At 38.8% G+C, this 72,089-nt stretch overlaps 2 protein-coding genes and 1 long non-coding RNA gene across 4 annotated transcripts in view; 2 read left to right on the top strand and 1 right to left on the bottom strand.

Moving 5' to 3' along the window:
* The window catches only part of LOC106782302 (uncharacterized), a 6,540-nt gene extending 2,912 nt beyond the window's left edge, over positions 1–3,628 (top strand). The window contains exons 2-3 of the long non-coding RNA XR_001379268.3: positions 816–932; positions 2,199–3,628. This is a non-coding gene — a long non-coding RNA (uncharacterized lncRNA). The remainder of the gene's footprint in view (positions 1–815; positions 933–2,198) is intronic.
* Positions 3,629–31,239: 27,611 nt separating this feature from the next.
* On the top strand, positions 31,240–49,365 carry LOC100060531 (HLA class II histocompatibility antigen, DQ beta 1 chain). Of its 2 annotated transcripts, XM_070245390.1 has the most exons (6): positions 31,246–31,437; positions 32,852–33,121; positions 35,485–35,766; positions 36,283–36,393; positions 36,885–36,970; positions 44,389–49,365. In XM_070245390.1, exons 1-6 carry the CDS (start codon positions 31,329–31,331, stop codon positions 44,446–44,448), a joined length of 918 nt encoding a protein of 305 aa, XP_070101491.1. In that variant the 5' UTR covers positions 31,246–31,328; the 3' UTR covers positions 44,449–49,365. The 2 variants fall into 2 exon arrangements, with proteins under 2 accessions (XP_014589820.2, XP_070101491.1); XM_014734334.3 differs by lacking the exon at positions 36,885–36,970 and having other exon boundaries at positions 31,240–31,437.
* Positions 49,366–52,617: 3,252 nt separating this feature from the next.
* LOC100052249 (MHC class II DQ-alpha) lies at positions 52,618–57,494 on the bottom strand. The gene is given in 5 exon segments (NM_001142814.1): positions 52,618–52,772; positions 53,024–53,305; positions 53,760–53,818; positions 53,821–54,007; positions 57,413–57,494. Coding segments are annotated over 5 exon segments (765 nt in total).
* Between the last annotated feature and the right edge of the window lie 14,595 nt (positions 57,495–72,089).

The following is a 72,089-nucleotide window of genomic DNA, read 5'->3' as shown; positions in this document are numbered from 1 at the left end:
TATACACAAATGATTGAACCTAGACCCTTATCTCACACTTAATAGACATCAGGCAGTATAAGTGCTGAGAACACAGAGATATCCACCCAGACCCTGCCCTTAGGAAGCTGACAGAAAGAGCTTAATCAGTAACAACAATGCAAATTTACTACCATACAAAAATTAACTCAAAGTGGATCAAAACCCTAAACACAACAGTGAAAACTATAAAACTTCAATAAAATGTCATAGGAGAAAATCTAAGTGCCTTCAGATATGGCAAAAATTTCATAACCAACTAACAAAAAGCATAAACTGTAAAATAAAAAGTAAATTACTTGGACTATATCAAAATTAAGTACTTTTGTCTTCCAACCATACTGTTAGAAAAATAAAAAGACAAGCCACAGAGTGAGAAAGATATTTACAAACATCAGACAAATAAATTTTATCTTTAATATATAAAGAATACTTACAATTTATTAATAAGAGGAAAAACAACCCAATTAAAAATGGTCAAAAAATTTGAACAAACACTTCCATCATAGAAGATATACAAATGGCAAATAAATACTTAAAAAGATGCTTAACATCATAAGCCATTATAGAAACACAAATTAAATTCATACTGCAAGGTCATTACATTCTCATTGGAATGACCAAAATTAAAAAGACTGACCATACCAAGTGTTGGCAAGGATGTGAAACAACTAGAATTCTCTTACACTGCCAGCAGGAATATAAAATGATACCCAAATCACTTTGGAAAACAGTTTGGCAACTTTTTAAAAAGGTAAACAAAAAAATACCATATTTTTAAAGTATTTCCTTCCCAGGTATATGCCCAAGAGGAAAGGAAATATGTGTTCATGAAAAGACTGGTACAGAAGGTTCATAGAAGATTTGCTTGTAATAGCCAAAAACTGGAAACAGCCTCAAGTGTCCACCAGTGGGTGAGTAGATAAAGAAATTGTGATGTATTTAAACATACAATGAAATACTACTCAACAATAAAAGAGAAAAAATCATTTATATGTGCATCAATATGGTTGAACCTCAAAATAATTACGCTGAATGAAAAGAAAACAAAAAAAAACTCTTGTATGACCCTCTTTATATAAAATTACAGAAAATACAAACTAATTTTTAAAAAAAATTTAGGAAATACTAACTAACTGACAGGAAGAAGTGTAGTGATTGCTTGGGGATTAGGAGTGGGGGTGGTTTACAAAGGATCATAAAGAAATTTCAGGAATGATGCTATATTCACTGTCTTGATTGTGGTGATGGCCTTGTAGGTGTGTACATATGTTAAAGCTCATGAAATTATACACTTTAAATATGAACAGTTTATTGTATGTCAAATATATATCAATAAAACTGTAAAAAAAAAAAAAACAGAGAAAGTGTGTCTAGAAACCCATCTAGAAACAGGGGATATTGCTCCATTTACTAAAACTTTTTATGGACCTTTATTAAATTTCCTAATTTTTTCATGATTCTACTTATATATTTAAATTCATTTCTTGATATTTTACCTTTTTTCTATTATGAATATAAAATTTTCTGCAAATATGTTTTTCTCATATGCTTTCTTAGTGGTTTAATCTTTCAGAGGCAGGTGATGCTGCCTCCTATCTGTAGAAGAGCTCTTTGTCATCAACAAATATTGTGGCTGCTGAGAGTCTGTGTGTATCAAAGGGGTCAGGAGTGTGGACTAGGACATTCCATTGTATTTCAATGACCCTCTTTCCATTGTTGCCCTGATTATGTTGCTAGAAAATAGCTCTGTTATATTCCCAAACTATATATTTAGAAACTTCTGAAGTATTTGTGTAACAATTGCCTCCACATAGCAAGAAAACATTCTACGATAAAAGGAATAATCAAAGAAAAAATAAAAAGTAAAGTATATTAGAAAGTTAATTATAAAATGAATAGATAAGTGTCGTGACAGAAAAGGTAAGTGTTGTGGTCATTTCTTGCCCATCTATCCTTGCTGATGGTCTTTTAGATTCACATGGTCAACTCTCCAACGTCCAGTGGATTTTGATTGTTGCTTTAAATCTTAGAATATGTGACTCTTTCCATTAACTCTTTTACTACATGACTTCACAGATGTTTGTAATTCCTAGTGACTCTACACATTTCTTGATATGTTTATTTTATGCTGTAATTCCCCGTAATTAAAGCTTTATGCTTCTTGTTGGCTTTTTCAGTGACTTAGTCTACTAGAGACAAGTGATGCTGCCTTACCTCTACTCCTCATTGACTGGAGAGGAAACCAATATATCCTTGAAAACATCTCTGTAAAGTCTCTTTGTTGTCAATGTCTTTATTTGAATCTTAGATTGAGTGTTAGCTTTAAATGTCAGAGTTTGGGGTAAGCGAAGCATCTGTAAGATGCCTCTTTGCACGTGTGTGTATCTTCCAGGGTGTCCTACCCTTGATTCTACAAGATTACCGTAATCTCAAATGGGAGGTGATAGGATCAGTAGGATGAGGGGACAGACATCACTTCAGAACTCCAAGTCACAATCAGGTCATTGGTCCTAAACCAGGGGTGCCCCAGAACAAACAGGTATTGCAAGAAAGAAGTGAACATAAATGTCAGTAGCTTAATATGTTTCCCCAATGGAAAATTCAGAAGATAGGTGGCATGTGAAGGGATAAAATGAACATCAGAGTCAAACGAACATCATTTATAGCCCAGCTGTGTCCCTACTCCTGTCTTTAATCAATGAAAATGAATGATGACTCCAGACCCATTGGTGAGTAGCTGATTCTCATGGCTTCTGGTCAACCAAAAGATCCATGGTATACTAGAAATAGGGCTGGAGGTAGGGGAAATGTGCCCATATGCCTCCCTAGTTGTCTGGGAGCCTATTCATTTTCTAAGGAGTATAAGGGAATGGTTGAACTCTAGTACAAAATGACTGCTGACATTAAGAAACGAAGATTGTTCTGAGTGAGCATGGTCTGAAAACTGAGCCCTTAAGAGACTGAACTCATCCTGAAGAGGGAGCTTCACTGTGAGGGAGATGCTCTGTTACTGACTGAATGTGGAGAGGGCCACATGGCAGGGATCCGAGAGGGGCCTCTAGGAGCTGAGAGTGACTCCTGGCTGACAGCTGGCCTGAAGACAGGACTCAATTCATACAAGGAAATGAATTCGCCTATAGCCAGCAAGCTCGGAAGAGGATCCCAATCCTCAGATGAGAACTGCAAACCCAGCTTGTGACTTCAGTCTTGTGAGACCTTAAGGAGAGAGCCGATATGAGCCCACCTACACTTCTGACATAGAAAATTGAGATAATAAATGGCCTTTAAGTTGCTAAGTTTGTACTAACATGTTATGGCAGTGGTAGAAAACTGGTACAATATCTTTTTCTCACTTAAGTTTTACACTCTACATCTTAAGCATTTTTTTTTACATAACTGGAATGCTTAATAATCAATATACCATTCACATATTAGTTCTTGATTTTTCATATAACTTGTGGCTGTATGTATGATGATTTTTAAATACAAAGTTTTTTTTAATATGGCCTAACAATGTTTTTTCTCTACAGTTTCTTCCTCTGTTTTGTTATTTTAAATCATCCCACCACCTTTTAATGAAATAAATATTCACTTACTTTTTTCTGTATTTTGAGTTTCTTATTTTACATTTGAAATTTTAATCAATCTTAATACCATCCATGTGAGTGTTAATGTATGGGCTCTTTTTGCTTTCCAAGTAATTAACCAATCGATTGACCCAATACCAGTTTTAGTAAGTTTCCTTCATTCCACTAAATAAAAAATTTACTTTTATTATATACTACATTCTTAATTTATCCCACATGAAGGCAGGATAACTTTCTCTGTCCTTGAAAGTACTCCCAGTGTGGCGTTCTTTTAAAGAAGTAAGAGTTAAATTGCTTGCTACATAATTAAAAACAATTTGAACCTTTATTACAGAGTCTTGAGAAATATAAAATTTGGATTATATTTCTAACACCAAGAAAAATGATTTAAAATTCTTCTAAAATATCTTCTTCCCCTAAAAATCTCACACTATAATTCTTTCACTCACCAGTTTCCTCATCACTGTGCTACTTTTCCTTCCCTTTCACCTATAGGTGCCATGATGATCAAGCATACCTCAAAAGACTTGTCTCCTGACCCCTCACATCCCACTGACTTCCAATCCCCACTAGCTACTGCCCTTCACCCCACAAACCAAGACTGACTCCCGAAGAGTGGAGTGGGCCCTGCTGTGTCATGGAGAAGTGAAGAACATAACTTACAACACAAAAGCTTCTTAGAAATGTGTTTCTATCTTCCATCCCAAAATTGTCTCAAAGGGATAGCAGATTCCTAAAAATATAGTAAATAAATTTCTCAATCTCATTAATCTTAACAAAAATTAGGGTCTGTTTCTGTGCAGTCAATTTTACTCCAGAGTTGGGCTTTTTTGTAGCAGTATGAACATGTTTAGCTTCATAATAATTTGTAAACATCTGTTAGAGCAACTCCATTTTTCTTATTAATAATTATTTTTTACATTGATTATTTTTGAAAAAAATAGAAACATTTTATTAATAAAATTATTGTATCAATATTTAAATAAAAGCATCACCAAATCTATGTATTTTGTTAGGGAAATTGACACAAACTGTCCTGTCAAGAACATGATATCTGTCTTTGTTTATTAAACATCTTTCTGTCCTTAGGTAAAGTTTTGTTCTTTTCTGTGGATTGCACACATGGCTGGTAGGGTTTATTGTTTTGACATTTTGTATATTTATTGCTTTTATAACTGAATTGTTTTCTGGAACTGACTTAGTGGCTTAGTCTGCCAGAGACAGGTGATGCTGCCTCACATCTGCTCATTGAGGAGAGAGGAAGGTATTTAATGGTTTAACTTAAACACAACTTCCAGGATCCTTTTTTTGTTTTTAAGCAGAATCCCATATTTGGTCACTCCCTGGTCTAGAGTTAGTCCAGTGGTTACTTCCTTCAGCCAAGGCAACCCTCCCCTCCTCCAAGAGCCAGGCGTGTGATAGAAAACGTCCTCTGTGGTCATGTAGTCATGGCTCCTCTTGTCCTGAGTGTCCGGGCTGCAAGTTTTATGTATTCACTTCCAACTAAGCCTTTCTTCTGAACTTCTTGTAGTCAGTTTTGATTCCCAAAGTATTTTAATCTGATCTACAATATAATAATTTCCCCAAAATGTGAAGAATATAAGTATACAGAATTTTGAAGTCATATCAGTACAAGAGCATAGGACAGAGTATTTAGATTCTAACATAACCTTCAACAAAGTAGTCTTTCTATAAAGTGTTTCACAATAATCAAAATTCATTTGATTAATATAGACATAGGGGCGATATGTCAATGAAAGGCAAGCCCAATATTCTGATTTAGCACATAAGAGGAGGAGAGGCCGGTGAGAAAAGGCCCTACTTGAAGGATAGGGTGAGGGGTGGGCAAGGAGGATTGATATGGTCTGAATTCCAGATGCATATTCTAGCCGCTGATTTGGCATCATCATCAGCTTGAATGTTTTCGCGAGAGCCTGTCTTACATCTCTGGCAATTCTAAAATAGGAAAACAAGGATCATTTTATGTGAGTCCAGGTCCTCAAGAAATCATTAAAATGGTTATATTCTCATTTATTTTTCTCCACACTTTTTTGATTTATTATTTAAATTCAATTTGTTTTGAATATTTAATATATTTTAATGACAAAAAATTCAAAAGGTGCATTACAGTAGAAAGTCTCTCTCTCTCTCAACCCATACTTACAGCTACCATGTGTACCTTTGAAGAAGTAACTACCTTTAGTACTTTTTGGGTATCCATCTGGAAATATTCTATAAATATACAAGCAAAACCCATCTATCTACATCTATCATCTGAATAGCTCTCTCTTATGAACACAAATCACAGTGTGCTATACACTTTGCTTTTTCCTAACTATACATCTTATAAGTTTTCATATCTGAACATAAATATCTGCCTCATTTTGAAAATAGCCACTTAGTAGTCTGATAGTGATGACATTCAGGTCGTTTTCTACCTTTGCTCTTATAAATAATGGTGCAACAAATAACCATATACATATATTACTCTACACATTTTCAAGATATATGAAGGATAAATTGTTAGAGGTGGATTTGTTAGGTCAAAGACTGTCCATTTCTAAATTTGATTGATAGTGCCAAATTTCCCTCCATAAAACTTTTACCAATATACAACTCACCATCAATGTATGAGAGCACATTATGACACTTCTTGAGCTATGCCCGTTTTATAGGTGAAAATGATATATCCCCAAACTTTTTTATTCTTCTTATGTTAATTAGGGTATGCCAAACTGCTGTAATGAATAGACCCAAAAGTATATGACAGCTCGAATTCACTAGAAGCTTAAATCCACTAAGGTAACAACAGGCAAGTGTGGATGATTAATGAGTAACTCTCCTCCAGAAGGTAATTCAGGGATCCTGACTCCCAAACGTTAATATGTTGACTCCCCCCTTTTTTTTCCTGGGAAAATTAAACCACTTCAATACTTCCTCAAAAAGAGAGGTCAAGAAGGGGGCCAATTGTGATCTAGAAGACTAAGGCAAGGAGGTTAGTGAAATTTGTTACAGTGTCCACTGCTCTAGTTAGTTAGCCCTCTGAGTGTAAGTAATATTCATCATGTCTCTCCTTCACAAGTCATTTTTGATTCCCCTCACTCTTTGAATTTAGTCTAGATTGTTTTTATGGTTTGGTTACAGAGACTACTATCCCAGAACCTTCTATGTCTTATTTACCCTTCCTTTGTTGGATTCTGATTGTTTTAGTGTCTACTGACAGCCATTAGCATGCATAAAAGTACTAAAAGACTGTCGAGTAAATTCCATGGGTTCCAAACATATTCTCCCCTGCCCTTATTGTGTATGTGAAACCCTAGTTTCCCATGGTAATTAAGATCAATTCCTGCATTCAGTACATAACTTCCCTTGTTTGCCAGATGCTCTACTGACATTAGATGGCAGTCACAGCTAATTAATTGAAATCTTTCTGTGTCATTTGCAGAAGCAATTCTCTTCCAGTAACCAGAATATCTAAATTGGGAAAGCAAAAGTTTGTAAATACAGTTAGCATAAATTCCACAAGTAGGTTTAATAGTGAGAGGGACCACTCCATTTTGGTTTACATCATTGGTTCAAGGCTTATACCACATCTTAGAGGGCAGTATCCTCTAGCCAACACCATTCAGTCATTCTGTTGGACTGGATACATCTTGGTAATGGGTTCAGATGAGCCTGTTGACACATCTTTCTTATTAAATGGGTTCCGTGGCCTGAGGCAATATTATGCAAGATATTACACCAATGAATATAGCATTCCATGAGTCCTTGGGTGGTGAAGGCTCTAAAGGCACCATGGGCAAAAATGGCAAACCCCATATTCAAAATACATATATTACAATTCCAGGAAGGATAAAGCACTTCCCCTCCAAGGGGAAAGCTTTTGATGTAGTCAGCCTGCTGCCAATTGCCTTGGATGGTGTCCCCAAGGAATGGTACCATTTTAAGAGCTCAGTGTTGTTCTCTACTTTTGGTTTGTTGGGGCTCAGATATTCATTAACTAGACCATTTTTGCTGAGTGCAAGTCCCTGTTGTTGAGCCCATGTATATCTTTCCTCCCTCCTATGATGGGCATGCTGCTCATGGGCTCATTGCACATTCACTGCAGTGGCCAAGGAGAGAAGCAGGAGGATAGCCATAGGATGAGTTGTCCTTGTAACTTTTGAGACCCACCTCTGATGTAGATGCTTTATGGTGAGGATTAAAGTGAAACACAAAGATCTATACACTTTGAATCAATTTCTGGAGGTCCACCTATATACCTCTTTCACATTCCTCCTGTTCCAGCTCTACCGGGTTTGTTCTTTTTAGGAGCTTGATCACTCAGACGAACAATTCACCACTGTCTAAGAGTAAATGTCTACATCTCAGGCTACCTGTTTCTACATTCAAAGGGGATAATTAGATCTTGGAGAGCCATCACCAAGTGAGCCTGTAATATAGCAGCAGTCCACTTCCAAACCATGTCACTATGTAATCCAACACTTTTGGGAACTGAGGTAGAATTCTTTTTTCCCTCATTAGCTAGTTAAACAAAACTCTCACGATGATATAGACATAGGTTTAGGGAAAGGCAATGGTGCAGTAGAAGTAGGTAAGGCATGGGAGTTTAGACTTACTATTAAATTATTTTATAATTTACTAATGTATTTTCAATTTGTTCAAGTCTTGTTCCAAATGTACCACTCTAATGGCACAATGGATTGTGGTTGTGCATGCTCAAACTATGACTCTATGAATCCTATAACATCCAGCAAAAAGTCACATAGTTAGTGTGCTAAGTTCCTGAAAGGAAGAAAACGCACACTTGGTCTTGTCTTTAGAAAACGTAACTTCATGCAAAGTTACTGTTACAGAAGTTTTACTGTGTCATATTTTGGAACATGTGGTGTGCTAGAATTGCTCAAAAGAGTTTAAGCTGTGACTTTCACTTTAGGCCGTGATAGAGTAATTGGTATCAGACATAGCATACTAATGGAAATAACTAGAATAAATAGAAAAAATATATAAGGTGGCTGTTTTCAGACATTGGATGAGAGGCCCTAAAGTACGGTGTCTCTTGAGACAGGGACATAAGCAAGAGGAAACCTATGACTTGCTGAATTTTTGCCTGAAAAACCTCTTCAAAACATGATGGACAGGAGGCTGTCACAAGCAGAACAAGGTGGACTTGCTGAGCTGAAGAGAAAGTGATTTGAGTTTGGGAAGACTGAGGAGGATGGAATCTAAAGGCAGAGTTTCAGAGAAGAAGGAAAGTTGAAGAAAGAGCTCCAGAAATCTGCTTAATGTCCCTTTGAGTCTATTGCTTAATATGAAGCTGAAATGCATAGAGTGAAACTACAACGCCTAGAAAAGAGTGATCCAGTAGCTGGAATCTGACGTGTTCCTAGAAGATATACAGCAGCGGAATTCACATTTTAATCAACCAGAGTGTAAAGACCCTTTGAATATCAGGCATTCAGGGTCCACTAGGAAGATCATGCCTTAATAGTGGAGCAAAAGCAGTCCTAGATTAGTACTACTCTAACCCATAATGAAGCTTAGAAAGAAACCTCAAAAGGATTAAGCTGTTCTGTAAGCAAATTAACTGCTTATCATAATAAATAACAAAATCCGTTAAAGAAGTTCAAACACTTAAGAAAATCAAATCCACAATGTTCAGTATCTGATGAAAATTACCAGATACACCAAGAAAGAGAATAATAATGAACTATAATGAGGAGAGAAAGAAGTCAGTGGGAAAAGAAACAGAAATGAGAAAGAAGATGGAATTAGCAAAGGATGTTAAAAGAACTGTGATAAGTATGCTCAAGGAATTATAGAAAAAAAGCATGATGAGTAGAGAAATGGAAATATAAAAATATTAAAAGACACATCTAGAAATAAAAATACAATATCTGAAATAAAAATTCTCTGGATAGATCCATTTCCCCTATCTCCCCTAAGTAACAAAACTTTAATCTGCAAAGTGAAGGGCATCAAAATCATAGCCTGAGGATACTGATGGAAATGAACTGCATCTGGGGAGTGGAGTGAGGGAAGACGTGCTATCCATAGGGAGAAGCATAAACATTTGTGAAGGCCACCATAAGGAGACCCAAGGCCACAGTGCCTTCCTTAACCTGAAGCATAATCATGACATTAGAGAATGACCCAACTCACATCCCACCACCATACTAACAGCAGGTGAGTAAAAATAATGAATAAAGGTGGGGCATAGCTGGGATAGCTTCAAGCAACAGACCCTCTCTGGGAAGTGGCACAAAGGCAAGACACAAAGCTAGGTGGGGAGACAAACACAAGGTATCACCGAGGAATTTGAGGGGCTGGCTCAGTGGCACAGTGGTTAAGTGTGCACGTTCTGCTTTGGCAGCCCAGGGAACACTGGTTTGGATGTGGGTGTGGACATGATATCGCTTGGCAAACCATGCTGTGGTAGGCGTCCCACGTGTAAAGTAGAGGAAGATGGGCATGGATGTTAGCTCAGGGCCAGTCTTCCTCAGCAAAAAGAGGAGGATTGGCAGCAGATGTTAGCTCAGGGCTAATCTTCCTCAAAAACAAAAAAAAAACAAAAAAAACCAGAGGAATTTGAAGCTACTGATGCAGTGAGGGTAACCATAGTAACAACAAACTTCAAACTCAGTTCAATTAATGGCTAGATTAATGAAAATCCCCACGGTAAAGGCCTGGCACAAGGAAAAGCATGCTCATCTCCAAGCATAAAAAGCTTACCCCGGTACCTTTTGTCTTATACAACATGTCTGGATTTTCAGCAAAAATTATGAGGCATGCCAAAAGTCAAGAAACAAAATACAGTAAGAAGGGACGAAGAAATCATCAGAACTAGACTCAGAAATGATATAAATATTGGAAAAATTTTTTATAATCTTAACTATGAGTAATGTGTTAAAGTTTCCAATGAAAAAGGTAGACCTCTTGAAAATAAGATAGGTAATTTCAGCAGAGAAATGGAAACTGTAAGAAAAAATGAAATGGAAATACTAGAAATAAAAAACACATTAACAAAAGTGAAGAATTCTGGGCCAGCCCTGGTGGCCTAGTGGCTAAGTTCTGTATGCTCCACTTTGGGGGCCCAGGTTTGGTTCCCAGGTGCAGACCTACACCACTTGTCAGTGGCCATGCTGTGGTGGCAGCTCACATAAAAGGAAAACAAGAGGAAGATAGGCAACAGATGTTAGCTCAGGGTGGATCTTTCTCAGCAAAAAACAAAAGAAAGTGAAGAATTCAACGAGGCCATTGGCAAGCTTGACACAGCCAAGGAGAGAATCAATGAATTTGAAATAGTTTAACAGAAATTACCCAGATGAATCACAAAGAGAAAAGGGAGTGAAAAAAAAAACTTTTAAAGTGAAGGCAATATAAGACTTTTTCCGGCAAACATATGTTAATCCATTCAATATGGCACTGCTGCTCCTTGTTACTGTTTTCTGTTTTTTCCCCACTCTTTTGTTTTTCTCTCTTTTTGACTCACTTCAGATAATTTCTAGTAGGTATATAAAGAATTGAATTTTTTTAAGAAATAAACTTATCATTGTGATTGGTTTTAAAAAAAACTTTGTATTTTGAAATGATTATAGATTCACAGGGAGTTGCAAAGGTAGTACAGAGCAGTCTTGTATAGTCTTCACCCAGTTTTCTCCAATTGTATCTTACATAATTATGGTACAATACCAAACCAAGAAATTGACACCGGTACAATGCGTGTGTGTATGTGTCATTTTATCACATGTGTAGATCTGTGTAGCTGCCACTGCAATCAAGATACAGAACTATTCCATCACCACAAAGATCTCCCTCATGCTACTCCTTTATAGACACACCCATCTTTCTCCCAACGTTCCTTACCCCTGGGAACCACTAATTCAAAGGAAATATAAATATATTGAGAGGAAATTAAAGTACACAAGTTTTGTTAGATGTACCTGTATTTCATTTTTTTAATGACTATAAATGATATTGTATTTTTAATTTCAGCTTTCATATCTCTATTGCTCTTAAATAGAAATAAAATAGATTTTAAAGTTGATCTTGTAACCTGCAATCTTGCTAAATTCACTCATTCTCAAGGGCTTTTTTTTAGGATTCCTTGGGAATTTCCTCATAGACAATTATGTCATCTGTAGTGACAGTTTCATTTCTTCCTTTCCGATCTTTATGTCTATTATTTCCTTTTCTTGCCTTATTGAGCTGGCTAGACCTTCCAGTACTATGTTGAGTAGTAGTGGTGAGAGAAGACATCCTTGCTTTGTTCCGTATCTTAGGGAAAGAACATTTACTTTTTCATCGTTTGATATTAGCTATAGATTTTTGTTTTTGATTTTGCAGGGGAAGATTCGCCCTAAGCTAACATCTGTTGCCAATCTTCCTCCTTTTTTCTTCCTCCCCGCCAGCAAAGCTCCAGTACAGTTGTGTATAGTTGCAAGTTCTTCTGGTTCTTCTATGTGAGCCACCACCACAGCATGGCTACCAACAGTTACTGGTGTGGTTCCCAGCACAGGAACCAAATCCAGGCTGCTGAAGCTGAGCGTGCCGAACTTTAAGTGCTAGGCCATCAGGGCTGGCTCTATAGGATTTTTTGTAGATGTTCTTTACCAGGTTAAGGAGTTCCCCGTATTCTTGTTTTCTGAGAGTATTTATTATGAATGTGTGTTTGATTTTGTGAAATGCTTTTTCTGTGTCAACTGATATAATCATTTGAGTTTTTTGTTTTCCAGCCTGTCGTATGGCAGATTACAATTATTGTTAGGTGAATATTGAAACATCCTGGAATAAATCTCACTTAGTCATGGAGTATAATTCTTTTTACTCTATACTGCTAAATTCTATTTACTAATATTTTGTTAAGGATTTTTATGTTTATATTTCCGAGAGATACTGGTCTATAGTTTTCTTTTTTTTGTGCTTTCTTTGTTTGGTTTTGGTAATACAGGCCTCATAACATGAATTAGGAAGTGTTTCTTCCTCTTTTATTTTGTGGAGAGATTATGTAAAATTGGTGTTAATTCTTCTTTAAATGTTGGGTAGAATTCTTTAGTTGAACCATCTGGACGTGGAGATTTCTTCTTAAATTATTATTTTAATTTTGTTAATGATTACAGGATTACTCAAATTATCTATTTTATATTGGGTGAGTTGTGGTGGTTTATACTTTTTGAGGAATTGTTCCATTTTGTCTAAGGTGTCAAATTTATGTTTTGAATTAATCACAGTATTCCCTCATTATCCTTTTGATGTCAACAGGGTCTATAGTGATATAACTTCTTTCATTCCCAATAAATATAATTTCTGTCTTTACTTTTTTTCTTTGCCAGTTTTGTTAAAGGTTTGTCAATCTTATGAATATTTCCAAGGAAGCAGTTTTTGTTTTGTTGATTTTCTTTACTTTTTATTTCCAATTTCATTGATTTCTGCTATTAGCTTTATTATTTCCTTTACTGTGCTTGCTTTGGATTTATTTTGCTCTTTTATCTAGACATGATTGTCTATTTCCTGAGAAAGGCATTTAGATTAAAGATTTGATACTTTTTTTTGGTCTAACAAGTATTTAGTGCTACAGACTTCCCTGCTGTGGCTGCATTCCACAAACTGTGATATATTGTGTTTTCCTTTGCAGTCAGATCAATCTGTTTTTTGATTTCTCTTGAGATTTCCTTTTTGATTCAGGGATTATGTAGAGATGTGTTGTTTAGTTTCTAAGTGTTTAGAGAGTTTCCTGTTATTTTTCTGTTATTGATTTCTGGTTTGATTTCGTTTTGGTCAAAGAACACACTCTGTATGATTTCAATTATCTGAAATGTTTTCAGGTCTGCTTCATAGCCCAGGATGGGGTCTGTCTTGGCTTTGTTCCTTGATTACTTGAAGACTGTGTCTGCTGCTGTTCTTGGGTGGAGTGTTCTGTGTTGATTAGATCCTGTTAGTTGGGGGGTAAAGTTCTTTCATATTTTCTGATTTTCCATCTCATGGTTATATGTCAGCTGTTTAGAGACAGTGTTGAAGTCTCCAGCTAGAGCTGTGGATTTATCCATTTCTCCTGTCACTTCAATCAGTTTTATTTCACATATTTTGCAGCTCTATTGTCTGGGGGATGTGTATGTTTAGATGCGCCATGTCGTCTTGGTGGATTTACCCTTTTATCATTATGAAATATCTATCTCCGTTTTTGGTAATTTTCTTTACTTTGATGTCTAGTTTATATAGCCACTCCTGCTTTCTTTTGATTAAATTTTGCATGGTATATTTTGTTCCATCGTTTTACTTTCAACCTACCTTTATCATTATATTTGAAGTGAGTTTCTTTTAGATATCGTATAAGTGGGTCATCCTTTCGTGATTCTGCTAATTTCTCTGTTTTTTAATTGGTGTATTTAGACCATTTGCAGTTAATGTAATTGTTGATATGTTAGAGCTTATATCTGCAGTTTATATTTTATTTTATATTGTTTCTTTCTCTCTCTCTCTTATTATTTTGGTTCCTCTGTTTTATTTTTCCCAACAGCTTGTGGATTACTTGAACATTTTTTAGAATTCCATTTTGATTCACCTATAGTGTTTTGGCTATATGTCTGTGTATACATTTTTTAAGTGGTTGCTCTAGGCATTGCATTCATGTACTTAACATTGCAATTTACTGATGTCCACATTTTGCTGGTTTGAGTGACATGCAAAACCTTACTTCCCTTTACATCTCTCTACCTTTTCCTATTTACAATAGAATTGTCTTAAATATTTCCTCCACATACACTAAGAACTATATCGGACAGTATTATAGTTTTGCTTGAACTATTAAACATAATTTAGAAAACTCAGGAGGAGAAAGAAAGCTTATTATACTTACCTATTTTTTTTGCATTTTTCTTTCTTCCTTTGAATATCCCATGATTCCTTTTTAATCATGTTATATAGGTTTAGATAACTTCCTTTTGTCATTCTTTGTGTTCAGTCTGGTGGGGACACATTCTCTTCATTTTCCTTCAGCTGAGAATGTCTTGATTTTCTCCTCATTCCTGAAGGATATTTTCACTCAATATATATTTCTGCATTGACAATTCTTTCCTTTAATTACTTGAAAAATGTTGTGCCACTACATTCTGGCTTTGATGGTTTCTAATTAGAAACTGACTGTTGTTTGAATTGTTTTTCCCAGATATGTAAAGTGATTTTTTTGGTCTTGTTGCTTTCAATATGTTTTCTTCATCTTTAGCTTTCAGAACTTTGACTATGATATGACTTGACATGAATTTCTTTGTAGTTAACCTGTTTTGGGTTTGCTCAGCTTAGGGAACCTGTAAGTTTATGTCTTTTGCTAAATTGGGACATTTTCAGTAATCATTTCTTTGCATAGTTTTTAAGCCACATCGTCTTTTTCCTCTCTTTCCAGAACTTCAATGACATGAATATTACATTTTTGTTAAAATCCCACAGGTCCCTGAGATTTATTTAATTTTTTTTCCAGTACTCTTTTTCTCTGCTGTCCAGGTTGGGTATTTTCTACTGTTCTCTTTCTAGTTCATTGATTTTTTATCCAGTCTACTAATAAGCCCATCAAAGGCAATCTTCATTTCTGTTACAATGTTTTTGATCTCTAGTGTTTCTTTTTGGTTATTTATTAGAATTTCCATCTCTCTGGTTACATGGCCCATCTGTTCTTGCATACTGTCTACTTTATCCATTAGATCCTTTAATATCTTAATCATAGTTGTTTTAAATTCCTGGTCTTATAATTCCAACCTCCCTGTCACATTTGAGTCTGGTTGTTATACTTGTTCTGCCTCTTAAAGTTCTGTCTTTTTGCTTTTAGCGTATTATAATTTTTTCTTGGTAGCTGGACATACTGTTCTGGGTAAGAGGAATTGCTGTACATAGATCTTTAGTAATGTGGTGGTAAGGTGTGTGTGTGTGTGTGTGTGTAGGGGGGAAGCATTCTACACTCCTATGGTTAGGTCTTAGTCCTTTAACAACCTTCACATATGGTTCTCTGTTTTTTCCTTCCTTAGTTGGAACAGGACAGCTAGAGTGAGCTGGAGTTGGGTATGTCCTTTCCCCTGTTTAATTAGCTTCTGATAAAACCCCAGAAGATTAGGCTCTAGTTAAATGCCTTCTCCAGTGGGCAGGCCTTGTTAAGAAGAAAAGAATGCTCTTGTGTTTTTCAAAATGGTTCTTTTTCCCCTCCTCGTTTTGGAAGCATGAGGGGATTTTTCTCCATTATCCACTGTGAGAATCAGGTCAGGCTCCTGGAGGTGAAGCTCACAAAAGTATGGGGGCCCAAATGATTGAGTCCCCCTTGAGTTTTAAACTCCCATACTTATCCAGGCGGAGTTGCAGCCATTTGTCAATTATAGTTCAGGTTTCCTTACCTCAGCACTGGCTCCCATGGGGGTTTGTGCTCTGTGCTCATGAGTCTCTGCTCTGGTAAGTTGTAATTCCCTGTATTTGCCTATTGGTCTCTCTTATTTATTTATTTATTTATTTATTTATTTTTGTGTATGTGTGTGTGTGAGGAAGATTGGCCCTGAGCTAACATCTGTGCCAATATTCCTGTATTTTGCATGGGATGCCTGTCACACCATGGCTTGATGAATGGTGTTAGGTCCATGCCTGGGATCCAAACCTGTGAACCCCAGGCTACTGAAGTGGAGTATGAAAACTTAACTGCTATACCACTTGGCTGACCCCTGGTCTCTCCAATTTTGGGGGCTGTGGATTGCCCTGTGACCTCTCTCCTCTTAAGAATCTAGAAGAGTTGTTGATTTTTCAGTTTGTTCAGCTTTTTACCTGTTTTTAGGATGAAGTGGCAACTTACAGCTTCTTTCATGCTGGATTGGAAACCAGAAGTCATTCATTGACTCTTTACTTTGTCTTCTCCATTCTGCTGGTGTATCTATCCACTTTTTGAAAAAATTTTGATTATTTTATTATTGAGTTCTAAAATTTCCATTTGATTCTTTGTAATTTCTATTTCTTAGCTGAAATTTTCTATTTTTTTTTCATTTCAAGGGTGTTTGAAACTGCTTATTGAAGGAATTTTTATGAGGGCTGATTTAAAATCATTTTCAGATAATTCTAACACCTGTGTCAGCTCAGTTAACATCTGTTCATTGTCTTTTTGCATTTAAACTGACATTTTCTGGGTTCTTGGTATGATGAGTTATGTTTTATTGATTATGTTATAAAACTCTGGGTACCATTTAAATCTTCTTTTTTAACAGGCCTCTTCTAACTCCATTCTTGTGGGGGACAGAAGATGTTTTCTCATTACTGCCAGGTGGGGGTGGATGTCTAAGTTTCCCTCTTTTCCCCTGTTAACACACAGTATGTACCAACTCCCTGTCAACTGCTTAATGGGGGTAAGAGTTCAGGCTCCTTACTGGCCCTCCACTGATATCAACCTATCAGGGAGAGGAGGAGGAGTGCATAGTTACCACCAGATGATGATGCAAGTCAAGGCTTTCCACGTGGTCTCCAATGACACTGTGGCTTGAGGGAGTATCTGATCACCAACTGACAGGGATGAAAGTCCTGGCTTCCCACTCAGCCGTCTCTGACACCACTACAGTCAGAGATGGGGTGTTTCATTAAAGCATGGCAAGGGTGGAAATTTATGCTCCCCACTCAGATTTTCCTGGATAAGGTGGATGAGGCCTCAGTATTTTTTCTGTGGCATTGGCTGAAGTAGAACAGCTATTCTCTAGGAGTTTTTTGTTTATCTAGGCTGCCCTTTTTCTGGTTCTTGAGCTAGAGAGATCAGGCCATCCCTAGAACTTTAAAAATCTGATCTCATTGGCATTTCTTGTTTGCCAGACTTTCCTGAACCTAATCTGGGAGATAGAAGGCAAAAATACCTATACTTAAAATATATTATTTGATATATATTAAAAACATTAAATATATATGTATTAAACATATACTAAATATATTGAGATATATATTAAAAACTCTAGAATATATATCCTAGAGTTTTAAATTGTATTTAGTAGGAGAAATATGGAAAAATACATCCACTCCATTTTTTTGGAGTCAGAACTCTCATTACCATCATTTTCAAAAGATATTTTTCCTGAATATAGGATTCTAGGTTGACTAGTTTTTGTATTCAATACATAAAGATATTGCTCCATTGTCTTTTGGCTTGCATAGATTCTGATTTCTTAAGTCATCCTTTGCTTCATTCCTCTGGTAAAATGTGATAGATTTTTTCTTTACTATGGTTGCTTTTAATATTTTCTCTTTATCATTGTTTTTTTCCTCCACCAATTTGCTTATGATGTGCTTTAGTTTTCTATATGTTTCTTATGCTTAAGTTTCATTGGACTTCTTTCTCTCTCCACTGGATTATAAGCTACATGAAGGCAATGACCGAGTATTATCTCAAAAGTATTAATTGAGAAAAGTAAATGAATAAGTCTCAAAATATATACAAACCTGTTCATAAGTAAATAGACACAAATACACCTATGTATCTGGTATTTAGCAACATCCTTCCTATTATCTACCTATAAATCTTATCCAGATATCAGCTGGAGACTCAAACCTCTCAAACTTTAAAAAAAGATTTTTTAAACACCATTGCATCCCCTATGGAATCTCATAATCTTACTCAAGAATATTCTAAAAACTAAGATATTTTTATTTTCATGGCCAAGTTGGGACCAAAATTTTTAATTCTAACAAATTTATATGTGTTCTGTGTCTTGATAATTGTAGGAGGAAATGCTGTAAAATCTCTAATATCCTTTCTGTGTCATATGATTAGTCAAAGTTAATCATGGTGACCTCATCTGTGTCATGGACTGGTTAAGGATTAGACAAGCCTTAAACAATTCTGGCCAACGACATGTGTTGAGAGTTTTGCTCAAGACTTCTTATAAAGTAAAACCAGTCTCTCTCTACACAGTTATACAAATAAGGGAGTATGTTACCACAGAAATTGATGGAAGCCTACTTACACAAATATGGATCATAGTAGGAAACAGATTTTCACTTAGATAATTTAAAATAAAGATACTTTAATTATGGGAGCATTTATAGAAGTATAAACAGCATTAAGGTATGAGCAGATTAAGAGATTTTGAGGTTCCTGGAGACTAGAAACAGTGGGAAGCCTTGAAGAGGCAAAGGGAGCTGGCAGAAGCTATAGTTGTGGTGGGACCAGCCATGGCCAGAACACTTGTACCAAAGCAAGGAGGGAGTGGAGAAGGAACACCATGGCCTTGCTCTTTTTCAGTCTTGCAATATCCTAATGGTATCATTCACTGGCTGAACCCAACTAGAAACCAGCTGGAAAGTCTGACTAAGTCATGCAATCCTTAGCTCAGCCTTTGGAGCACAGAGCATGGCCAATAAGGACGGAGAAGGGACCTGGTCAGGTAAACTAAAAGTAATCAGTACTCTCCTTATGACCACCAGAGGAACCAACTACAGGATGAAGCCAATTCTGTAGACAGAACAGAAAGTTAGGAATAATTGGATCCATGTTGACATGGATAAAGACTAAATCAACTGACCCTGTAGACTGCCTTATTTCTGCACTTTCTATTATGAAATACAACAAATGTCCTTACTGTATGAGCCAGTCTTGATGTTTTTATTACATGAATGCAAAGCATACTATCTAATATTAGAATAATTTACCTATTGCTTTGTGTATGTGATTGCAGAACACATTCCTTTTATTTTGAATTTCTTCCCTCCTCCAACCTGATTAACTAGAAATACAAGTCTGTTGCATGAAGCATCTTTCGCTGAAGTTTTCAGGCTTATATGGAAGGTTCACATGTCACAATGAAATGTAAAAAATAAAAATTGAAGGGGCCAGCCCAGTGGCACAGTGGTTAAGTTCAGTGTGCTCTGTTTCAGCGGCCTAGGATTCACAGGTTCGGATTCCAGCCATGGACCTAGACTACTCATGAAGCCATGCTGTGACAGCATCCCACATACAAAATAGAGGAAGATGGGCACAGATATTATCTCAAGGGCCACTTTTCCTAAAGCAAAAATAGGAAGCTTGGCAACAGGTGTTAGCTCAGGGCCAATCTTCTTTATCAAAAAAAGAAAATTGAAATTTCACATTAGATGTTTTCATCTAAAATAATTTTAGGTCTTTCACTGAATACTCCACTTGTTAGAGTATCTTGCTTTTTTCCAATTCACTGCTTTCTCTATCTCTCCCCTGCTCCCTCCTACTGTCTCCCTTTCACTGTCTGCCCCTTCCATTTCATCTTTCATTACTAGTTTGAAAAACAAGTCCTATACTATTATCCATGGAATGCATATCATGCTCCTGATGGGACATAGATGAACATAGGGGCATTTATGAGCAGCATTCTCTTTTCTTAGAAGGTAATTGTGATAGTAGCTAATATCTTCACTACAACAAATACATATTATATGCAAGATAGTCTTACATAGTGAGAATTATTTGTAAATATTACAATAACTAGGAAAAAAATTTTGTTTTACTGCATTGTAATGAGGAGATTGAAGCTTGAGACGTTTATTTGCCCTAAAATACTAGTTGATGAAGCTTATATTTAACAATCATGTGACACCAAAGATTTTTTTTGTCTACACCATAAAGCACATGTTTTCTTTAAATATTTCCTTTGCTTATTTTCTCTGAACATACCCTAATTCACTGAAAGAATATGCAGTGGACATGGATTGTGTCAGTTTTTTCCAATATTCAATGGTTCAGAGCACCATTCCGGGTTCAATGTAAATGCTGAATATTGGATGAGAAGCGATATCTGAGAGAATCCAGATAAACTTTAGTCAGCTATCTCCAAGCCAGATAATAATGGATGGGGCTTGGTCATATATCCAGGATTATAAAATCTCATCCTGGCTTCATGTCCCTCTTCAAGTAAGATTATCAGAGGAGCTGAGAGTAATGATGGATGTAATACAACACCCAAATCAGTCTCTGGTCCTTCGGAATAGCTTAAGTTTTCCTATTTGAGGATATAGTATTATTCTCCTCAAAATATTATTGCTGATGTTGTTGTTGTGTGTAAACCATGACGTTGGGTATGAGTTTAAGTAGTTTGAAAGATCTTTTATACAGCCATGCATTGCTTAATGATGGGGATGCATTCTGAGAAATGGGTCATTAGGAGATTTCATCATTGTGCAAACATCATAGAGTGTACTTGCCCAAACCTAGATGGTATACCCTAATACAGAACTGGTCTATATGGTACTAAACTTATGGGAGCATGGTGGAATATGCAGTTTGTCATTGACCAAAATGTCGCTATGCAGCTCATGACAATTTGGCTGAATATTAGGGCTCTCTTTACCGGTAAAAACTTACAGAAGAGGGAGATATTATAAAGATCTCATAGAGATACTTAAGGTTTTTCTGTAGATGAAGCAACATGGTGACTACAGATCTAGAAGCTGGGGTAATAGTATCTCTGGAAATATCTCAGTTATCACTAGGAAAACAGAAGCAGAGATGAAAGGAAAACAAAGCCTGAGGTGAGCAGGGAAGAGTGACATGTGTATATGAGCTCTTTGTGGTTAAATCACCAGTGAGTGGTCCCTCTGAGGAGGGGCTTGAATGAGGAGACTGACAGGAATAAGGAATCTGAAGAAATGGATCAGGAGACAAAGCTCAGTGATACAACAAGACCACAGCAGGCAGCCTGGGTTTTAGTCTCATTCTTTTTCTCTTTTCACGGGCCATTTCCCTGAAGCTGGAGGAACCATGAAACTGGTGAGTTCTAGGCCTGTGTGCCAGGATCACCCACTTTCCCCATTTACCTCCAAATTTTCCAAAAATATCTTCTTTAACCTGATTTCCTGCTAAACTTTCTCTCATAATCCTGGTCCTTTCATCCTCCAACATTCCCCAAGTCCTTACCTGACATCTGCTATGGAGTTTACCTCATGACTCCTTGCTTGGAGGAGGAACTGTCTAAGAATAATCCCTGGCTAGTGAGGAAGGAGTCTCCACAGTGCCTATTTCAACCTCTCCACAGACCAGTGTCTCTCTTTTCTGTGAAAATGGCTTGGCCTCAGTGATTCTGGGAAAAGAGACGTTGGGATTAGAAAGGCACAGGGTCCAGTGAGGAATTGCAATAAAGAAAGTATCCATTGATCAGAGGGGTAGGGGTGAGGGTGTGGACAGAGTCGAAACATGCAGCCATGATCTCCAAACTAGTCTTTGAGTGAGCAGGGTTTCTCAGCACTCCAAAGAGGTCGAATTCTACATACCTGTCAATCTCAGGCTGCTCCTTTCTTTTCCAGTAGAACTGCTCATCTGAATCAATATTGTGGGGCAACTGGCAGAAAGAGTGTTCCATAGTGCCTGTGTGGTTAGTTACTGATCAAAGATGGCAGAGCATGGAAAGAGGAGAGGATGGGTAGGAATAAAGGAGAGTGGATCTGACAATGTGCATGCACACTAATCAGAATGGAACTCATGCTTGAAAGAGCCTAAATACAAAATGCCAATTTCGTTTCTCTTTCTCTTAGGTTCCCCAGGTGTCTGGGGTTTTCTTTGGAGGATCTTATATTTGAGAAGTCTGGTCCAGAAACAAGAACTGGAGAAAAACAGCTTGTGGGTGGAGGTTCCTGTTCACTCTCAAGCGTGTGTCTTATGGGTCAGTCAGCTAATTTGGATCAATCAGCAATTCATGAATGAATGGCCGATTCACAGCAACTGGCCCACACATCAATTTGCTGAATGATATAGTGACCAGATTTAGTAAATTTAGTAATTTACCAGAACTTTGATTGAGAAATAGTTTTATTGAATTTATTGATTATGTCAAGTGAACATTACAAAAATGTCAACATTTCAGATAGAAATTTTTCAGTTTATGTTAGGATCAAGTCCTTTTAAAAGTTACATTTTGTTTTATAAATGTTAGCATTTCAAAGGCTCTTTTGCTAATATCTCTGAAGGATCAATTTGTAAAATTTAACAAATTCAACCCAAACATATTTGTTATAATTATTTAAAATGTTTATTCCAATTCATATTAAAAGCATTTTAAACAACTTCTGAAATTGTCTGTGAAGTGTAATTGACCAGTTTTCATTTTGTGTTTGCAAATGCATTTGTTATGAAGCTTCACAGAAACTAGGGGCTGTTTGTTGGCAGAGAGATGGAGTGGACTCTGTACATGGCACATTATATGTGGCAGGGGCTCCAGAGAGCAAGAGAATGGGGGTCTTGGGAGAGTAAGGGGGCCCCAGAAACACAGAGGTCTATGATTCACAGCCCTCTAATACTCTTCCATACCATCAAATATGAATCAAGACAAATTTTTAGAAATAGAAAAGAGAAATGAGTTTGGGGCATATTAATAACTTTGGAAAATTGGTTCCTCTGTAAACTGGTTTTTGGTGGATTAGTTTATCAAATTAATCAAGATTCCTTTGGATCACATAGAGTAATCTACAGACCCTCTGAAAAGTCCCCTCCATTCTCCTTCCAAGGTGGTTTTATGAATGAAAAAGCATGTCATGGCACTCCTCTGCTTGAATACCCTCTATTTTTTCTTGTCACATTGTGAAGAAAACCCAGGCGACTTTAATGATGCTGTCATCAAACCTCACAAAGACTAAGACACCTAAATTCCACTCTAATCACACCAAGCCACACGCTGTGTGTGACCCCTCCCCACCCCAACCCCATTCTTGTTAATCCTCCCTGTCTGCACTCAGGAATCCAGACAGACTTTATTGAACTGTCTCCAAGCCAGATAATATCCTTCTTGTGGGAGGGGCTTGGCCACATATCCGGAATTGTAAAATCTTATCCTGGCTTCATATCCCTCTTCAAGTAAGATACTCAGAGGAGCTAAGAGTAATGGTGGATGTAGTATAACACCCCCCCCCCCCCCCAGTGCCTGGTCCCTCAGAATAGCTTAAGTTTTCCTATTTGAGGATATAAGATCATTCTCCCCAAAATATCATTACAGTTGTTGCTGTTGTGTATAAACCATGACTTTGGGTATGATTTTAAATAGGCTGAAATATCCTTTATATAGCTGAATATCAGGGCCTCTCTTCACTGGTAAGAACTTATAGAAGAAAGAGATATTATAAAGATCCCACAGAGAGATACTTAAGGCTTTTCTGAAGATGAAGCAACATGGTGACCACAGATCTAGATGCTGGGGGAAGAATGGTCTCTGGAAATATCCCAGGAGTCACCAGGGAAACAGAAACAGAAATGAGAGAGGAAAAAAAAAAGCCAGACGTGAGCAGGAAAAAGTGCCATGTATAGATGAGCTCTTAGTGGTTAAATCACCAGTGAGTGGCCCCGCTGAGGGGATTGGATGAGGAGAAGGAGAGGAAGAAGGAAAAAGAAAAAAATGTAATAGGAGACAAAGCTCAATCATATAGCAAGTCCATAGCAGGCAGTCTGGGTTTTTGTCTTATTCCTCTTCTGTTTTTAAGGGCCATTCCCAGCAGCTGGAGGAACCAGAAAACTGGTGAGCTCTGGGCTCCTATTCCGGGATCACATACTCTTCCCATTTACCTCCAAATTTTCCAAATAGCTTGTGTCACCTGATTTTCTATCTTCCTGCCAAAGTTTTCCCTGGTCTGTTATCCTCAAACATCCTCCAAGTACTTACCTGACCTCCACTATAGAGTTTCCCTCATGACCCCTTGCTTGGAGGAGGCACTGTCCACAATGCCCATGTCAACCGCCATAGACCAGTGTCTCTCTTCTCTAAAAATGGGTTGGCAACAGAAGTTATAGGAAAAGAGAGGGTGTTCAGGATTAGAAAAGCACATGATCCTGTGGGGAGTTGCAATGAAGAAAGGGTCCATTGATGGGAGAGGGAGGGATGAAGTGGTGGGCAGAGATGGAACATGTAGTCATCATGTACAAACTGGTCTTTGAGTGAGCAGTGTTCCTCAGCGCTCCAAAGAGGTTGAATTCTTCAAACCTGTAAATCTCAGGTTGCTCCTACCTGGTCTTCTTTTCTAGGTTCCATATAGAACTGCTCATCTGAATCAAAATTGTAAGGAAACTGGCAGAGACAGTGTGTCATACAGCCTATGAGGTTAGTTACTGATCAAAGATGGCAGAGCATGGAAAGAGGAGAGGATGGGTGGGAATAAAGGAGAGTGGATCTGACAATTTGCATGCACATTAATCAGAATGGAACCCATGCTTGAAGGAGCCTAAATACAAAATTCCAACTTCCTTTCTCTTTCACTGAGGTTCCCCAGGTATCTGGGGTTTTCTTTGGAGGATCTTATATTTGAGAAGTCTGGTCCAGAAACAAGAACTAGCTTGTGGGTAGAAGTTCCTGTTCCCTCTCAAGTGTGTGTCTTATGGGTCAGTCAGCTAATTTGGATCAATCAGCAGTTCAGGAATGAATGGCTAATTCTCAGCAACTAGCCCATGCAGTTTGCTGAATGATATAGTGACCGGATTTAGTAAATTTGGTAATTTGCCAATACTTTGCTTGTGGAATAGCTTTATTGAATTTTTTCATTACTTGCCTAGTGAACATTACAAAAATGTCAACATTTCAGATAGAAATTTTTCAGTTTATGTTAGTATCAAATCCTTTTAAAAGTTACATTTTATTTTCTAAATTTTAGCATTTTAAAAGCTCTTCTGCTAATCTCTCTGAAGGATCAATTTGTAAAATTTAACAAATTCAACCAAAACATGTATATATGTATTTTTTAGTTTTTTCTTTTTTTTGCTGAGGAAGATTCACCATGAGCTAACATCCATTGCCAATCTTCCTGGATTTTTGCTTGTGGAAGATTAGCCCTGAGCTAACACCTGTGCTAATCTTCCTCTATTTCGTATGTGGATCACTGCCACAGCATGGCTGACAAGTGGTGTAAGTCCACTCCTGGGATCCGAACCTGCTAACACCAGCCACTGAGGCAGAGCACACTGAACTTAACCACTACGCCACAGGGCCAGCCCCTAAAACGTATTTTTTAACTATTTAAAACGTTTGTTCCAATTTATATTAAAAGCATTTTAAACAACTTCTGAAACTGTCTGTGAAGCATAACTGACCAGTTTTCATTTTGCCTGTATAAACGCATTTGTTATAAAGCTTCATGGAAACTAAGGCCTATTGACCTAGTGGCGTAATGGTTAAGTTCACGTGCTCTCCTTCAGCAGCCTGGGGTTCGCAGGTTCAGATCCCAGGAAAGGACCTACACACTGCTCATCAAACCATGCTGTGGAGGCCTCCCACAGAAAAGAGAGGAACATTGGCATAGATGTTAGCTCAGGGCCAGTCTTCTTCACCAAAAAAATAGAGAGAAAGAAAAAAAGAAAAAGAAACTGAGTACTATTTGTTGGCAGAAAGATGGAGTGGAGTTACAGAGAGCAAGATGGTCCCAGAAACTCAGAAGTCTATGTCTCGTAGCCCTCTAATACACTTCCAAACCATCAAATGTGAATTGATACAAACTTTAGAAACAGAAAAAAAGAAATGAATTTGGGGTACATTAATAATTTTGGCAAATTGGTTCCTCCATAAACTGGCTTTTGGTGGATTGGGTTCATCGAATAAACTGGGATTCTTTTTGGATCACAAAGTAATCTACAGACCCTCTGAAAAGCCCCCTCCACTCTGCTTCTAAGCTGAGTTTATGAAAAAAAAAAAAAAAAGCATGTCATGGCACTCCTCTGCTTAAATTCCCTCTATTTTTACTTGTTATACTGTGAAGAAAATCCAGGCGACTTTTAATGATGCTGTCATCAAACCTCACAAAGACTGGGACACCTAAAGCCCACCCTCTAATCACACCAAGCCACACGCTGTGAGTGACGTCCTCCCACCCCAGCCCCAGTCCTGCTAATCCTCCCTGTCTGCACTCAGGTAAATGCTTTTGCCTGGAATGAACATAGCCCTTTAACTGTCGAGCCCTCACCTCCTCTGAGAGGTGCATCTGGAAGGCCTGTCTTTCAACTCTGCCATGACCTCTATGCCATCAACTCCCCAACCTCCTCATTTTGAAAAATTATTATTCATGAATTAATGCACAAATAGTAATCATCTTCTAGTCCTATGTCATCAACCCATTCCAGGAGAAAAGAAAATAACTGACCAATGGACACCACTATCAATTTATAGTCTTAGGAGTGCCCTGAACCCTCAACACTGTTGAGTCTTGTTTTTAGTTAGCAGTATTTGACGTTCCCTGTATTTGACTAGCTGGTACAGACTTTTGTTTCTTTTATTTTTCCTCCATGTATGTCTCCCCTCCAATGTGTGAACTCCTAAAAGACAGGATCCAAGCATTTTCATCTTTGAAACCCAGGACCCTATTTCTGTAGGTGTGTAAAAAATACTGTTATGTGGCAGTATCCAACGTCTGAGGTCTGTTGGGCTTTTGGGAAGGGAGACCAAAGTACAGTAAACAAACCACATGGAGGGGCCAGAGCTCAGACACAGGGGGACCGCTGATTATGAGGGTGAGGAAGGCAGGGCACTTGGACATGTGGCACAGGACAGGCTTTTAGACATTTGTCAGAAGCTACAATGAGGAGTGGTGAGTCCCTCTTCCTGTAAATTGAATCAAGATACGTGAAATATGATCCTGGACTCTCTACCAGAAAAGTCCATGTAGCTTGCAAAGCTGCATTCACTTTCTTCTTCTTTTGTAAGTTTCTATTAAGACTCTGTGTTTTGCACTCAAGTTTCCACACTTGTGAGCCCACTGAGGGGAGGACCAGGTTCTGAGATCTGAAATTATAGGTAAAATGGCAGTTCTGTGCGGGGTAGTCGTGTTACTTCAGAGAGGAAAAATGCAGTGGATTCACAATCAAATACATCTAATATGCTCTCCCTGCTCTTTCCCTCCATAAAGATGAGGTAAGAGGTAGGGATTCAAAATCATAATGATTCCATCATCTGCATAGAGATGAGAAATAACAAGAAATTTCCTCATTTTGAAAAATTATTATTCATGAATTAATGCACAAATAGTAATCATCTTCTAGTCCTATGTCATCAACCCATTCCAGGAGAAAAGAAAATAACTGACCAATGGACACCACTATCAATTTATAGTCTTAGGAGTGCCCTGAACCCTCAACACTGTTGAGTCTTGTCTTTAGTTAGCAGTATTTGACGTTCCCTGTATTTGACTAGCTGGTACAGACTTTTGTTTCTTTTATTTTTCCTCCATGTATGTCTCCCCTCCAATGTGTGAACTCCTAAAAGACAGGATCCAAGCATTTTCATCTTTGAAACCCAGGACCCTATTTCTGTAGGTGTGTAAAAAATACTGTTATGTGGCAGTATCCAACGTCTGAGGTCTGTTGGGCTTTTGGGAAGGGAGACCAAAGTACAGTAAACAAACCACATGGAGGGGCCAGAGCTCAGACACAGGGGGACCGTTGATTATGAGGGTGAGGAAGGCAGGGCACTTGGACATGTGGCACAGGACAGGCTTTTAGACATTTGTCAGAAGCTACAATGAGGAGTGGTGAGTCCCTCTTCCTGTAAATTGAATCAAGATACGTGAAATATGATCCTGGACTCTCTACCAGAAAAGTCCATGTAGCTTGCAAAGCTGCATTCACTTTCTTCTTCTTTTGTAAGTTTCTATTAAGACTCTGTGTTTTGCACTCAAGTTTCCACACTTGTGAGCCCACTGAGGGGAGGACCAGGTTCTGAGATCTGAAATTATAGGTAAAATGGCAGTTCTGTGCGGGGTAGTCGTGTTACTTCAGAGAGGAAAAATGCAGTGGATTCACAATCAAATACATCTAATATGCTCTCCCTGCTCTTTCCCTCCATAAAGATGAGGTAAGAGGTAGGGATTCAAAATCATAATGATTCCATTATCTGCATAGAGATGAGAAATAACAAGAAGACTTTTCTGTCTTTGCTAATGACATTAAAAATTGAACTTGCTACTATTATATTAAAACCTAATGCATATGGTGCCCACCACAGACTGCAGAGGACCTTTACAAATTATATCTGCATTCATGACAGTGGTCCTGTGAAGTATGTATTGTTCCTACAGATGAGGCAGAACTAAGTCTTTCAGAGCTGAAATGGTTTATCCATTGTCACTCTGATACTAATTGAACTCCTTCTTAAGATTCTCTAAAACAAGATTTAAAGAGAGAACTTTGTGCAAGGAGAAAGAACCTACTCTATACGTGTCATGGAAAATTCATATAACTGGTTACGTAAGGATTGATACAGGGGACATATATAAGTAGCTTCACAAAGACTTAGAGAAATTTTGAGATAAATGCTTGATAAATTTTTATTAAATGGAAATAATATTTTGGGGGCAGCATTTCTGTCTATATTACTACTGGCATTAAGGAGCACACAGAATCCTTCAGGATATACAATGTTTCCTGATTCCTGAAGTGAACACAGAATAGATCCTGGATGGCCCTTCTGGTGACAAGATGATTATTATGTTCACAGTTAACACCAGTGATCAAGTATAGATCCTAAAGCATGCTGGCCAGGGCAGATGTTTTCTCCCTGAGTTTCCACAAGGAAGAAGTCCATAACTTTTATCTTCCACTCTTAGGGAACAGAGGATGTCCCGTGGGGAGAGTCTCCCTACTGTAACCCTGACCCATATCAATGACGGTTTTTTATCCCTTTGTCTACCCACATGGGCACCCTGCCCTCACCCTAGGTGCCCTGTTTCCACAGAGGCCGGACAGGGTGACTCAGGTGAGGCACCTGGAATCAGGACGTTTGTCCGATTTGCCTTCCTCTCAGACCAGGCCTGCAGTGGCTGCCCTGAGTAATGCAGCAGGGATGTGGGCAGTGCAGAGAGCTCTAGAAAATGTAGGGAGGCTGACTGGGTCAGAGGAAACAGCTGGCAGAACTCCAAACTAGAGCCTTTCAGATGAATTTTTAGCCAACTAGAAAAAGATTCTAGGTGATACTGTTGTTGCTAGTAGAAAAGATTGTGTGAAGAAGCTGTGAGGCTGGGAGATCCCCAGGTCTGACGCAGTCTCCACTCCACAGCCGCAGAACAGAACTGAGGGACATTTCCCCCTTAGAACAGAAGGGAGGGCATGGGCCACAGGCCTCTCTGCTGCTCTGAGGGACCCTGGGGTAGCGCTGAGGGAACTGAGGCACCTTCAAGGTCCCTCTCTGACCATTCTTCCTGGCCCCCGACCCTATTCCAGGTCTGAGTTTGATGTTCCTCCTTTATACTTCCACCCCACGGTGGAAACTCTCTTTATTCTGGAGTTATCCTGATCCTGATGCACCACTGCTGGTGGAAGCCCAGTGGCAAATATCCCAGTCTCAGGTGCTGTGGAACTAGGCACCTCATACAGAATATTGGAGTAACAAACTGCCTCCATGTGCCACTAATGGAAACTTGCTTTTGTTGCCTCTTCCCTATTTCTTTTTACCTGGCAAACTCCTTATATTCTGCTTTTACATCCTGTTGTCTGTTTTAAAAGGAAAACATAAAATACAGGGAAGAGAGAGAGGGAGGGAGAGAAGGAGAGAGGGCGATACTTATTGTCTTGTTTATTAATGTTTGCCAGGCACTGTTCTAACTGCTTTAAAGCCATTTAGTACTGCCCCCAGTCATGAACGAGAGGAGCCTGATAAACAATATATTTACTAAGAAAAATATATTGATACTTCTACCATTTGGGGTTTGACGCTTAGGGCTGACACAGTAATCTGTAACTCTAAACATCTGCTCCCTTATTAACACTACTAGGGTCCAGGCAATGCTTCTGCACATCGTTTGCTCTCTGTCCTTGAAACTAAAGGTGACTGTGTCTCAATCCTGTGAAGGTTTGTAGATTGTGCCTTGCTGACATTAGATGACCCCATTTCATGGTCAGGGAGGATTTAAGCAGCTGAAGAGCCTATAAGAAAAAAGCAAACAACTTCTCAAATACTTTCATTCAAAGAGCAGGAATGCAGTAGATTCTTGCATAATGTGGAATTACTTGCCAGCAGGGCTGGGTGTATATTTTTTTGCTTGTTTTCTTGCTTCATTTATTAACCTGATATTTCTAACAGTTGCACATGGCAGCTGAGAACATTTTGCAATATTAAAGAAGTCATAATACTCTTAAGTTTGTATATTTGAAGATCCAGATGTAAAAATGCTTGAAACATGATCCACATTTTACAAAGAGAAGCCTCAGGCAAAAAGAGGTTCAGTCATTTGTAGACTCTCATAAAGCACATTAATGGCGGAACTGCAGCTGAAAATCATTTCCTTCTAAGAGCTCCGTTCCTCCCACCATAACTTAAGGCTCCTTCGAGTGTCTAAGATAATAGAAGTGAACACCCCTGTGACAATAATTTTCCCTTCCCTGAGATATGATCCCCACTTATTTTCCCCTACTAACACTTCCAAGTATAAGAACTATAGGTTTTAACAAAATATCACAAAGATGTCAACTCTTGAATCATTTTTCTTTCGGTTCTTTAAACCCTCAAGGCATTCAATCTTCAGATCTATAACTGAGAGAAAATCTTCGCCTTAAATGTTCATCCAGTGCAATGTGATGAAGACACAGTGCCAGGCAGTGGACTGAGAACGTTCATAAAAAATGTCTGCCCAGAGACAGCTGAGGTCCTTCAGCTCCAGTGCTCATTGGTTCCTTTCCGAGGGCCTCTCCAATTCTATCCTTCATGGAAGCTTCACAGGTTTTTTATTCTCTGAAGTAGGTACATTAGAGCCACCAGGTGCGAGCTGTGTTGCCTACCATTACTTCTTACTTTGTTCCCAATTATGTCTGGGAAGATGGCTCCGCAGATCCCCAGGGGCCTTTGGACAGCAGCTATGATGGCGATGCTGGTGGTGCTGAGCACCCCGGTGGCTGAGAGCAGAGACTCTCCACGTGAGTGCAGGGCAGCTGCTCTCCAGAGCCACCACCCTGGGGAACAGGCTCTGAATGAGCCTTGGGCTGGGGTGTGGGGGATTCTGTGATCTCAGAATACAGTCTTTCTATGGGGAAGAGAGGTATGTTACATTCTCATTTCCTCCTCCTAATGTCGAGGTGAGGACAATCCCCATCTCACAAGCTGAAGCTGGGAAGGAGACAAAGCCTGCATCTACCACCAGTGCGAGGACAAAGTGAGCATGGGGTTATTTTTGAAGATATGAATTTCTCCAAAGAAGATGCAGCAGGATTTGTCATTTCAGAGTCTGGGACTCTGGGTTGGGAAAATGTAGGGCAGCAATGGTCTCCGTAGTCTCATATTTGAGGAAAGAACTCTATACTCCTGACTCTGAGTGGAGGGCTCGTGGAGGCAAACTCTGGGTATTTGAGTGAAGCTGACAGGGTGATCACAGACAGGGAGTCTTCAAGTTTCACTGATTTATGGTCAAATAGTAACTTGAGTGGGATTCAGAGACTTGAGTTAAAGGTGGACTAAATTTAGCAGAAAGTAGAATGTAAAGAAGGAAAGTAATACATATTGAGAAACCATTCATTTCAGACACAGATTAGTATCTTCATGTGAATTCTCAATCTTCCTAACACCCATGTGTAGGTATTATGACTCCCTTTTGTACAATTATACTTACCATATAGATACTCTGTTAAGTAACCTGCCGGAGCTGGTAATTGGCACGGTTTAACTGGAGTCTAATTTATCTAATTTGAAAGCCTGTGCTCTTTCCATGAATCAAATGTTCTTTTCTAGGACACAGGAGGTATCTTCTCTTCTAACCACACAGGAGTCAGAGAGCCTCACACTGCGGTGGGATGGGGGTGGCAGAAACTCAGAGTAAACCCGGCATGGGAAGGGAGGCCCTTTATCCAAGAACAAGAGAATCTACCTGTCAGGACTAGGACAAGCTTCATTCTTGACCTTTCTTGTCATTCTCTAGAACTCTTGTGATTACGCGGACACTTGTTTGTCTCTGAGGCCCCCAGGAGTTCTACGGAAAATGGGATTTCACGAGAGAACGTCCTGATTCTTCTAAGTACAGGGACTGGTGTCAAATAACCCTATTGCCCTCTTTACTCAGTTCACAGGTCCCGGGGCTTTCCTTTCCTTCTCTCATATGAAGGCAATTCTGGAAGCCCTCAGAGCGGGGCGGGAAGGCCTGCGGAAGAGCTGCCTGAGCATCCTGGGTTCAAAGCCGGAGGCGCGAGGCCGGGTGGGGCGGGAACCCAAGGTGACAGCCTGGTTTTAGGTTTATCCGATCCAACCGGCCGCGACCCAGAACTCCGGCCAGCAGAGCGGCTGCTGCGTTGGGCTGTGGGGCTGAGGCCGGACTGACGGCAGGGCTGTGATCCCCCGCAGAGGATTTCGTGTTCCAGCTTAAGGGCCAGTGCTACTTCACCAACGGGACGGAGCGGGTGCGGCTCGTGACCAGACTCATCTACAACCGGGAGGAGTTCGTGCGCTTCGACAGCGACGTGGGGGAATTCCAGGCAGTGACCGAGCTGGGGCGGCCGGACGCCGAGTACTGGAACGGGCAGAAGGACGTCCTGGAGCAGAAGCGGGCCGAGCTGGACACGGTGTGCAGACACAACTACCAGGTGGAGGCCCTCACTACCTTACAGCGCCGAGGTGAGCGCCGGCCGCCCGCCCTCCGCGGGGCCACTCTCGGCGGCGGCCGAGTCTCGGAGCTGGGAGGGCGGTAGGGGGCCCACGGAGGGGACAGGGAGGGGGCGGGTCACGCGGCGGAGGGGCGGGGACCGAGGGCAACTCGAGGACCGACGTCTGCAGCCCCCCTCCCCCCAGCATCACCATTCACTTCAGACATAGACATTTTGAAAGTTAATCATACTCATTTAATGAGCATCTATTTCTAGACAATTAGCTGACCAAACACGGTCTATATTTTGCCGTTTAATTTCACAACTACTTGTGTGTTAGGGATTAGCGTCACCACTTTAATAATATGCTAATAGTGGTACATAATAAACACTTTAAGTGATCAGTCCACAGTTATCCACCAGGTCCTGAAGTCTCCCCAAAATACACAGTAGTCATTATGTTCTTTATTACCTGTATATAGAGTCTAATGGGAGGAAAGCCTCGTTAAAGCCTATTATGACCAGAAGCAGCAATAGGAGACTCTTCTGGCGTATTTTCAATGTTGGTGGGGCGAAGAGATATTGTCAGGGGATTGAAAATTCACGGATTAATCCCTAGCCCGACTCTGGTGTTACCTATGCACGTTCACGTAACTTTTAGCTGATTTTACACTCTCTTGCCTTCTGACCCAGATTGGTAGTGCCACCAAGTACTTATATTTTTGATATTTCAGTTCTTTTTCATAAAAATTATTCTAACATTCTTTTCTTGAATTTGTGCCCTCTATTTTTATTCCCAATCTGTTTAAGATGAACAGATTTTATAAATCCATATGGCTGACCATGATTTCAGTCTGACTCCAGAAATGAGAACCTGAACAAGAGTTAAAGTTTGGGCTGAAGACATGATTCCTTCCTGGTGATGGCTCACGAGTGCCATTTAACTGGGGTGCCAAGACTGCCCGCTGACCTCGGCAAGTCCCAGTTATACTTTCATGTTTACATTACATTCTCATTAACCCAGGCCATCCTCTGCAAGAGTCTCAGAATATTTTCTACAGAGAACATACATGATAATAATGTCTGATTTCAGAACAAGAAAGTAATTCTTAATAACAAAGGGATGGAGTAGGGAAGCCAGCTAGTAATTAAACTCTAATGTTAAAAGAAAAGTATAAAAAAAAAAAAAGAAAATGAGAGAACATAATATATTATCAAATAAATAAAACATAAATAAATAAATAAAACATAGTTTCTCACTAAGGGGATAAGGGAGATGCAGTGAAATGGCTGGACAGGTAAAGGAGAAGATGTGTAAAATAAGTAGGGAGAGGTGTGTGGTATTTAACCATGAGTAGCAATCTGAGAAGATACAGGAATCGAGGCAGGAGCTATTTGTTTTCAAATTTCCCTTTCTTTTCCTTCAAAAATCACACACTTTTGAAATAATATTCATTTTTTTTGTCTCTGTTACTAAATTACAAGTTCTGTAACGGCAGGGACTATGATCTGTTGTTTATATTTGGATTCCCAGTGCTTGTCAAGTTTATGTTTGTTGAATGAATGAATAAGTGAATCAACGAATGAATAAAATATAAGTGGCAAATATGATGCAGAGATGGAAGTTCATGTATTTAATAATATACATTTTTTTGTGGGAATTCATCACAGAATGGCATTTGAGCAAAGGTTAGGCTAAAAGCTGAGAGGGATGCTTTGTTGATCTGCAACTGGTAAGAAGTGCTCTTGCTCTCAAAGTTTGTTAGTATTACAGGCTGAGAATTATGGGATATAGCTTTTTTGAGAAGCACTGCTTTGTAGGAAGGATGTGATGGTCACTGCTGTCCTACTTCGTTGGATGTAGAAATGTCTATACATTCTTAATGCTCAGTCCATGTTACCTTTTGTGAGGCCATGACTAGTGTTGATGGACTCCCGGCCAGGAGAGAGTCAAAGCTGCTGTATTTTCTCTACTGTGAGGAGCACGGGGACTAACAGAAAACAGTGTCACTGCCCTAGCATGAGTCACTAGAGCTAATCCTGGTGATCAACTTCAATAGAAGTGAGGGAAAGGATGTCCTGGTTTATTATTTCTACTTTTATAAATTTTTTGAATAGTAGCCTCTGTAACAAAACAATTTATAATTTTAAAGTGGTTTATTTTTATCAATTAGTATCAACAGAATAACTACCATAGGATGATTACTGTTATCTCTTGAGACCCTGAAAGTAGACTAACTAATGCATTTATTCAAGTTAATAAAGTGGCCATGCTCAAATCATAACCCAAGACTTGGAGTCCAGGGATCTCTACTCTGGTACCAAGGATGACTCTCCCCATGCGGAGACTTGCCGTGTGGTCTCACATCTCACTATGTCTTTTCCTCCCTTCAGTGGAACCCAGAGTGACCATCTCCCCATCCAGGACAGAGGTTCTAAACCACCACAACCTGCTGGTCTGCTCGGTGACAGATTTCTATCCGGGCCAGATCAAAGTTCGGTGGTTCCGGAATGACCAGGAGGAGAGAGCCGGTATTGTGTCAACCCCCCTTATTAGGAACAGAGACTGGACCTTCCAGATCCTTGTGATGCTGGAAATGACCCCCCAGCGAGGAGATGTCTACACCTGCCACGTGGAGCACCCCAGCCCCCAGAGCCCCATCACAGTGGAGTGGCGTAAGTAACAAAAATTTGTTTCCTTTCAATGTGGGCTCCACAAGACAGAAGGCAGAGCTTCCATTGGCCCCTCCCATCTCATCCCTTATCCTCGATGTCACTACAGAGCTGGAAATCACAATAGACTAGAGTGCCTCTTGTCCCATGGCAGGAGCATCAGAGGAATTCTGATCTTATTGTCTTTCTTGATAATAGAGAGATCACCCTACACATCATGGCCCCAGAGACCAGCCCTGATAGCTCTGAAGGATTGACTTTTATTATAGTTGGTGCCTGGGATCTTAGGGTCTAAGGTTATGAACGTGTCCTGAGGAGCAGAGATCCTCCCACTCTCTCATCCACCCACTATGTCCAAGGATTTATTGGCAGGTGCCTTCCTCCCCTAGGAGTGGTCAGAATTGAGAACTGGGTTGCCCTGGCATCTCTACCTCCTGTATCTCAGACTGGACTTCAGGCTTCCCAAAGGGACCCTGTGAAGGGTGGGGCAGGCCCTGACACTCAGGCTCTGCTCCCCAGGGACACACTCTGAATCTGCCCAGAACAAGATGCTCTGTGGAATCGGGAGCTTCGTGCTTGGGCTGATCTTCCTTGGGCTGAGTCTCATCATCCATCACAGGAGCCAGAAGGGTAAGGCACTGTGGGGAAACGGAGAAGATGAGCTGAGACTGAGACCCTCTGCTCAGGGGTCCTCTGCCTCTAGCTGTTCAGGGAGACCTCCTCCTCTTGACCTGGAAAGGAAGGAGGCTGGTCTGGCAGTGGGAGGAGATGGAACAACCTGGGGGAAAACATTGGAACCTCATTTTACTGGTTGAAAGGTAGCCCGACCACAGAGGTGACTGGTAGAGTGTGTTCTAGGACTTCCTTCCAATTCATCGTCACACTGGCTCTTTTCTGAAAGCTTCCTCCATTAAGAGGGTCAGAGCATTGGCTTCCCTTCCTTCTAGTGACAGTTTCATTGATTTTGGGGGATTTTGGCTGAGGGCAGTTAAGGCCTTGTGCCCGATGGGTAGGAGGAAATAAATTTCCAAGGAAGTTGTGTATTTCATTTCCCTTTGGGGTATTTGAGGGACTGGATGTTTGTGTAATGAAACCTTTCTCTGTATAACTTCATTTCATAGGACCTCGTGGGTCTCCACCAGCAGGTACTATTTCTGCTCGGATTCACTGTGGGGTGTTGGGACAGGTGAAAGAGGGAAGAGCTGGGGTGAGTGTACTGGGCACAATGGTCTCAGTTCATGGCCTGTTCCCTGCCACAGGGATCAAGGTTAGGGGAGAAGTTTGTCTAGTTTCTGTAGGAAGCTCCCTAGGTTGCTCCCCAGCACTGGACCATACCTTTAGTGATGTCTTTCTGTGAAACTTGGAGTCTGCTCTTCTGTAATGCCTGCCTGTCCTTTCTAAAATTCCCAGCTGCCTGTGTCAGCCTGTGCCCTTTTCAGATCAGAGTCCTATAGTGACTCTGACACAGTCTCCGGGTCACCTCCTGTAACCCCAGCCTTGAGGATCTGACTGTGACACTGCTTCCTGCACTGACCCCAGAGCCTCTGCCTGTGCAGTTGCTGCCAGCAGTGTCTACTCAGGCCCCAAGGGGTTTTTCTGTTTCCATTCTCCCCCCACAGACTGTATAAGAGAAGCACATTGAAACAAAGGGACAAAGAGAGACACAGAGAAAGAGGGAAAGATGCACAGATAGAAATATAACAGAGAAAGAGAGAAAGGTGCACAGATAGAGATATAACAGAAAGAGAAGAGAGAGATAAAGACCTCATTGAATATCTGGATGTAATCACTTCTGAAATCAACTTGTCTCACAGCTTACGGGAAACAACTTACCTGACTATAGAGCTTTTATCATAATTAAACGTAATTGTGAGTTATCTGTACCCTGAGCTTTTTTTTTTTTTCGGTGAGGAAGGCTTGCCCTGAACTAATATATGTTGCTAATCTTCCTCTTCTTGCTTGAGGAAGCTTGTCCCTGAGCTAACATCTGTGCCAATATTCCTCTATTTTTTGTACATGGGATACCAACATAGAATGGCTTGATGAGCAGTGTGTAGGTCCACGCCCGGAATCTGAACCTGTGAACTCCAGGCTGCTGAAGTGGAGCACATGAACTTAACCACTACAGCACCAGGCTGGCCCCTACCTGGGCTTTCTTAACTGGGTGGGGGCAGGAAACCACTGCAGAATGAAAGGAACATATTTTGTTCCTTGAAAGGAGACTAGAGGTGGGTGACAGGTAAGAGTGAGCAGAGGAGACAGAAAATCGATTCAACGTCACATCCTCCATGGCTCTTTAGTACTGATGTTCAATGCAATGGCCTTAGCATGTGCTGACCTCTCTTCCAGTTTGGTGAGTACGGTGAATGGAAGCATAGTGAAACTATCTGAGCACAGATATAATGGCCCCTGGTGTTGCAGAGAACCGAACTGATATTTCAGATATATCTTGGCCAGTCACATTGATCAACGTCAATTTTTACTTTTGAAAACATATAACCAGCAATAAAAGTACTATTTTTGGTTCCAAATGATAGAAACCCAATGCAAATTTACTTTGTTCATATTACAAGGAAGCCTGTGGTCAAGTTGATTTCAGAAGTGATTAGATCCAGATATTCAATGAGGTCTTTATCTCTCTCTTCTCTTTCTGTTATATCTCTATCTGTGCACCTTTCTCTCTTTCTCTGTTATATTTCTGTCTGTGCGTCTTTCCCTCTTTCTCTGTGTCTCTCTTTGTCCCTGTATATTTCTTTCAGGTGTGTCTCTCTGTTTTTGTGTCTGCATCTCTATCTCTGTCTCTCTTGTGTCTCTTGCTCTTTCATTGCATTTCTGCCTCTGTCTCTCTCTCATTTTTCTCTATCTGCACACTTGTCACTATTTATCTGCATCTCTTTCTCGCTCTGTTTCTTTTCACATCTCTCTATTTTCTGCATCTCTCTTTCTCATCCCCTCACATCTTACCTCATCCTCACATCTTACCTCATCTTTGTTTCTGTGTATGTGTGTGTGTGTGTGTCTGTTTGTTGTGTGTTTCTAGAGTGTCTACCAAAATTTTAACAATTTTAGGAAAGATTCTGATTGGTCAAGCCTGAGAAATATGCACACCTCTCTCAAAAACATCATGTACATGGAATTCAAATAGCCAGCCTTGTGTCCACCCCCTCCCCCTTATTGGTAGCAGAGATTGGACCTTCCGGATCTTAGTAATGCTGTAAATGATTCCCCAGCATGGAGATGTCTACCCCTGCCATGTGGAGCACCCTGGCCTCCAGAGCCCCACCACAGTGGAGTGGCATAAAGGGCAGTTTGTTTCTTCATAACATGGACCCCAGGAGATAAATGGCAGAACTCCCTCTGCTTCTAGGGTCCATTGTTGGGGGTGCTGACTCACACCCATCCTACTCCTTGTCTCCTGCACAGTCACCTGATGGCACTGCTGAGCGTGAATTCTCAGAAGATAGAGCTCCCCTTGCCTTTGGATATAGTGACCTATTGATTCCTGACGACATTCTCTTCCCAGGTGTTAGGATGATCACTACACACTGTGGCTCCTTTGACATGGGCCCAATGTTCAAGCTGGTCCTCATCCCAGGTTCTGGGTTTTGTCATTAAGACAGGTGGCTAGGAGCTTATCTCTGAGGTTATGGAGGGCCATGCCACTGAGGAGCAGGTATCTCCTTCCTGCTCCCTCACCCACCCATAGGGCTTGATGCACCAATGGCAGGTCCTTCCCTTTCCTGGATGAGGTCAGAATGAGAACTAGGCTTCCTTGGGGCCTTCCTCTCCCATACTCTAGGCTATAACACAGGTCATCCGACATGAGCACTTATGAATGTGTGGACAAACACTGACACTAAGGATTCTGCTCCACAAGGTCGTAGTCTGAATCTTCCTAGAACAAGATGCTGAGTGGTTAGAGGTTCTGTGCTGGTTTTGTCATCTTCCTCGGGGTGGGCATTGTCAGTCACCACAGGAATCAAGAGGGAGTGATACTCTTGGGGAAGTAAGAAGGACTTGTGATAGGTGTCCAGGGAGCCCTTGGTCTCTATATAGAGCTCTTTGCTGTTGACCCTGCAAAGACAAGAGACAGGGCTTGAGATTGAACCTGACTCGGAGTTTAGGCAGACATTGAGCTCTGATTTCTCTAGTTGAAACTTAAGCTCTATTATAGTGATGAGTTGAAGAGTATATTCTAGGACATTCTTACAGTTCAACACTGTTACACTGGCCACATGCTATAAGATTCCTTCTTAATGAGAGGGTCAGAGTCTTCTTCCCTTCCTTCCAGTGAGAGTTTCATAGAAATAACTATTTTTCGCACCAGGATTTCATTAGGTAATCTTTAATTGATAATTTAATCAAAATAACAAGTACATCCTTTATCAACAAGTTTGCCAACAGAAGGAGCTGAGACTTAGTAGACACATACCTTGGAGAAAAGTGTATGAGGGTGCCAGAGAACACCCTACTAGTTGTGAGGATTTGGTCTTATCTTCAATCAAACGGCAGGATTTCCCTCTTGCTCATGGTTGACTAGTATTCCGTTGTATATATAACACATCTTCTTTATCCATTCCTCCCGTTGACAAATGTTTTACGTTGTTTCAATATCTTAGCTATTGTGAATAATGCTGCAATGAACACAGGAGTGCAGATATCTCTTTGATATCCTGTTTTTATTTCCTTTGGGTATATATCCACAAGAGGAATTGCTGGATCATATGGTAGTTGTATTTTTAATTTTGGGGGGAATCTCCATACTGTTTTCCATAGTAGCCAAGTTACACTCCTGTCAACAATGCACAAGAGATCCCTTTTCTCCACATCCTCACCAGCACTTAGCTCTTGTCTTTTAGATAACAGTTTCTAACAGATGTGAGGTGATATCTCATTGTGTTTTTGATTTGCGTTTCCCTGATGATTAGCCATGTTGAGCATCTTTTCAGGTACCTGTTTGTATGTCTTCTTTGGAAAAATGTCTTTTCAGTTCCTCTGCCCATTTTTTAATGGATAGTTTAGGTTGTTTTTTCTTTAGTTTTATGAGTTCCTCATATATTTTGGATGTTAACTTTTTGTTAGATAGTTTGAATATTTCCTCCCATTCTGTAGGTTGCCTTTTCATTTTGTTGATTGTTTCCTTTGTTTTGAGGAAGTTTTTTAGTTTGATATAGTCCCACTTGTTTATTTTTGCTTTTGTTGCTTGTATTTTTGGTGTCATATCCAAAAAATTGTTGCCAAGAATAATGTCAAGGAGTTTCTTTCTGAAAGTTTTATGGTTTCAGATCTTACACTTAAAGTTTTAATCCAGTTAACTTTTGTGAATGGTCTAAGATAAGAATCCAATTTATTTTCTTGGTTTTTAATTTTGTTTTTTATTTTTATTTTTTCCAGTTTCATTGAGATGTAAGTCACATATATAACATTGTGTAATTTTAAGGTGTATGGCATAAAGATTTGATATGTGTATATATTGCAAAATCATGCCACAATAAGTTTAGGCAACATCCATCTCCTCATATAGTTACAAAAATATTTTTTTCCTTGTGAAGAGAACTTTTAAAATCTTCTCTCTTAGCAACTTTCAGATGTAGCACACAATATTGTTTACCATGGTCATCATGTTGTACACATTACATCCCCAGTACTCATTTAGAACTGGAAGTTTGTACCTTTTGGCCATCTTCACCTAATCCCTCCCCCCCACCCGACAACCACAAATCTGATATCTTTTTTTATAAATTTATCTGTTTTTAGATTCTACATATATATAAGCACATATAGTGTTTGTCTTTCTCACTTAGCATAATTCCCTAAAGGTCCCTCCATGTTGTCACAAATGGCAGGATTTCCTTCTTTTTACGGCTGAATAGTATTCCGTTGTGTGTGTATATATAAATAGTGTGTGTATATATATATATGTACACAATATATATATATAGATATATTTTTTTTTCTTTATCCTCTACATTTTTCTTTATCCAATCATCCATTGGTAGACACTTTGGTTATTTCTATGTCTTGGCTATTGTAAATAATGCTGCAGTGGACATAGGGGTGCAGATATCTCTTCAACAGTGGTTTTTTTCCTTCAGATATATACCAAGAAGCGGAATTGCTTGGTCATATGGTAGTTCTATTTTTAATTTTGTGAGGAACTTCCATGTGGCTACACGCATGTACATTTCCACCAACAGTACACAAGGGTTCCTTCTCCACATCCTCACCAGCATTTGTCACTTGTCTTTTTGATGATAGCCACTCTAACAGGTTTGAGATGATATCTCATTGTGATTTTGATTTTCATTTCCCTAATAATTAATGAAATTGAGCAACTTTTCATATACCTTTTGGCCATCTGAATATCTCCTTTGGAAAAATGTTTATTCAGGTCCTTTCTCCATTTTTAATTAGATTATTTGCTTTTTTGCTATTAAGTTGTATGAGTTCTGTATATATTTTGGATATTAACCCCTTATCATATGTGTGGTTTGCAAATATTTTCTCCCATTCCATAGTTTGCCTTTTCATTTTGTTGATAGTTTCTTTTGCTGTGCAGAAGTGTTTTAGTTTGATATAGTCCCACTTGTTTATTTTTTATTTTATTTATTTATTTTTTTTGAGGAGGATTAACCCTGAGCTGACATATGCCCCCAATCCTCCTCTTTTTGATGAGGAAGATTGGCTCTGAGCTAACATCTGTGCCCATCTTCCTCTACTTTATATGTGGGATACCTGCCACAGTATGGCTTGACAAGCAGTGCATAGGTCCACACCCGGGATCTGAACCCCGGGCCACTGAAGTGGAACTTTTGAACTTAACCGCTGCGCCATCAGGCTGACCCCCCAACTTGTTTATTTTTTATTTTGCTGCTTGTGCTCTAGGTCTCATAACCAGAAAATCATTGTCAGGGCCCATGTCAATAAGCTTTTTCTTTATGTTTCCTTCTAGGAGTTTTATGTTTTCAGGTCTTACACTTAAGTCTTTAATCTATTTTGACTTAATTTTTGCATGTGGGTAAGATAAGGGTCTAGTTTCATTTTTTTTTTACATGTGAATATCCAATTTTCCCAGCACCTTTTATTGAAGAGACTGTCTTTTCTCCACTCAGTATTCAGGGCTCCTTTGTCAAATATTATTTAACAGTGTAAGTATGGGTTTATTTCTGGGCTCTCAGTTGTGTTCCATGTATCTGTATTTATGCCAGTATCATACTATTTTGATTACTATAGCTTTGTAACATAGTTTTGAAATCAGGAAATATGATGCCTCTAGCTTTGTTATTCTTTCCAGTATTGCTTTGGAATTATCGGAGTCTTCTGTGGTTCCATGCAAATTATAGGATTGTTTGTTCTATTTCTGTGAAAAATGCCATTGAAATTTTGTAGAGATTACGTTGAATCTATAGATGGCTTTATGTGGTGTGGACATTTTAACAGTATTAATTATTAATTTTTCCAAACCATGAACACAGGATGTCTTTCCATTTATTTGTGTCTTCTTCAATTTCTTTCATCAATGTCTTTCAATTTTCAGTGCACAGATCTTTTACCCTCTTGGTTAAATTTGTTCCTAAGTATTTTATTGTTTTTCATACTATTGTGAATGGGATTGTTTTCTTTATTGCTTTTTCAGATAGTTCATTGTTAGTGTTTATAAATGCAACTGATCTATATGTTGATTTTGCATCCTGCAACTCTACTGAATTTGTTGATCAGTTCTAACAGTTTTTTGGTGGAGTCTTTAGGATTTTTCTATGACTAAGATCACATAATCTGCAAACAGACACAGTTTTACTTCTTCCTTTCTAATTTGGATACTTTTTCTTTCTTTCTCTTGCCTGATTGCTCTGGACAGGACTTCCAGTACTATATTGAATAGGACTGGTAAGAGTGGGCATCCTTGTCTTGTTCCTGATCTTAGAGGAAAAGCTTTCAACCTTTCATCATTGAGTTCGATGTTAGCTGTGGGCTTGTCATATACAGGCTTTGTTACTTTATTATGTTGAGGTATATTCCTTCTATCCAATTTGTTGAGAGTTTTTATCATGAAAGGATGTTATATTTTTTCAAATGCTTTTTCTGAATCTATTGAGATGATTATATGATTTTTATCTTTCAATGTATTTTGTGATGTATCACATTTATTGATTTGCATATGTTGAAACATCCTTACATCCCAGGGGTAAATCCCTCTTGATCATAGAGTATGATCCTCTTAATGGGCTGTTGAATTCAGTTTGCTAAATGTTTTTGAGAATTTTTGCGTCTATTTTGATCAGAGACATTGGCCTGTAGGTTCTTTTCTTGTAGTTTCCTTATCTGGTAAAACAGGCTTTTGGTAATACTGTTCTTGTAAAATGAGTTTGGGAGTGTTCTCTCCTCTTTAATTTTTTGGACTAGTTTGAGAAGGCTTGGTATTAATTATTCTTTAAATATTTGGTAGAATTCACCAGTGAAACAATCTGAGCTTTTCTTTGTTAGGAGGTTTTAGGTTACTGATTCAATCTCCTTACTTGTTATTGATCTGTGCAGATTTCCTATTTATTTAAGAGTCAGTGTTCATTAGTTGTATGTTTCCAGGAATTTATACATTTCTTCTTCTTCTTTTTTTTTCTGAGGAAGATTAACCCTGAGCTAACTACTGCGAATCCGCCTGTTTTTGCTGAGGAAGACTGGCCCTGAGCTAACATCCATGCCCATCCTCCTCTACTTTATACGTGGGATGCCTACCACAGCATGGCTTTTGCCAAGCTGTGCCATGTCCACACCCAGGATCCGAACCGGCAAACCCCGGGCAGACAAGAAGCAGAACGTGCGAACTTAACCGCAGCGCCACTGGGCCGGCCCCTATACATTTCTTCTAAGTTATCTAATTTGTTGGCATATAATTGTTTATAGTAGTCTCTTATGATACTTTGTATTTCTGTGATATCAGTTGTAATGTCTCCTCTTTCATTTATAATTTTATTAATTTGTCATCTTTTTTCTTTGTCTAGCTAAAGGTTTGTCAGTTTTATTTATCTATTTAAAAACCAAGTCTTAGTTTCACTGATCTTTTCTCTAGTCTCCTGGACTCTATTTCATTTATTTCTGCTGTAATTTTTATTATTCCTTCTGCTAACTTTGGGCTGAGTTTTTCTTTTTCTATTTCTTGGGGGGTAAGTTAGGAAGCTTTTTTGAGATCTTTCTTTTTTCTTAATGTGGGGATTTATGGCTATAAACTTCCCTCTTAGAACTGTGTTTGCTGTATTTCATAAGTTTTGGTATGTGGTGACATTTTCATTTGTCTCAATATCTTTTTTGATTTTGATTTCTTCTTTGACCCATTGGTTGTTTAGGAGTGTGTTGTTTAATTTCCACATATTTGTAGGAATTCCAGTTTTCCTCCTCTTTTTGATTTCTAGTTTCATTCTGTTGTGGTTGGAAAAGATATACTTGATATGATTTCAATCTTATATTTATTAGGATCTGTTTTGTGACCTAACATATGATCAATACTGGATAGTGTTTTGTTTGCACTTAAGAAGACTGTGTATTCTGCTACTGTTGGATGGAATGTTCTGTATATGTCTGTTAGGTCCATTTGGTCTAAAGTGTAGTTCGAGTCCATTATTTCCTTAATGATTTTCTGTTTGGATGATCTATCCATTGGTGACAATAGGCTATTGAAGTCCCCTACTATTATTGTACTGTTGTCTACTTCTCCCTTCAGATCTATTAGTATTTGCTTAACATATTTGGGTGCTTCTATGTTGGGTGCATCTATATTTATGATTGTTATATCCTCTTGATGAATTGACTCTTTATCATTATATAATGACTTTGTCTCTTTGATAGTTTTTGAGTTAAAGTCTGTTTTGTCTTTTGTAAGTATAGCTCCCCCTGCTCTCTTTTGGTTTCCATTCTCATGGAATACCTTTTCCATCCCTTCTCTTTAAGCCTCTGTGTGTCCTTAAAGCTGAAGTGAGTCTCTTGTGGGCATCATACAGTTAAGGCTTGCTTTTTTTTAAAATCCATCCAGCCACTCTATGTCTTTTGATAGGAGAGTTTAATCTATTTACATTAAGAGTAATTGTTGATAAGTAAAGACTTACTAATGCCATCTTATTGTTTTCTGGCTGTTTCATAGTTCCCTTGTTCTTTACTTCCTCTCTTGCTGCTTTCTTTTGTGAACTGACGGATTTCTGTAGTGGTATGCTTTGATTCCCTTCATTTATGTTTTGTGTATCTACTGTAAGTTTTTGCTTTGCTGTTACCTTGAGGCTTACATAAAATATTATATATAAAACAGTCTTTTACACTAGCAATCTAACTTCAATCACATATGAAAACTCTCCCCTTTTCATTTCTCCCATTATGTTTTTGATGTAACAATTTACCTCTTTTTTGTATTGTGTATGTGTTAAAGAAGCATTATATATATAGTTACTTTCAATACTTTTTTCTTTAATCTTATACTAGGTTTGAGTGGTTAATATACCACCATGTTATTGTTATTAGAGTGTTCTGAATTTGACTATACACTTAATCTATACCAGTGTGTTGTATATTTTAATATGTTTTCATGTTACTACTTAGTGTCCTTTCATTTCAGCTTGAAGAACTCATTTCAGCATTTCTCGTAAAGCAGGTCTGGCGGTGATGAACTCCTTCAGCTTTTGTTTGTCTGGCAAAATCTCTCTCTCCTTTACTTGTGAAGGACAACTTTGTCACCTAGAGTATTTTTGGTTGGCAGTTTTTTTCTTTCAGCAGTTTTCAATATATCATCCCCCTGTCTCCTGACCTGTAAAGTTTATGTTGAGAAATCTTCTGATAGCCTTATCCGAATTCCTTTGTAAGTCACAAGATTGTTTATTCTTGCTGCTTTTAAAATTATTTCTTTGTCTTTGATTTTTTATACTGTTTTATTATAATGTGTTTTGGAGAAGATCTCTAAGTTGAGTTTGTTTTTTGACCTCTGAGCTTCATCAGCTTAGATATCCAAAACTCTCCCCAGATTTGGGAAGTTCTCAGCCATTGTTTCTTTAAATAATCTTTCAGCCCCCTTATATAATGGAGTCTTCTGGGACTCCATTAATTCAGAGTGTTACTTTTGATGGTACTCCATAGATACCTAGACTTTCTTCACTGCTTTTCATTGTTTTTCCTTTGTTCTTCTCTGGATAGTTTCAAAATTTCTATCTTCTAATTCACAGATTCTTTCTACTGCTTGACATCTTCTGTTGTTGATGCTCTCTATTGCATTTTTTTTTTTCCTTCCATTTATTGTATTCTTCATCTCCAGAATTTCTGTTTGGTTCTTTTTTAATGATTTTTCTCTCTCTGTTAAACTTCTCATTTTGTTCATGTATTGTCTTCTTGATTTTGTTGAATTGTTTTTCTGTATTTTCTTGCAGCTCATTGAGCTTCCTTAAAACAGCTATTTTGAATTTGTTATTGTGTGAATCACAGATTCCCATGTCTTGGTGTCTTGCGTTGCTGTCTTTGCATTTAAAGTAGCAGTTACCTATTCCAGTCTTTACTAACTGACTTAAGGAGAGAAATATCTTCCATCAGCCTCACTATGGATTCTGAGGCTTTCTCAGAACTTCTATGGATATGCCTGCACCGTACTTCTTGTTCCTCCTTGAGGAAGACTTCTTGAGCTTTTATGCTTTCTCTAGACCCTGCAATCCACCAGGCTGGGTGCTGACAGCTTTCCCTTTTGCTTTTCCAAGGGTAGAGCTAAAGCTGAAATTTGTGTTCTCTCTTTGGCTTGCAGATTTGGGCCAGTTTCTGCACTATTCACTAGTAGTTTGCCAAATCTTGCTCTTGCTGCCATCATTGACGTGCACAGGGAACTGGCCACAATGTGGGGGGTTGTCTGTGTACAATTTATGGAGTGTTGGGAGTGCCTATGCTCTATTTGGGAGACCATCTGGTGCGGGATCCCCTGTGGCTCAGGGGTGGGCTTCTTGATGGAGTCATGACCCAATTAGTAGGATCTGTGCCCCTTTAGTATTCTCCAAGAGTCCTATCTGCCACTCTCCCAGCATCTTCCCACCTCCAGTTATGCAATTCATGACTCAGTACCCTGGATGGGGTGAGAGAATAATGGGCCTTTTTGTCCCATTTGGGGAGGCCAGGTGCTCACTCACACTCTCTTACTTTCTCCATGGGAGAAATCACAGGCACTGTGATGTGCTGCCTTAGGGGAGAGGTGATACAGGTAAAGTCAAACAGTTCCTCTTACCCACTCTGATGCATCCAAACTCATATTTATTTACTCCAAAAGTATGCTGGAACTTCTCTGCTGGAAGTCTGGACTTCCACAGATACTCTCTTGTCTGTGGGTGTTTGTCTAAGACAGTGTTCTCCAGGGACTCCTGGACCCTGGCACAGAGGGGTTAGAGCTGGTTCACAGGCCACTACAGGGTCCCTAGCTGGAACTGAGGTCTGTAAGCCTGTTACCCAATGCACACGTTGGTGAGACTCCTCCTGGGTCCCTTCGTGTATGGTGCTGGATCCTATAGCTTCCACAAAAGCACTTTGTCCATGGATAAGTGCCACTTGTTAAGAGAGGGATATGAATGAGAGATGTCTTATTCAGCCATATTGCTGATATCACTCCCCAGGTTTGTTCCTATCTCCTGATTGGCAACCTCACTTTACTAAGTCATGTCCTTAACCAACTTCCAATAAAACCGTGTGTGGTTGGTAAACTTCACATCTTTTCCTTTCCATATCTGACAGTATTGTTATTCTTTCTTCATGCCTGCTTGCAATTTTGAAAAGGTTTACGTTCATTGATAGAAAAGTTTTCCTTTGGAACTTCAAGGCCTTTCTTATTATCTTAATGATAGAAGTATCTGACAGTCTGACTTTTATTAGTCTGTTGTCAGTTTGTTTTGTTTTTTTTTTCTCTCACTGGGATATTTTATGATTTTCCTTTAACCCTGGAGGTTCTGAAATTTTTTAAATGATGTATTTAGTGGTGAGTCTTTTTTCATTAATTTTGCTAAATATCTGAAAGTCCCATTCTATGTAAAGAATTAGGCCTGTTATATCTGGAAAATTTTCCCTTATTATTTATTTTGGTAATTCTCTCCTTCATTTCTCTGTTTCTCTCTCTAGTTCTGTTACTTAATGTTGGACTTCCTGGGTCTATTCTCTGTATCTTCTCTTTTCTATCATATATTATATTTCTTTGTTTTCTTTTTTCATTTCAAGGAGATTTTCTTAATTTGATTTTCCAAGCTTTCTATTAAATTTTCCATATTTTTAGTCCCCAATTATTACTTTTATAGATACAATATCTTTTCACCAGGGATTCTAAGTAGAAAACTTTTTTCATTTATTAAGAAGAAATGATTGCGGGGCTGGCCCCGTGGCCGAGTGGTTAAGTTCGTGCGCTCCGCTGCAGGCTGCCCAGTGTTTCGTTGGTTCGAATCCTGGGCGCGGACATGGCACTGCTCGTCAGACCACGCTGAGGCAGCGTCCCACATGCCACAACTAGAAGGACCCACAACGAAGAATATACAACTATGTACCGGGGGGCTTTGGGGAGAAAAAGGAAATAATAAAATCTTTAAAAAAAAAAAAAGAAAAAAAAAGAAGAAATGATTGCTCTTATTTTTTAGAATTAAGTTTAACTCCATTATTTTAAAATTATACGAACACTTTATGAATGAATCCTGTAACAAAATGCAATGGTTATTAAATTTGCTTTCCTCAGTACTTCCGGGGGAAGAAGTCCAATGAGGGCAGCATTTCTATATTTCTAAGACACTGATCATAATGCTATTCAATATAACCCTTATATTACAATAACATACATACTTAACACAGACACACTCACAGATACATACACACACCCACCACCTCCAAAATGCTGTATTCCTACCCCATGAATAATTGAAATTTACATAAAATTTATTTGAAATACCTTTATTGAAAACTCTTAGTACATTAGTGCGTTTTCAGGTGACCACTTTTTTTATACTAAAATTTTTATTTTATACATTTGGGATCATAATAGTTGATCTTTTGCCTTCTTTTTAAAATACACTTTATTTAAGAACAGTTTTAGGCTCACAGCAAAAGTGAGCAGAAGGTACAAAGACTTTCCATATCCCCCCTGCTGTCATCATGCAGAGCCTCCCCCATTATTAACGTTCCCCACTAGAGTGGTACATTAGTTACAATCGAAGGACCTACACTGACACATCATTATCACCCAAGGTCCATAGTTAACATTAGGGTGCACTCTTGGTGCCATGCATTCCGTGGCTTTGGACAAATTTATAATGACATGTATCCACCATTATAATTTCATACAGGGTAGTTTCACTGTCCTAAGAATCCTCTGTGATCTGTTACCTGCATTTTCATGATCATCTCTGGTTCAGATTCCCTGCATTTACTAATTCCTAGTCTGCATTTTAAGTTATTCTCTTACTTTTACGTCATAGAATATTTTACGTCCTTGAATCTTTCCTACCTCTTCCCTGGGTAGACATGCATACAGATCTGTTGCATATAATGTACCTTGACTAAAAACTTGTGGACCATATAGAGATGATATATCTTTCATTAGAGAGTAAAAAACAAAGTCATATGTTACAACTTCTTGCCCTAAGAGTTCTCTTAGCAACCCCTTCACCAATGATATGTCACTGACCACTATACTCTATCTATTTTCTCAGCCTAACTTAGTCTCAGCCTCTCTTATTCTAGAGTGGAAAAAAATTCTCCAATTAACATATGAAAAGAAATTCATCCATAGCTCCTTGTTTGAATCTCCTAAATCATTAAAGAGCTCAGAAAACCAAAAGTGATTTTTTTATGGTATGGTTCATTCTTTTAAATAAATTAATTATGGATATAAATAGCAATGTTTTCTTATGTATTTGTATACTATCTACAAGGCACTGGCTATATAATGAGATTATTCAAATTCTGTCAATAGCTCTTCAAGGAAAGTATTGTCACTCCCACATTATGGATGATAAAATAGGGCTCAGAAATGTTAGATACTTTACCCAGTGTTGTAAAGTTTAAAATACTAGCTATAAACTACTGAGTCCTGGATTTGGATATAGGTTTCTTTGCACCCAATTATCTGTACCAATTATTGTGTTAATATTTTGTCTTTATTCCCCAATTACATTTTAAACTTACTGATGCAGATGGCATGAATGAGGACAGCCTCATACATTCCATAATACTATCTTAGATGCAGTGTATGGACATGGCATTTGCAGAGTGGAAAGACTGTGTGCCTAAAACAATTTCAAAGGGCAAAATGACTCCAAGTCAATTCACACATACTCTCAAGAGTGTGGTCATGGAGAGCCAGAGAATGCCATCTGTTGATCCATTTCCTCTACAAGGTCTTCACTAGGAGACAGTGAATATAGAGGAGGATGCAGCACCCATAGCTGCTGCTACATTGTCTCAACAATGTTGTCCCTCCTGGGATTTCTCTCTCACAGGCTCATGCTTTCCTCAGTCAGGAGGGGTGAGGGGCAGGGGGCTGGGGAGATGGGGTGTTTTGCTGTTTTGCAGGGCACGCAGGGATGCACAGGGGATTCAGTGAGTCTGATTTAGGCTTATCACCTAGAAACATCCTCATGCCATATTCATTCTACTGTCCTCGACATGCCATGGTGGCACAGGAAAATCTATGTGGTTATTTAGCAGAGCATCATCTAGGAGGTGAGGTAAACTTTTGTCCTAGGGACCCTAAATATGTCTGTGGCTTTTATTCCCATCCCTTTTCCGTTGTTACTAACTCTAAGTAAGGACAAGGTATTTGGTCCCTCTCGGATATCTGCATTATTGTCTTATTCTAATGCTTTTCCAAAGGACTTCCATTTCTTTTCCTGCCTAGAGAATTCTTATCTCCTCAAGAGTGAGGAGGGGAGAACAAAGCTACTATTATCATTCATTCTTCAGAAATTTAAAGTTTGGGGAACAAATTTTGATTTTAATACCCAAATTTTGACTTTTGGTACTTTTGAGGTTCAAAATTCCTTTCCCCTAAATTATTTCTCTGTCATAACTTTTAAAAACTACATTAAAATGAATATGGACTTATTTCTTGGTTCTTATGTTTCTGCTATAACAAATCAACACCAAGGCTATAGGGTATATGTTGATGCCTGAATTGGGAGTGGGGGGCAATGGCTGAGGGTGGGAACACAAGGAAGAGAGCATTACTCACCTCATGTATCAGAATATTATCGCTTTATATACTTGGTTGATCCTGTTTTACTGGGCATGAAATATGATCTGGAAAGTGAGATTAAATGGGCCTTAAGCATAAGTGGCTATGGTTCTAGTCAGCCTTGAGAAGAAAGACAGGAAATATTTTAATAAAAGGTCTCATAAAGGGAAATTTATTGCTTCCATGGAGATATTAGATCAGGGTCGCTAGGGGTTAGGTAACAGGGCAGAACATCCAAGGGATCTCACAATAGGTAACAATTGAGAAAAGAAAAATAAAAGTCAGGCAGTTAGACAGAGCATTCCAAAGGGTATGTGAGTTCTGAGGGGATACAGCATCTTAAGTCCCAGAGAAGAGGTGAGAGGAGGAACGTTGAAGAAGAGAAGGAACATGATGAACTGGGCCAGAAATTAGCCCTAGGTCATCTAGCACATCCACACTTCTCTTGTAGATGGGCAATGTACCTGCAACAGGAGGACATGGGTCCTAGGGGCCTCCTGTGCCATCATCATACCATTTCCCAATTCTACTTTTCAACCAAATTTGTGTCCACAACCTCCTCCCACTTTCCTTCCTCCTGTACTGTGTCTCCAGCTCCCAGCTCTGACAAATCTGAATCCTTCCCTTCCCTTCTAGGGTGTGACTCACAAAGGCCCTTGGTGTCTGGAGGCATCACCTGAGCGTAGGCCTCGGCTGATGAGGATGGAGCCCACCACGATGTCTACAAGGCCCACGGCCAACCCCAGGGCGCAGACCACAGTCTCTGTCAGCTCTGACACAGGGGTTGGAATCTCATGTTCTGTGAAAGTGAAATTATGGAGGTCAGAATACAGAGTATTCCTGTGCATGCACATGGGCTGGAGTGGGCTAGGGTTTGGTTCTGCAAAGACTTAGCGCAATGAATTTAGGGAGGAGGATGATGTCTATAATTAGGAATCCTTGAAGCATGGAAAACAAGCTTTGGGCCATGAGATTTAGGAGCTAAAACATGGGATGGTCTGGACTTGACAGAGAAAAGAGGTTTCCAAAAGGGGTGGAACTCATACCTACCCCAATGTTTCAGAAGTGGTTCATCCAGGCCCCAGTGCTCCACCTTGCAATCATAAATATCGTCAGCATAAGGGAGGAAGGTGAGGTAACTCATCTTAAAGAAGGAATGATCATTCTTGGGGAGAAAACTGGTCTCAGAAACACCTTCTGTGACTGAGTGCCCATCCTTCAACCATGTGACATTGATCACAGGAGGAAAGATGTTGTCCACAAGACAGATGAGGGTGCTGGGCTGACCCAGCATCACGGGAGACTTGGGAAACACAGTCACCTCAGGAACCTCTATGGTGAGGAAAGAGCACTGATGTGAATTGCGAATAGCTTTGCCCTGGGATTTCACATGGCATCCTGGAGGAACCCTCCCACCATTCCCCCATCTGATAGTGGAAGTTCTTGTTTCCCTTCTGCTTGAGAAACAGTATATACTGCCTGTACTTTATCCCTGTGCCCTTCTCTCTGTGGGCATGCCTGTTAAGGTAGGAGGTCTATGGGACCCTTCTTTGAAGGATACAAGGATTGTGTTATGGGAGTAAGGATCCTTGTATTACACCAAAATATGTGATTTTTGAGATGGGAGAGGAGAAGCGTTCAGTAATTACTATGGGAAGATATGGGGACTCCTTGGAAAAGAGATTTTTATAGAATGGTGAATGGGTATCTATCCCTAGGGACGAAGGGAGTGAGGCCTGGTATGAAAAGATAGATTCAATTAAGAGACAGACTGGTGGACACGTACCATTGGTAGCAGCAGTAGAGTTGGAGAGTTTAATCAAGATGTCCAAGTTGTATTTTGACTAGCAATGTTTCGCAGTGCACCCTGTGGGTCAAAACTTGTAAATTTGCTAAACAGAGGCAGCCTCCAGACAGTCTCCTTCTTCTCCAGGTCCACGTAGAACTCCTCGTCTCCATCAAATTCATGGGTGAACTGCCCAGAAGGACCATAAGACTGGTAGACATTTGTGCCGTAGGAGCCAAGGTGGTCAGCTGATGAGTGAGGGTGAGGAGCAGGGAGGTAGAAAATAGAGGGAGAGAAAATAACCTTATTAAGCCAAGTGACAGAAGATAATACTTTCAAATGTTATGGGTTCCGTCTTTGGTACAGTCTCTAGGCAAAATTCCCAGCACCTGATTCCTTCCCCCTCAGTGTTGGTAGTTGTCCAGTTAGAATCCAGTCTGTCTTTCCACTATAATACAGGCTCCCTGAGGGAAGAATTTCACAGGTCATGGTTACTGCTATTCCCTTCATGCCTAGCTCAGCACCTGGCACATCCAAGGCTTATGATAAAGATTGTAATGGAAAGAAAGAAGAATTTAATTACTTATTGTGGTATTTAGCTTTCTTCCCCAGAGATTCAGTTACATCCCTCTGCTTCGTAAGTTTTGTCTCTCACTTAATTCTTTAATTAGTTAATAACACATTCATTATGGTTCCTTTCTCCCCTTAGGATTGGCTCAGAGCAGAACATTTTCTACACAGGGATTTCTTCCTCATTTTTTTTCAACTAAGGAAAAGCACACAGGATTTATTTATTATTTTAGGGAAGTTCCCTCTAATTATTATAGGGTATAAGAAAGACTATGGCAATGACAGCAACAATATTACAAAATACACAATGCTTCTAAGGTCTCTGTTTTGTTAACAGTAGTGATCCTTAAAGGAGAGCACCTGATTCCTTCTAAAATAAAAAATGGAAGCTTTATCAGAATTCAGATTTCTGTTATTTCTTACCCCTCTTTCTTTTTCTTGAAGGAGGTTACTAAACTTTTCCTTTTTCTGACTCAACACTTATATTTGTGGAGGACTCAAGGTAAACTATGAGTCTTTTCCTCAAATGGACGATGTCCTTTATCAGAGGATGCCATAACAGAATGGCAGCCAGTACAGCATTACTCCACCAAAATGAGCCTAACTGTATAGTTTTTTCAAGACATATATGAGTCTTTTATCAATCCCTCTTCCTTTCCTTCCTTGTTTACTGAGCATCAACAAGGATTCAGACATCACAAGGAGGAGGGAGTAGAACACCAATCAGGCATGGTCTCTGCCCTCAAGGAGCTTATTGAATAGTGGGAGAGCAGGTGAGTAAAGGAGTGAATATGGTACACTGTGACGAGTTCTGTGATGGGGAAACTGGGAGCCTTATATTCCAACATCCTCTGCAACTACACCATCTGCCAAGCAAACAAACCTCTATTATCCTTTCATGTTCCTTGGTCTTTGCAGGAGTTTGTTTTTCTCCCTGAAATGAAATTATCTTTTAGGATTTCCTGGACAAATTTAGTTCATTCGTGAAGTTTATGCTTTGTTACCAATCTTTTAGCTAAGTTCTCTCATTAAACATCTTTTTGACCACATTATGACCTCCAACCCTTCCATTCCAATGTCCTGCCCTCCAAGTTTATTTATTTTTCATCTTGCTCACTCTCGTCCCTTGTGAGTCATACCCAACATGATTCCCTCAGTTGATCGCTTAAAAGGCCCTCCAACAAAGCCCCCTTGTCCTTGCAATGAATCTTCTTGACTCTTTTTTCAAACGTGAATGTATGCAATTATTCTTTTCATCTGGTCCTTGTCCTGGGCTGCTGACTGTTGATGAAGAATATCACACCGTTGGGCCAACTGGAACCAATTCACTGTTATAGTTTCAGCCTCAGCTTGGGTCCACTGTCCAGCTCAGCAATGGTCCTTCTGCTTTCATGCACCGTATTCTTTCCATCACTAATCTGTGCTGTCTAGGGGACAGACAGCATCTTTGAATCCTCAAAACTTATTTTGCTGTGTGCTCAAAAATGGGTATTGAATGTCAAATGCAATTCTCCAGAAGAACAGAGATTTTGGGGAAGCCTTGCAGACACAGTGTTAGAGAATAATATGACAGTCAGAATCAGTGGTTGAGCTGCAGGATGACTTGTGAGCCCTAAGCACTTTTGTGGGCCCCTTCTCCCATGAAAATGTTAAAAATCACATTTTATGACTGTATTGATATAAAGACAAATATAATTCAGGCTGGACTAAAATTAAAATATTTTCTTCTACTCTAAAAGTTCATTTTTTCTTTTAATTTTATAAGAAATTAAAACATGTTCATGGAGCCCTACAAGTATCACAGACCCTCAGCACTATGCTCGTGCTCCTAATGGATGAGTCAAGCTTGAGCACGGCACTATGGTCTGACACTGAAGAAAGGAAATTTGGAAGCGTTCTGGTGAAGCAGGTGAAATTTCCACTACTAAAGAAAATTAGAATGGGAGCAGCCATGATTAATAAAGTTGCTGAAAATTAAAGTAACTTCCATTTCACTTTCTCTTTTAACTATTTGGCTTTTCTACTTTGGTTTTTATAAACCCACTCTTCATGTTTATAAAACAATAGGGAAAAGAGCCAGGAATGGATCCTGGAAGGAAAGGAGGATAAAGGAATGTATGAAGAGAAGGTAGTAGGAGGTGATCAGCACAGGCAGAGGAGCCTAAGGGGCCAAATAATTACTCTGTGCTTGCCCCGTTTTCCTCTTACAGGTCTTCACTAGATAAAGTGGAAGATAGGCAATTTGGGCTGACGATTTGAGAATAATATAATTTAACTCACCAAGCTTTTCATCATAAAGTTCTCAATTTTAAAATAGAAATAAAGGTATTTCATACTTTGTTAAAGAAAAAAATGAGCTTCACCTGTAATAGTACTAATAAAAAAATAAGAAAAATTATTGACACTTATATGACTTCATTATTTAGAAAGTATTTCTACATACCTATTGTATTTGATTATTTGCGAGGTGACACATATGAGGTGACTGAGATTAAGTGAAGACCATGTGGTAAAATGACTTGTCTAAGGGCAGTCAGCTGGGCTCATTTACGCCCCCCCCCCCCCCACCACTTGTGCCAGTTCCCCACCATGGAAATGTATGTAAATCTGAGACAAAGAAGAGGACACTCTTCTTTATATCTACATAGTATATATAATGTATGGAACTATTTACCATAAGATAAACTATAGGACAAATTTATAAAAAGCTTCAAAAGTTGATCAGAGAAATTTGGGAGCAATAGTTCATGAAATTTAGTAACAAAACATCCACTTGTGAAAACATCCCTAATCTTTGAGGCAATCGTGAATGAATGCTATAGAGCCCTCCGGGATATATTCACTGGTTCCAATATCGGAAGCCGAATAATGTCCTTGGTGAACTCTGCAATATACAGGTAGCAAAGAGAGTGGGTTGGGACTCTAGTTTTGTAAAGGAAGAAGGACCATAATTTTTAGATCTGCTTAACATTGAGAACACCTTTGAAGAGTCTCTACTATTTCTGTGCCAATCTCTATCTTTTTTCTCTTCCAATTTCCTATTTCCAAAGTCCAGTCTCCATATCCCTCAACCACACACTCACCCACAATGTCTTCACCTCCACAGGGGCTCATCATGGTGATCAGGGTGAGGCTTCCCAGAATCAGAGCTCTGTTTAGGATCATTGTCTTCTCAAGGTGATCTCAGCAGTTGCTGTTCTGAGTTGTAGAGCACTGGCGAGGATCCAGCTGAGGAGGAACTCTAAAAACACCCAAACCAAACCCTGAAGGATCAGCTCTGGCCAATCAGAAAAATCTCCTGTGATGACACCTTAGTTGCTAGTTGAAGACTTAGTACTAAGAGGCCTGGAAGGGATTGGGAAATCTCCTGGTTCTAATGTAGCCTTCACTCAGAGTGGAACTGAAGGAATTTTCTATGAAAGGAAAGAGGATGTTAAATCAGAATCTTCCCACATGTGTGTATACCTGCTGATGGCCAGAGGGGTGGGAATTTCTGAGCAGCCTGATGGATAGATGAAGTCATCGCCAATATGGTGTCCTTCGGGATTTTTCTGGGTTACAACCTCCAAGAATTCTCCTGAGTTGATCCCCCTCCCTGCCAGTCCATATCCCTTCCCCTTTCCCTGGCTTACATATCTGGGCTAGCTGTCTTTCTTTTTGCTTCCAAACTGCATTGGAATCCTGTAATTTTTGAGTTGACTCAAACTAGGGGATCTCTGCTGGCAATAGCCAAGGGAATACCTTTGTCTTTTCTGCTTACATAAACCCAGATGCGTAAGTTCTTCTCATGCTCTCAAAAGCTCCAGTATTTGCACCCAGGGCAATAAAAGGAGGTATAATGTCATGAGTGCTGCCTACAGTGACTGCGTGATCTTTCATCTGAATTTTTCTCCTGCCTTGAGTATTCTTTACACTCTGTGTTTTGGTGCTGCCTATCTACATTAAAAGGAAATTTGGAGACATTGATTACATTAAAGAAAATTTTGGCTGTCCTATTCTATGATTTTTTTTTTTTTAATTTTAAGAATGTCAAGTCAAATGTTCAGGTTGGAAGGACAGGAATTGCTGTGACTCAAAAAACCGGTTTTCTTCCCTTAACTTAAAGGATCTTTTTATATTCTTTATCCTGCCACATTAAAATTCCAGATATTTGTGAGAGACTGGGGGTTGAGCGAAAGTCAAATGCAATCATTAGAGGTAGAATTATCTTTTTCAGAAGAATTAATTTTCTGTATATGATGAAAGCCACAAATTAATGGAGGTTCCATTTAGAATCAGTCACCCTGTCCCTGTTAGATGGCCCTTAGGTTCTCAGCACTCTGTCTTAACTGAGGGTGACAGAGACTGTGAAGATGGGTGAGACAGAAAAACCTCTGGTATCTGGGAGCTGCCTGGTACTAGGCCTTGGTGATGTCAGGAGCTGACCTGGTACTCACAGATAGGTTTTGGTGTTTTCCTAATGAACATAAACAGTTTCATAGAACAGCAGTATCAGACAGCCATGTTATGACCATGATGGATCAAGACAGAAAACAAGGCCACTCAGTAATCATGTCTGAACACAGACAAAGCATGAACACTGTCCAAACCAGAAAACTGGCTGAGCACACCTCTCTCTTATATAATACGAATGATTCCTGCTTCTTTGCCAATTAAAACTTTAGCCTCAGTATAGTCTTCCTTCCTTCTAGGTAAGATTTATTAAGATGTCCAATTGTAGAATTATCCCACCCTACCACCCACTTGCTAACAGAATCCAATTAAGGGCAAAGTCCTTCTTTCTTAACTCCTCCTCAAAATCACCTAACACAAGCAAAAATGCTATAATATTTAATGGTTTTGTTACAGGCTCTTAACATCAGCCCTGATATCAGTTCCCCACATTGAACCCAGCGTATATGGGGTTAAAACTAAAACCCACCACCCCCTTTCCTGCTTCTCTAGCTCCACTCATATGTAAATACCTGTTTCTTTAAACTTTGACTCCTTGAGCTTTACAACTAAATGGGAGTTACAAATTGTTAAAAGCCCAGGTGGCCCGGAGTTGGAGGCACACTAAAGTTTAGCTAATCATGTGTCCTTGAGTTTGCCAGGAAAGCCGCTGTCTCAAGAGTATCAAGGAGCGGAGGCTTCCCAGACCTCAACTCCTTGACTCCCAGCGCTCGAACCCGCCTCAAACAGGAAGATGAGACAAAGGCGAAGGACGCCCACCTGCCATCCTCCTATCTCACCCTCCCCCCTGCCTTGCTGCAAGCAGCCTCTCAAGGCCAAATAAATGCAGGCTGGTGGGAAAGCACTGAGCTGCACAAGCTACATGTTCCCCCTTCCCCTACCCAAAACCCCAAATAAAAATCCCTACCCATTCCTCATCGGGGAGCTAGCAATTTTTGAGGCATGAGCCCTTGCTTTGCTCCCTGTGCCTGGCATAGTAAAAACCTTTCCTCTTCCACTAAAGACTCTGTTCTCGTTATTTGGATTGGCATCGGGTTCAGAGACCGAACTTTCGGTTACAGTTTTGTGTATTGGTTAGCTTATAGTCCCCAGTTATTCAATCAAACATTAATCTAGGTGTTGCTCTGAAGATATTCTGCAGATTTTATTAAAGTCCACAATCAGTTAACCTCAAGAAAGGTTATCCTAGGTAATCTGGGTGAGCCAGATACAATCAGTTGAAGTCTTTTTTTTTTTTTTTAGGAAGATCAGCCCTGAGCTAACATCTGCTGCCAATCCTCCTCTTTTTGCTGAGGAAGACTGGCCCTGAGCTAAAATCCGTACCCATCTTTGTCTACTTTTTATATTTGGGATGCCCGCCACAGCATGGCTTGATGAGCGGTGCCATGTCCACACCCCGGATCCAAACCGGTGGACCCCGGGCCACCGAAGCACAGCATGCAAACTTAACCGCTGCGCCACTGGGCCAGCCCAGTTGAAGTCTTAAGACCAGAGCTGAGGCTTCCCTGAGGGAGAAGAGATTCTACTGCAGCCTGCAGCTTCAGCCTGTGCTGAGAGTTCCAGCCTGCCTGTCCTGACAGTGACCTGCCCTATGGATCTTGGACTTGCCTAGTCCACTCCCACAATTGTGTGAACTATCCTCGCAATCATTCTCTTAATAGACATCTCCTACTGGTTCTAATTCTTTGGTTCCAACCCCCTCTTACTGAGATGCCCCATGATTCCCCATGGGGAGTTTTCTGCCTCACTGCAATGAACAATAAAATCAACTTGTTTATCAGTGGGTGTGCTCCTGGTGGTCTTTGGCTAGAGGCATTGGCAACACATAATTAGGTGGTTGTGAAGAAAATGCATATACTGCACTTGGAATGGAAACTTCCTAGGACTCTTTAAATATACTTGTCGTAGTTTAATATCATCCCCATTTTATAAGGAGGACATTGAAGCTCAGAGAGGTGAAGGAATTTTCCCAGGGTCACTTAGCCGTAAATGGCAGAGCCAAAATGTGACAAAGGCGAGCCATGGGTCCTTGTCGAGGGAGCACCCTAACATAAGTAGGAGAGATATTTGACACTATAGGTGGTCTTATTCTTTCTAGCCTTGCCATTATGAACCAAGGGGATTTTTGAAGGTCCTCTTGAGATGTGCTCCATTTACTATACTTTCTGTGCAGTAAATGATGTTGCTACACTTTTCCCCAAACCTAGACTCACCTGCCTTGTATCTTGCAGATATTACTCAAGATTTTGGCAAATGAACAAAAGCTTTCTTGATGATCCTCCAGATTTTCACCTATTAATAGTTTAAAAAAATTCAGCTCAAATTAGGAATTTAATGTGTTAAACATGTAGGATTGGAATTGTATCTTGAATGGGAGATTGAAGGTCCAGTCTCAGATCTCATACCCGGTGAGATGGAGGGAAAGTCAAAGCAGGGCTCTGTCATTAGTTAAGAGATAGGAGATGAGCTGTCTTTCACCTGACTGTCTCTCCTCTTCCTGCTTCATCCAGCTATCACATTATGAGCCTTGTTCTAGAAGCTTCTGGCTCAGATCATAATTTTAATATAAACTAAAATTGTTAGCGAATTATCCTAGTTATTGTGCATTGGTAAGGTTTTACTATAAAGGTCAAGTCCTCTACCATCTTGCAGTAGTTAAAGGTACTTCACAATCATAGAGTTCAGAGTAGCAAAGCAAACACAAGATGGACTTTTAATCAAATAAATAAGTATTCAATACTGCTTTTGATTTTATCAGCTGCACTCCCCTGGCAAGTCGCTCAAAATATGTGAGCCTCAGGATTCTTTTCTATAAAATGGGATGAAAACTATTAAACGATAGTTAATATGATGACATGAAACTATAAATAAGTACAAATTATAAGGTTTAAATATGATCTAGTGACTGGCATATAGCACATATTCCCAAATGATGACTCCTATATAATGACAAATATTAGTAGTGATAACGGTAATGATAGCCTGCAACTTTTCCCTCATTCATCTAACCTTCTCTCCATGGTGGTCTAGGCATGCGGACCCTGTGAACCACAGAAGCACCAAGAAATCCCTGAGAAATAGAATTTCTTTGAAGAGTGTTGCATCATTCAGATTTTTCTGTGTAATAATGTACTCCAAAGCTTAGTGACTTCAAACAATGGTTCATTATTTTCTCATGATTCTGTCAGACATCAAACTGTTCTAGGCCCACTTGGGCAGTCTTTATGTTCTAGGCTGATCTCAGATGTTCTCAAGTGGCCTCCCTCACACTTGTCACCATTTTACTTTTTCCCTTTTGCAAGCACAGCACAACTTTCTCAACGGAGTGTGAACTAAGGGCTGTTGAATTACAATATGCATAAGGTACTATGATTTGTTCTTGCAAAAAATCTTTCAGATTTTATAGATGAAAACACAGAAACTTTGAAAATTTAAGTAATCTTTTTTTTAATCACCATCATGTTATTCTGATGCAAAGGCCTGTGGACTGATATCCGGTTACATGTCCTCTCAATGATAAAGTTAACGGAACACATGAACCTTGCAAAGACGGTTCTGATTTTCTTTAAATATCATTCCTACTGATTCTTTGCCACCACCAACTCCATGTTATGATCTAGTTGCCTTAAATAAGTCTCTTAAATAAACTGCTTTATAAAAGTTTTCTACTTAAGAATATGCGAAGTTACCTCCCATGTCCAGATCTACCCTCACCGTAGCTGAAGGGAACTCTTCAGTTAAACTGAACAGGTTATTTGATGAGGACTTTGTGCCGAGGTTATAGGAATAATAAACAAATGCTTACTGAGTTGAACTGAAGCTCTTAATTCGTCTGAATCAGGTTACAGACTGACTGCCTGGAGACAGATGATGTTCTTCATGTCCGGTGGTGATTGGTTCTCTTCCCAGGAACTCTCCAATCCTAATGTATTTATCATGAACTTTCATTGTACAGAAATCTTAAATAAGCACTAATCAGGAAAACAAATAAAAAAGAATCTTAAATAAAAACTCTAAAAACAGTTTTTTTATTTTAAATTACATATTTTAAAATAAATGTCAATATATATGTTTAAAACATTTTACCTAGAAAATTTAAAATTTTAATTTAACCAGAACTTTAAAAATACAAATAATAACACAAGCAGAATTCTAATGTTTCAATAACTGACAATACTAGAGAAAAGTAATCTATATCTAAGTAAAAATTGAGAGTTTTGTAAAATACTTCAAACAAAAGAAATACCTTACAAATCATGTTAAAAATAATAAAAGTTTATTATCTTTGATGGAGCATTTCTCTAAAAGTATTACATTACAAAAAAAATCTATGGCCATATCTGAACATGGGCAGTCTTGCACCTGAGAGATGGCGGAGCTTGAGAAGGCTTAGAGTGCACACTGAACAGAGAGGCTGAGGAGGCAGGGGAATGCACCCACAGCCCATTTTCTCTCTTCCTCTGCCTGTGCACTTGAGAAAGTCAGGCATTGATTCTGACCTTTGAGATGTGGGGACATTGGTCGTTCTGTTGGCTCTGTCTAGGCTGCTAGTTCTCTTTCTCACCTGTTCTCTTCACCTTTGGAAAGATATTTTTGCAGATGCCTAACGACCCTCTTTAATGCAAAGCAGATTGAGTTGCACGTGCTCACGGTGCAGGAAAAACAATTTTCTACAAAGTGGAGGGCAGCTTCTTCTCTGGAATTCCATTTTTGTGAAATTCTTCCTGGGGGCTGTGAGATTATAAGAAAAGTAATTTTCTACCAATCCAGAATCAAGATAAGATTTAAAGGAGCTCAAAATAACACTAGAGCCACTCTCAGCAGAAAGGACAGTCATGTCCAGTGTCTGCTGTGAAGGGAGAGGTTTGTGATCTGACACAGAGCAGACTCAGGAAATTTGAGTAGAGGAGGATGAGAGAGCCAGCTGCTTCAGGCTAATTTCTTATTCTCCTTATTCTGCCTTTCAGTTTACTGTGTTAATTATTTTGTAGCTTTTGAGTTGGAAATTTGCTTATTGTTATATGTATGTAAGACTATTACCCATTCTACACTCAACACTGCTTTAGTTAAATACCACAGTGTATGTCATGTTTTCATTTCATTTTTTGTAGAAATAAAAAAAATTATTTTCTGTTTTGCCTTTGAACCAAGAAATATTCTTCGGAAGCTCTTATATTTCTAGGCAGCAGGGCATTTAGGACCTTTTGTTTGTTATCATTTTCTAATTTCTACTGTGTACACAGCGAGTACTGTTTGTATTATTTCTACTTTATGGAACTTATAGTGTTTTTCTTTATGACCTAATATATGGTCAGTTTTCATAAATATCTCAAGAACACTTGGAAAGAAGACATTTTCTCTATTACAGGTATATCAATTTGAAAATATATCTGTAAGCTCTGCATTACTGATTATGTTCTTTCAATTTTCTAGGTCCTTACTGTTGTTTCTACTTTATTGTCTTTGACTGACTGAGGTGTGTAACAATCTTCTCTTATTAAAATTAAATCTTCTGGGGCCACCCTGGTGGCATAATGGTTAAGTTTACACACTCTGCTTTGGCAGCCGGGGGTTTGCCAGTTCAGATCCTGGGCATGGACCTACACACTGCTCACCAAACCAGGCTTGGCAGCATCCCATATAGAAGAACTAGAAGGACTTACCACTGGATGTACAACTAAGTACTGGGGCTTTGAGGAGAAAAAAAAAAGTGGAAGGTTTAAAAAAAAAAATTAAATCTTCTCTTATTTGTTTTTAAGTTGCTGTTGTACTATTTGACACATATAAATTAATAAATGTTATTTGTTCTTTGTGAATTATTGACTTTAATCATTGCAAAATGTCCATCTTAATCTTATTTAATATGTTCTGTTCTGAATGCTAACTGTGACCATAACCTGTAATTTCTTTTTATTTTTATTTGCCTGATACATTATTGCATATTATATTATTTTTACAAATCAACTTTATTGAGATATAAGTTACATATGTAAAAGCTACACATTTTATGGGCTGGCGCAGTGGCACAGCAGTTAAGATCACATGCTCTGCTTCAGTGGCCTGTGGTTTGCTGATTCGGATCCCGGATGCGGACCTACATATCTCTTATCAAGCCATGCTGTGGCAGACATGCCACATATAAAATAGAGGAAGAAGGGCATGATGTTAGCTTAGGGCCAATCTTACTCAGAAAAAAAAAAAAGAGGAAGATTGGCAGCAGAGCTAACCCCCTCAAAAAAAAAAGAAAAAAAGCTACACATTTTAAGTGTACAGTTCAATAGTATTTAGCAAATACAGACACCTGTGTAAACACCTTCCTGATCAAGAGAGAATATTTCTATCTCCCTGGAAAGTTATCTGCCCCTTTGTGCTCAATCTCCCCCTACCCCAAGGGAAATAACCTATGATCTGATTTATATCACTAAAGATTCGTTTTGTTGATATAGAGTTCTAGAGTATGTACCTTCTTGTGTCTGGCATTCATTTAAATAATGATTCTTTTACTGAGATGCAATTGACATAAAACATTACATTAGTTTCAGATATGAAACATAATGATTCAATATTGGTGTATATTGCAAAGTTATCACCACAGTAAGTCTAATTAACATCCATCACCACACACAGTTACACTTTTTTTTTCATGTGATGAGAACTTTTAAGATTTACTCTGTTACCAGCATTCAAATATACAACACAGTATTATTAGCTATAGTCACCAAGCTGTACATTACATTCCAGGACTTATTTATTTTAAACCTGAATGTAGCGTAAGCATATTGTAATGCAAGTGCCTGACATTAAACTTTTGATTGCCGAGGCATCAGCTTCAAAGACAGCAATCTTGAGTAAACTCATTGCCAGCTACATGACTAGATAAACAGCCTGGCCACCCAACCCCTGAAGTTTCTTTTGTTTTAGAGATCTCTAGGTGACTTAGATAGTGACCTTTTGACTTATTTTTCCCTTCCTGCACTTTAATTCCAAATCTTAAATTTACTAATAAAGAGTAAACCCGTGCAACTCTGGGCCTCCCATCCTTGACCTCAATAAAAGCAGGTCTGTGCTCTCTCTCTCTACCTGTGACCTTGCCATGTGGCCCCAGGCATGCTGTGTACACATATCTTGCAATCATAATAAGAACCACAGGGCCAGTCCAGCCACCACATTGGTTCTGAAAGGAGAAATGTCTGTGGGAGCTTGCCACAGGCCCGGGTGAGTGCCCCCAAGCATTTCTAGCCTATAGTATCACTATTCATAGAATGAGATCAACACAAAACCCTGGAAGTTTGTACTTTGTGACCACCTCCACCCATTTCACCCAACCCAAAACCCACTTCAGGTAACCACCATTCTTCGTATCTATGAGTTTGTTGTTGATGTTTTTTAAAAATTCCACATGTAAGTGAGATCGTATAGTATTTGTCTTTCTCTGTCTGACTTAAGAGAGTATCATGCCCTTAAGGTCTATCCATGCTGTCGCTAATGGCAAGATTTCCTTCTTTTTATGACTAATATTCCATTGCGTATATATATATTTACATCACATTTTCTCTATCCATTCATCCATAGATGGGCACGTAGGTTGCTTCCATGTCTTGGCTATTTTATCTTTATTTATTTATTTATTTTTAAAGATTGGCACCTGAGCTAACATCTGTTGTCAATCTTTTTTTCTTCTTCTTCTTCTCCCCAAAGCCCCCCTATATGTAGTTGTGTATTTTTAGTTGTGGGTCCTTCTAGTTGTGGCGTGTGGGATGCCGCCTCAGCATGGCTTGATGAGCGCTGCCTCGACCGCACCCCGGGTCTGAACCAGTGAAACCCTGGGCTGCCGAAGCGGGTTGCGCAAACTTAACCACTTGGCCACAGGGTCGGCCCCTTGGCTATTTTAAATAATGCTGCGACGAACACGGAGGTGCAGAAATCTTTTCAAGCTAGTGTTTTCGTTTTCTTCGCATAAATACCCAGGAAAGGAATCGTTGGATCATAAGATAGTTTTATTTTTAATTTTTGAGGTAACTCCATACTGTTTGTCAGAGTGACTGTACCAATTTCCATTCGCTCCATCAGTGTACTAGGGTTCCCTTTTCTCCACATCCTCGCCAACTGTTTGTTTCTTGTCTTTTTGATGACAGCCATTCTAACACGTGCGAGGTGATATCTCATTGTGGTTTTGATTTGCATTTCCCTGATGACTGATGATGTTGAGCACCTTTTCATGTACTTGTTGCCCATCTGTCTTCTTCGGAAAAATGTCTATTCAGATCCTCTGCCCAGTTTTTAATCATATTGTTTGTTTTTTCACTATTGAGTCGTATAAGTTCTTTATATATTTTAGATAATAACCCCTTATCAGATACATGATTTGGAAATAGTTTCTTCCATTCAGTAGGGAGCCTTTTCTTTTTGATGATGGTTTCCTGTGCTGTGCAGAAGATTTTTAGTATGATTTAGTCACAGGTGTTTATTTTCGCTTTTGTTGCCTTTGTTTTTTGGTGTCAAATCCAAAAAATCGTTACAAAGACCGATGTCAAGAAGCTTGCTATCTGTGTTTGCTTCCAGGAGTTTTATGGCTTCAGGTCTTATGTTCAAGTCTGTAGTCCATTCTGAGTTAATTTTTGCATATGGTGTAAAATAGTGTTCCAGTTTCATTTTTTTTGCATGTGGCTGCCCACTTTTCCCAACACCATTTATTGAAGAGACTGTCCTTTCCTCATTGTATATTCTTGAATCCTTTGTCATAAAATTAATTGACCCATATATGCACACGTTTATTTCTGGGCTCTCTGTTCTGTTCTACTGTCTTATGTGTCTGTTTATTTGCCAATACCATGCTATTTTGGTTACTATAGCTTTCGAATATAGCTTGAAATCAGGAAACATGATGCCTCCAACTTTGTTCTTCTTTCTCAAGATTGTTTTAGCTATTAGGGGTCTTACATGGTTTGATACAAATTTTACAATTGTTTGTTCTATTTTTGTGAAAAATGCCTTTGAAATTTTGATAGAGATTGCATTGTATCTGTAGATTGCTTTGAGTAGTATGGACATTTTAACAATATTAATTCTTCCAATACATTAACATGGAATATCTTTCCATTTATTTCTATCTTCAATTTCTTTCACTAATGTCTTATACTTTTCAGTGTACTCATCTTTCACCTCCTTGGTTAAATTATTTGAGATTTTTTAATTATTTTTTATGCAATTATAAATGAGATTATTTTCTTAATTTCTTTTTCTGATAGGTTACTATTAGTGTATAAGAATACAACAGATTTATAGCTAACATCTATTGCCAATCTTCTTTTTTTTCCTTCTTCTTATTCTTCACCCCAAAGCCCCCCAGTACATAGTTGTATATTCTGGTTGTGAGTGCCTCTGATTGTGTATGTGGGATGCCACCTCAGCATGGCTTGATGAGCAGTGCCATGCCTGCACCCAGGATCCGAACTGGTGAAACCCTGGGCCACTGAAGCAGTTCACGCGAACTTAACTGCTCAGCCATGGGGCTGGCTCCACGACAGATTTTTGCATATTGATTTTGTATCCTGCAACTTTCCTGAATTCATTTATTAGTTTTAACAGTTTTGGGGTGGAGTCTTTAGGATTTTCTATATATGATATCATGTCATGTGCAAATAGTGACAGTTTTACTTCTTCCTGTCCAATTTGAATGCCTTTTATTTCTTTTTCTTGCATAATTGCTCTGTCTGGGATATCCAACACTATGTTGAATAAAGTGGTGAGTGGGCATCCTTGTCTTATTCCTGATCTTAGAGGAAAAGATTTCACCTTTTCACTATTGAGCATGATGTTAGCTGTAGGCTTGTCATATTTGGTCTTTATTATGTGGGTCCCTCTATACCCACTGGTTACGAGTTTTTATCATAAAAGGATGTTGAATTTTGTCAAATGTTTTTCTGAATCTATTGAGATGATCATATAATTTTTATCCTTAATTTTATTAATGTGGTTTATCACATTAACCAATTTGCTGATGTTGAACCATCTTTACATTCTTAAAATAAATCCCAGTTGATCAATTGTATGATCCTTTTAATATATTGTTGAATTTTGTTCGCTAATATTTTGTTGAGGATTTTTGCATCTATGTTCATCAGAGATATTGGCCCATAATTTTCTTTTCTTGTGATGTCCTTGTCTGGTTTTGGTATCAGAGTAATGCTGGCCTCATAAAAAAGATTTGGAAGTGTTCCTTTCTCTTCTATTTTTTGAAAAAATTTTAGAAGAATTGGTATTAATTCTTCAAATGTTTGGTAGAATTCACTGGTGAAGCCCTCTGGTCCTGGACTTTGTTTGTTGGGAGATTTTTGATTACTGATTCAATCTCTTTACTAATAATCAGTCTGTTCAGATTTTCTATTTCTTCCTGATCCAGTTTTGGTGGATTTTATCTTTTTAGGAACTTACCAATTTCTTCTAGATTGTCCAATTTGTTGGTATATAATTGTTTATCATAGTCTCTTAAGATCCTTTTTATTTCTGTGATATCAGTGTAATATCTTCTCTTTCATTTCCAATTTTATTTATTTGAGTCCTCTCTTTTTCTTGGTGAGTCTAGCTAAAGTTTTGTCAATTTTATTTGTTTTTTCAAATAGCCAGCTCTTAGTTTCATTGATCTTTTTTATTGTCATTTTAGTCTCTATTTCATTGATTTCTGCTCTGATCTTTGTATTTTCTACCTTATACTAACTTTGGCCTTTGTTTGTTCTTCTTTTTCTAGTTCCTTGAGATATAAATTTAGGTTGTTTATATTAGACTTTTCTCTTTTCTTGAGGTAGAATTTATTGCTATGAATGTCCCTCTTAGAACTGCTTTTCCCATGTCCCATAAATTTTGGTATGTTGTATTTCCATTTTCATTTGTCTCAAAGTATTTTCTTCAATTTTTCTTTTGATTTCTTCTTTGACCCACTGGTTATTCAGTAGCATGTTGTTTAATCTCCACATATTTCTGAATTTTGCAGTGTTCTTCCTGTAACTGATTTCTAGTTTCATATTGTTGTAGTTGGAAAAGATTCTTGATATAATTTCAATCTTCAATTTATTAAGACTTAGTTTGTGGTCCAAGATATGTTCTGTCTTGGAGAATGTTCCATGTGCACATGAGAAGATGTATCCTGCTCCTTTTGGTTGGAATGTTCTGTATATATCCATTAAGTCTATCTGATCTAACGTGTTGTTTAAGGCCAATATTTCTATATTCTTTTTCTGTCTGGATAATCTATCCATTGATGAAAGTGGGGTATTAAAGTCCCTTACTATTACAGTATTTATCTCTATTACTTCCTTTAAGTAGTTAATATTTGCTTTGTATATTTACATGCTCCTATTTGGGGTGCATAAATATTTACAAATGTTATATCCTCTTGTTGAACTGAACTCTTTATCATTATATAGTTACACATCACTTATCAATTGGCATACATTCTGAGAAATGTATCATTAGGCAATTTTGTCATTGTGCAAACATTATAGAGTATACTTACACAAACCTAGAAGACATAACCTACTACACACCTAGGCTATATGGTATAGCCTATTGCTCCTAGACTACAAGCCTGTACAGCATGTTACTGTACTGTATACTGTAGGCAATTATAACACAGTGGTAAATATTTGTGTATCTAGACATATCCAAACATGGAAAAGGCACAGTAAAAATGTAGTATAAAAGATAAAAAATGGTACACCTGTGTAGGGCACTTACAGTGAATTGAGATTGCAGGTCTGGAAGTTGCTCTAGGTGAGTCAGTGAATGAGCCATGACTTAATATAAAGGCCTTGGACATTACTATACACTACTGTAGATTTTATAAACACTGTACACTTAGGCTACATTAAATTTATTAAAAAAATTACTTCCTTCAATAATAAGTTAACCTTAACTTACTGTAATTTTTTTACTTCATAAACTTTTAAATTCTTTTTAATTTTTTGACTCTTTTGTAATAACGCAACTTAAAACATAAACATATTGTACAGTTGTACAAAAATGTTTTCTTCATATTCTTATTCTAGAATATTTTTCTATTTTTAAAATTTTTAATTTTTTTAACTTTTTAAACTTTTTTGTGGAAAACTAAGACACAAACATTCTCTTAGGCCTACACAATGTCAGAGTTATCAATGTCACTGTCTTCCACCTCCACATCTTGTCCCACTGATAGGTCTTCAGGGACAATAACATGTATGGAGCTGTCATCTCCTTGATAATTCCTTCTTCTGGAATGCCTCTTGAAGGACTTGCCTGAGGTTCTTCTTGAGAAGGTGTCACTATTTTCAGAAATATATCCACGGTGATTTGCTTGGTTAATTTCTTTTTTTCCTCATAGATTTGCTTGCAAGCAGATAATGCACCATGAAAATTCCTCTCACTTAATGAAAACCCATGATGGTATGATGGCTATGATGTCACTAGACAATAGAAAATTTTTAGCTCCATTATAATCTGATGTGACAACAGTTGTATATGCAGTCCATCATTGGCCAAAATGTTGTTACGTGGCACATGACTCTGAATGATCTTCTTTGTCTCTCTTTATAGTCTTTGTCTTAAAGTTTATTTTGTCTAAGTATAGCTAACCCAGATTTCTTTTGGTTTCCATTAGCATGGAATATCTTTTTCCATCTTTTCACTTATAATGTGTCTCCTTACATACGAAGTGAGTCTCTTGTAGGGAGCATATAGATGGGTCATGTTATTTTATCCATTCAGCCACTCAATATCTTTTGATTAGAGAATTTAGTCCACTTACATTTAAAGTTATTATTGATAGGCATCTACTTATTGTCATTTTGATAATTGTTTTATTGCTATTTTGTAGTTCCTCTGCTCCTTGCTTCTTGTCTTGTTCTCTTCCTTTGTGAGTTCATGATTTTCTGTAGTGGTATGCTTATATTTCTGTATCATTATCTGTTGTGTGTCTACTATAGGATTTTGCTTGTTTCCATGAGGCTTACGTAAAACAACTTGTATTTATGTCTCTTTTAAGTTGATAAGTTAAGTTCTACATTTTTGCCCCCCCAATGTTGTATGTTTTTGATATCTCAATTTACATATTTTTATCTTATGTATCCGTTAAAAAAATCATTGTAGTTACAGTTATTTTTACCACTTTTTAAAATGTTAATTCTAGATTTATAAGTGAACAACTCATCACCTTTGCAACATTAGAGTATTTTGAATTTTGCTATATATTACCTTTATCAGTGATATTTGTATTTTCATATATTTTCCTATTGCTAATTACCACCCCTTCATTTCAGCGTAAAGAAATCTCAT

Source organism: Equus caballus, chromosome 20 (assembly GCF_041296265.1).
Source record: "Equus caballus isolate H_3958 breed thoroughbred chromosome 20, TB-T2T, whole genome shotgun sequence".
Taxonomy (NCBI): domain Eukaryota; kingdom Metazoa; phylum Chordata; class Mammalia; order Perissodactyla; family Equidae; genus Equus; species Equus caballus.
The sequence above is the reverse complement of the archived record's forward strand: the minus strand, read 5'-3'. Positions and strand labels throughout refer to the sequence as shown.

What these genes read in the sequence shown, in the direction of transcription:
- LOC100060531 (XM_070245390.1), top strand. Translation starts at nt 31,329, where the DNA reads ATGTCTGGGAAGATGGCTCCGCAGATCCCCAGGGGCCTTTGGACAGCA. An exon ending in TGAGAGCAGAGACTCTCCAC is followed by an intron (nt 31,438 to 32,851) that starts GTGAGTGCAGGG and finishes GATCCCCCGCAG; the next exon opens with AGGATTTCGTGTTCCAGCTT. An exon ending in CCCCATCACAGTGGAGTGGC is followed by an intron (nt 35,767 to 36,282) that starts GTAAGTAACAAA and finishes TCTGCTCCCCAG; the next exon opens with GGACACACTCTGAATCTGCC.